The 70,906-nt window shown below is 34.4% G+C and overlaps 4 protein-coding genes across 6 annotated transcripts; 3 read left to right on the top strand and 1 right to left on the bottom strand.

Moving 5' to 3' along the window:
• The first annotated feature begins 5,179 nt into the window (after positions 1–5,179).
• Positions 5,180–7,395, top strand: LOC128218736 (multiple epidermal growth factor-like domains protein 10). Of its 2 annotated transcripts, none has more exons than XM_052926421.1 (4): positions 5,180–6,246; positions 6,692–6,809; positions 6,937–7,025; positions 7,177–7,395. In XM_052926421.1, exons 1-4 carry the CDS (start codon positions 5,316–5,318, stop codon positions 7,365–7,367), a joined length of 1,329 nt encoding a protein of 442 aa, XP_052782381.1. In that variant the 5' UTR covers positions 5,180–5,315; the 3' UTR covers positions 7,368–7,395. The 2 variants fall into 2 exon arrangements, with proteins under 2 accessions (XP_052782381.1, XP_052782380.1); XM_052926420.1 differs by having other exon boundaries at positions 6,689–6,809.
• A 171-nt stretch (positions 7,396–7,566) lies between these two features.
• On the top strand, positions 7,567–17,115 carry LOC128219245 (receptor-type tyrosine-protein phosphatase mu-like). Its single transcript, XM_052927057.1, has 17 exons — positions 7,567–7,741; positions 7,989–8,152; positions 8,340–8,427; positions 8,688–8,752; positions 8,948–8,984; positions 9,254–9,357; positions 9,567–9,692; positions 10,842–10,990; positions 11,284–11,419; positions 11,948–12,076; positions 12,224–12,326; positions 13,375–13,451; positions 13,607–13,741; positions 14,013–14,153; positions 14,365–14,522; positions 15,157–15,292; positions 15,630–17,115. The coding sequence occupies exons 1-17, from the start codon at positions 7,567–7,569 to the stop codon at positions 15,735–15,737; spliced, it is 2,031 nt and encodes a 676-aa protein (XP_052783017.1). The 3' UTR covers positions 15,738–17,115.
• Positions 17,116–20,846: 3,731 nt separating this feature from the next.
• LOC128220366 (multiple epidermal growth factor-like domains protein 10) lies at positions 20,847–28,966 on the top strand. Of its 2 annotated transcripts, XM_052928731.1 has the most exons (5): positions 20,847–21,333; positions 21,459–21,617; positions 24,057–24,177; positions 24,330–24,385; positions 24,620–28,966. In XM_052928731.1, the coding sequence occupies exons 1-5, from the start codon at positions 21,246–21,248 to the stop codon at positions 24,976–24,978; spliced, it is 783 nt and encodes a 260-aa protein (XP_052784691.1). In that variant the 5' UTR covers positions 20,847–21,245; the 3' UTR covers positions 24,979–28,966. The 2 variants fall into 2 exon arrangements, with proteins under 2 accessions (XP_052784691.1, XP_052784690.1); XM_052928730.1 differs by having other exon boundaries at positions 20,847–21,617.
• A 25,409-nt stretch (positions 28,967–54,375) lies between these two features.
• LOC128220439 (uncharacterized) lies at positions 54,376–61,276 on the bottom strand. The gene is made up of 6 exons (XM_052928824.1): positions 60,969–61,276; positions 60,416–60,555; positions 57,876–57,961; positions 57,350–57,456; positions 55,931–56,090; positions 54,376–54,949 (listed from the first exon to the last, which is right to left on the bottom strand). The coding sequence occupies exons 1-6, from the start codon at positions 61,197–61,199 to the stop codon at positions 54,933–54,935; spliced, it is 741 nt and encodes a 246-aa protein (XP_052784784.1). The 5' UTR covers positions 61,200–61,276; the 3' UTR covers positions 54,376–54,932.
• Positions 61,277–70,906: the final 9,630 nt, after the last annotated feature.

Genomic DNA, 70,906 nt, shown 5'->3' with positions numbered 1-70,906 from the left:
TCTAAATGTACAGAGTATTATAAAATTATAATGACATTAATTTAAACAATAGTGGATTTTGGGTTTAAAGATGTCGACTGTGGTTATATTGTAGAAACCATTTTTTTTTAAAGATTTTCGTAAATCTCTTGACCTTGTTGACCATGGTATTCTTCTACAGGAAATGCGAATTTATCACTTTTTCCGTTCTAATTGTAGGCGCATCACCTCGTATTTACTACATGGAATGCAATTTGTAATATTTACCCTATTTCAGGCTAGTAAATAAGCATTGCTATAAATGACATCATTCATTATGTTTCACAAACGGTGAATGCTCATATTTCTACAATGAATGTCTGGTAGTTGCAATATGACAATTGTTGATGCTTGTTGTTCATTATGATTGCATGTGTGTGCAAATGAGTGATGATTTGTTTCCATAAAAGCTTTATTAATTCAAGAACATTGTACAGTCCATATACGGTCATACTTGATGATTACATCGTAAGCTTGATACTCACGTACCTAAATGTATTATCTTCATAAAATAATATTGTTAGAATCACGAGCAGGACAAACCTATTGTTATACGTACAACAATGTTCAAAGAAACGAACAATCGGCTGTAAAACATCACACTATACTGTCGACAAAGATCCCTCTTCGACGATAACTAGTGGCGTAGCTACATATAGGCTTGTAGGCCCGGGCCTACAACCTTTTTGGAAAAAGATAAATTTGAATAACCCAAAAATGCAACAAAAGCCAATAGCTACTCAAACACTTTGAACAACTCGATAGTTTTTTTTTTATTTCAACGAAACCAAGTTTGGTGTTTATTTAAACTACATGCAAGGTGTATTGTTTGGTTTTATTGTTATCATTGCAAGTATTATTGAGTGTGTGTAATGTGCAAATAAAAGTCCCCAAACTCACATAGAATCATCGGACCTACAAGAGTTTTTTGGCCCTGACGTAATGTAAATTATTGCAATTTAATACATACGTTACTATATATAGTAACACATTTGTACAGCGATTACGCGATTATTTGCATGACTCAGCGATTATCAGTTTTGCTGCCCGGGCCGAATTTCGATTATTATTTTGCGGCCCGTAGAACGTTCGCACGTGAATTCAATTTTCGCCTTAAAATCAATTTTGGTGACTGTAAAATAATGCCTTGACTAAATAAATCAAAATTTATTGATCTGCTTGAACATATTTATTATTAAAATCCTAAAGGGAGGCAAACGCGAACGCAGTTTAGGACGATATGCTAGTGTTTGATAACCAGTATGGACTGTTAGGGCGGCGTTTTTTTTATTCTGCGTTGACATTCAAAAAACAAAACAAAGGAAGCGGCAAAATTGAATTTACTTGAAAAACAGCAACAGTTTATACATGTTGACATAAATTTTACGAGGTATTGGTTTATTTAAGTACAAAGAGTCGTTCTACTTGCTAAGTGTGCATGTGTATTGAATTGAATTCAGTTATTCAGGACATGATCAGACAGATGTCAGTGATTCGTACATAAAAATTCGGATAGACGTTGTGAATTTTTCATTGAATTGATTGAAATTGGAATGGGAACATAAAAATGACAACAAAATGTGGTTTGCCTGTTTGGCCTAATCTCAAAACCTAAATAATAAAAAAGTAAATTTAATTTGAGAGTGAGTTAACTCATCGTAGTCAAGCCAGAACGAAATGAGAATGCTCAACTGGATTGCAGGTAAATTTTAAAAAGCAAACTTTAAACTTGCAAAATAAGAAAAACAAACATATGTATTAAAGATGTTAATACACGGCGTAGCCAGGCCGTTGAGTGAAAATTGGCCCTCGTGCTCATAATGGCCCTCGACTACGTCTCGGGCCATTATGAGTCACTCGGGCCAATTATCACTAAACGGCCCGGCTACGCCGTGTATTAACCTCTAAATATCGTTAGGATAAAACTACGAAAACCTTGCAATATTTAGGTCACATTATATAGTTATTTGTTATGTATTATCATTCTAATTGTATTTTTAACTACGGATAATAATAACTTGAAATAATATTGTTTTCATATTTACCCATCCTAAAATCACAAAAAAATACTTGACGCAAAACACAGTAGCCCGTACTTATCACGTCACATCATAAGCTTAACATTTTACGATGTTAAATTGACGTCATGAAACCAAAAAGTGCGTAATTAAATCGTCATTTATTATAAAAACATGTGTATTTAAAGTAATGTAACCAGAATTTTCTAATAAAAGGGTTATTAGAATTGCATATTGATTCGGAAAGTCGTATTCGATTTTCGTGTTTTTTTTGCACATTTTGATTTCACTCATCTTGCACCTCGTGAAATCTAAATCTGCAAGTTATAACATTCACTCGAGTAAAACACTTCCTCCTAGATCTAAACTCAAAACTAATAACCCTTTTAACTAATTTGAAGTTGTATGTCATTTTGACAATAATAATTATATGGATGCATATTTATTTGTCTAACGAAACCAAAGCAAAAGTGAATTTAAAACAAATCAATAGTAAAAATAATCGTTGAGTAAAAGTTTAAGAATCAAATGATACTGTGGTGTCGGGGAAACGGTCACAATTGATTTGTTTAAAAAAAAGAAATCAACTGTCAATTGTATGTAAATTTTTGACAATTTTCATTTTTCATACCCATTCTATATGCTGGTATCTAGTCCCTTTAAGTACAAATACGCTTAATATCCGGAAATTGAATATCTTGCATTGTATAACACTTTTATACTTTCTTAGATATTCACAATTAAACACCTGATTATACGAGTGTACTTTTAAAGTTTTGTTATATTTGATTCATAATTTTTCATTTGCCGATTTTAGCCAAAACTCTACATTTCGCAGATCTGAAATTAAAGGAGACAGTAATAAGAAAGGATTATTAAAATAGTATTATCTCATATAAACTATTCAAAGTTTGAATTTTTTACAATTCGTTTTCATTTCTGATTCAATCAAAACTCGTCCATCAAATGTTATTTGATATTAGTCGAGCTTAAATTAAAAAAAAATAATAAATTACTACATAAACAAATAAATGAGAATTTTTTTAAGTGAATCAATTAGTGAGTGAGTGAGTGAGTGAGTGAGTGAGTGAGTGAGTGAGTGAGTGAGTGAGTGAGTGAGTGAGTGAGTGAGTGAGTGAGTGAGTGAGTGAGTGAGTGAGTGAGTGAGTGAGTGAGTGAGTGAGTGAGTGAGTGAGTGAGTGAGCGAGCGAGCGAGTGAGCGAGCGAGCGAGTGAGTGAGTGAATCTGCAGAGAAGTCACAAAAGCAATGTTTTACACAGGATAAAACTAAATCAACTTTTGTTAAGGTATAAATACAACTGTAAACAATCATTTTAGGAATTTACAACTGTACGTGTCGCTATATATATACTGGTGTAAAGGAGTTCATGAATTCAAAGATGTGTAAACAAAGTTCATGAAATTTACTACCTTTTGGACATTTTGCAAACAGTTTTTAACAATTCCAAAGTTAAACCCCACTAATTGGCTACAAAGAAGCATTTTGGGTAAGACAAAGTACACAAGCTACGAAATTCTTCTTTGTTCGATATCATATTTGTTTCTCGGAAGACCTTGCCATGAGGAGGTATGGAATTCTGTACAGCAGATCCTTGTCATTGAATTTCACTGCAGATAAGCAACCTGGTTGGCTATTTATATAACCAATTGAACTGCCAGTGGGTTAAAGGCATGTAAAGTGTATATAAGTGTATTCAGGATGTATGGAGGTAAAGCGGTTTTGTATACCCTTTGCATTGAAAATATTCAGATCATTCAATGTAAATAAATGAATGAATGCATGAATGCATGAATGCATGAATGAATTAATGAATAAATGAATGAATGCATGCAAGGCAAGGCATGACTGACTGACTGACTGACTGACTGACTGACTGATTGACTGATTGACCGACCGACCGACCGAATGAACAACCGTCCGACCGACCGACCGAATGAACGAACGAACGAACGAACGAACGACCGACCGAACGAACGGACGAACGAACGAACGAACGAATCAATCAATCAATCAATCAATCAATCAATCAATCAACCAATGAATGTATCAATGTATCAATGAATCAATGAATCATTGAATGAATCAATGAATCAATGAATATTAATTAATGAATGAATATGTATTTGTCAATGAATATGCATGAAACTTAAGATTGAATTTAATGCATGGCTCACTATTTGTGTTTAGGGAAGTTTATCGAAACCATATGTACTTATGTTACTTCCATTTACAAAATGACGCTTTGGCGTAGCATTGGTTGAGGAAAAGAGGAAGGCCGGGCATTGCCGTACCACTCTCCGAAACGTGTTAAACATACTCAAATAATTATTTGTTTAGCTCAACCGCATTGTTATACGTAGTATGTATTGGAAGTGACTAGCATCAGCTAGTGATGATAAATAGCATCATATTTTTTTGCTTCGTTTAGACTATCTTAACTGTATAAAGATGTATTTAGAATGCTGACCAGTCAACAAATATATAACGAGAGTATAAGTAAAATATGTTATATCTTCCATTGCAAAAAGCATGTTTTGCCCTTTTTCTATCCCTTTATTGTCAGAGTTATCTTTGCCCCATCGATAGCTGAGAGAACTGCTACACGCCTGTTACACAATGGTTTTCGACATTGCCTTCCTCATTTAACATCATTTGCAGTACATTTGGTTAAACACAACCGATTAAAGTCTTAATAAATCAAATTTTATCCGCTTACATTATAACATTACATTCTTTTGAGTTGCACTGGTACCGAAAAAGTAATGGAAAATAATATATGTCTGATTCGTTGTGACTATTTGTCTCTCGTTTATTGTCTGTTAAGTATAACCCATTGTACCTCTGAATAGCGCACAGTTAAAATTTAGACTGCTGGACGGGTTCCTTTTGTATATATTAATAGTTAGTAATAATAATACAGCTATTAGAACGAGCTCACGGTCTAGACTGTTTGCGAAGCGTTTGTGATTTTACTTTTGAACAGGGGCACACAGATAATATAGTGGCATTTATACCGCTCAATAGAAGTAAATCGTCAACTACAATCTGATCTCACATTGAAGACATAAATCAAATTTCTGTATCCCGGGATATTTTACTTCCTTGTCTGTCACTGCAAAAAGATAGGTTTCGAATAGATATAACAGTAGTAGAATAACTTTGCGGTAATAAACAAATGACATTGTAGTTTTGATTAATGTTAGAGAAATATATCTTATTTCTTAATAGTTATTTTGAACAAAAATTTGAAAAACACAATGATAATCATATTAGTTGTATTGTGCTTAATACAGGTAGTGGTTTTTGGAACATGTCCACCCGGAAAATATGGTGACAACTGTGAACATTTATGTTTATATCCTCATTGTTTCTGCGTTTCACATTTGGACTGTGGTTCATGCGAGGCAGGATATTGGAACATTAGTGGGAACTGCAAGTTCATATGCACTTCTCTAACATGCATATGCTCCAACTATACAAACTGTCATTATTGTAAAGATGGATATTATGGGCTGGAGAGTAAATGTAAAAATACTTGTTCTTCTGGATGTGATGACAATAAATGTGACAATAATGGATACTGTGATACTTGTAAGCCTAATTTTGCTGGAAGTAAATGTGACTCATGTGTTGATGGCCGATATGGTGCAAACTGCTCAAACAGTAATCAAACATGTTCTTCTGGGTGCAATGGAGACGAATGTTACCCTAACGGAACATGTTTGTGTGAGCCTAATTTCACTGGGAAAACGTGTGAATCATGTGTAGATGGCTATTATGGGGCAAATTGCTCTTTTAAATGCAGTGGAGGTTGTGCTAAGGACAACTGCAGTTCATCAGATGGATCATGCAACTGCAAGAATAATTATAGTGGTGAAAAATGTGAATACTGTATAGAAGGTCGATATGGTGATGAATGTTCTAAAAAGTGTAGTCTAGGCTGCTTAGAACATACTTGCTCTTTTACTGATGGGAAGTGCGATTGTAAAGAATTTTACACAGGAGATACATGCGACGTATGTGAAAATGGGCGTTATGGTGAAGACTGTTCAAAACCATGTAGTCTTGGATGCTTAGACAACACTTGCTCATCTACTGATGGAATGTGTGAGTGTAGAGACTTTTACACAGGAGATACATGCGATGTTTGTGTTGATGGGCCTTTCAGGGACGGTTGTTTAAATACATGTGAGTTCTGCTATTTATGTAATGCATATTTAAGTGAAGAGCTAATTATCTCCTACACTCCCTTGTGATATTAGCTTACTTTGATTGCCATTATTAGGCTATTAGACCAGGAGGTTAGTTAAAACAACGAATAATGTGTATCTCTATTCACAATCTTTGAAAAACGGATGCTTAAGTTTACTACGATTACAAAAACAACAACAACAAATGGTGTGATCTTTTTCCAAGTCTTATGTTAGTATCATTCCGTCGAATGTAAAGGTATGACAATCTAGGCAACTTTTAAAATACTTCGTTTACTTAGTGTTTTTGTTAAATTTAAGGCCTAATTAGAAGAACTAAGTTGTGTAACTATTATATTGTCATATAATATGTTTAAATAACTAAAAATACATTATGAATTACCTGATGATAAAACACTTTCAATTACATATATACTTAGCAGCAATGAATGAACCGACAGAGACAGATAAACAAAACGTTGGTGTGACAGTTGGTGGGATAATTGGTGCTGTTCTTGTAGTTGTAGCGGTTGTCGTTGTTGTCATCATTCTAAAACAAAGGTATACTGTGAAGATAAGAACTTATACCGAAGCATATTCATGTTTAATTATTAAGTACTTTAATAGTAAATCCTGATCATAGATGCAATTATTATTAAAGATTATACATACTTTTTACATTTCAAAGAAATGAGTTATGCTGGAAAAAGCCACGAGGTGAAGAACAACACAGCGAAGTAATGCATACGGTTGTGTACGCTACAGTGCAGAAAAATAGTAATGCTATATTGTCCTTTCAGTATTGTCCTTTTTGTCGTTTTGTCCTTTGTTTGTTTTATACGGACATTATTGCAAAAACAACCACACAAAACAATTCAGCGTCGTTATTTCATATTCTTAAAACCCGTGCTAAATCTGTTTATTTTAGGACACTCATCTGTTCCCTCTCAGCAAATGGAGTCCAGTCGTGGCGATCAGGCACATCGCCCTCACATTTCATTAACCGAAAACCACGCTGAAACTGGTAATATAATCAAACGTACACGTATGTTGTTGAGCTTGATTATAAAGACAGCTAAACGCTGTTATACATCATTCTCGGGTTACGGTTATGGGTAGACAATAGTAATTATGTCCTGTGTTGGTGACCATTTGTAGAACGTACCTTGGGGGGCTCGAACCCAACACCTTTGGATGGGAGATGGAAACCAAATCATTAGAACAGTTTCACCGTGGATATGACTTACCTGTAATGTGATAACAAGTATTTGTCGACAACTACATATTACTTATTGTATATGTTTAAGATATGATCAATATGATTTGCCTTAAAGGAAACACACTATACGAAGACATATCAAATGGAACTGACGATTCAGGCATAGTTCAAGGGAAAGTCAAACAAGAAGCAGGGCACAGAGTAAACGTGCAAACACACCACGTTGAACTGGTGATGACTGAAGAAACTACTGAAGATGATGTCCTTGAAATTGGTAAACTTTAGAATGTACAATATTTCTTCTCAAATTGCATTGTGTTAAGATATGCCTTTATTGTTTTACTGTTTAATTTTTATATGTATGTGTATATTAATTTAAATTTGTAATGAGTTCAAAAAGACGTAAATATCAAGTCAGTTTTGTCTAGACAAAATCTATACTGTGTGATTGACTTACATTTGTCTAATAATTTTAATGTGTACTTGTTCACTGTTATAAAAATACCATAACAATCCTTTAGATGAAGATGATCAAATAGCTCGAGCAAGAGCAATCACATTTGAAGAGAAAGGCGGTATATATTACAACAACGCTGATAAAATCAATAATCAAAAAGTCGCTGTGAACAACTTAACGAAATACGTGATCGAGAAAACTGACATAATTATTGAAGAAGAATTTGAGGTAAAAAAAAAACATCTCTCCTGTTTAAGGCCCTGACAACTATCCATCATTCGTAAAATATTTCAGAAATTTATTAAAAAACTATTTTTTTCTTGACAAAATCATTCAACATCGAAATGGAACTGTGGAACTAATTAGATTGTCCTTTATTCAATTGCATAATTTGACAGTTCCTGTTTTCTTGCAGAAATTTCCTTATGGATTGACAAAACCATACGCCGTGTCGCAGAAGCACGAACATAGTCATCGAAACAGATATAAAGGAATTTATCCATGTATGGTTTGTGTTTTAATAGAATCTTTGCGTATAGAGATATCGTTTTAAAATGCATTTGCCAGGTCATGTCTATCTCTCCATGTAACCGAGCTGCTCTTGTCTATAAATTTACTATTCTTCTGCTTTGAGATATATGTGTCATAAAAAATAGGTAAGTCTAGTTAAGATATGTTCTCATGAATTAATCACAATATCAATTCATCTATTATGGCAATGTGTATTGTGTGTTATTGGATACATTTTAGTATCTATTTACAGACGACGGCACACGGGTCAAGCTCCGTGACTGTGAGACAGATTACATTAATGCTAGTTTCATAGATGTAAGTGAGCGCAATTTGGGTTGCGTATGTGTTACCTATAAGCCTTCATTTTAGATTAAGTGAACGATACATATTTCAACCATTAATTAAATTAGATAAAAAAGTATTGAAAACATGTCATCTAGTATATTAGTTTTTTTCTCATATTGCAGGTGATGATTAAGTTGTAATTGACTTAACTCACGTTTATTTCAGGGGTATAATAAACGACATGCGTACATTGCAGCCCTAGGTAATAGAATGGCTTTCAAATGTTTGAATAATAACATTTAATATATTAGGAAATTGATAGTTTCTAATCGCTACCATGAGAAGACGATTTCTAGCTCATGCTGCAGTATGATTTCGTACTGTGAAAATATGTTTACAAGTAGGTAATATTTTCCTCCAAAGGTACTAAAAACTGCTTTAAGTGTGCATTACAAATACTTAAATATACATTATTGAGTGCATGTCTTTTTACATACGCAAGCTGTTTTCCACCTTACTGTATACTTATAGGTCCAATGTCAAAGCAGCTCGGGGATTTCAGTCCATTTTGGCAGATGATCTGGCAAGAGAAAGTTGAAAAAATTGTCATGTTGACCAACCTTGTTGAAGATGGAGTAAGATGTTTGCATAATACGTACAATTCAAAGATTCATTCCATTCGCAATCACATAGTTTAAAATCTTGTTTTAATCGCGATGGTATTAATCAAGGGTAGTATGCAATAGGGCCCTTTTTAAAGCATTATTGACAAACTAAGTTTTACTGCTTATGCGGATCAATCACATCTCATTTACGTTAATTACAATCTTGCATTACCCTATAGAAAGACAAATGCGAGCAATATTGGCCACATCCTGGAACCAGTCAAGACTATGGAGTGTATTTTGTTTCCTGTCTAATCGAGGACGAATATGCCGACTATACGAGGAAGGAATTCACAATTTCAAAGGTGTTGATATTGAAACATACAATAGTATTTTTTTATTTATTTTTGTTAATTATATATTGTAGTTTAGCAGTATTGCACTATTAGTGAAAGAACCATCATATTCAATTGCATTCCCAAAAAGAATATACGCAACGCGTTCAGAAAAAAAGTATTATACCTTAGACAGATTGGATGAGACTAAATTTCAGTGAAAACATTATTTTGTTTGACAAGATAAACTGCCCATCCGCTTTCATAAAATTGTGTTAAGTTTATCATTCAGTTGAACGATATTCGATTGTCAAAATATATTCCTTGTAGTGGGATTAAATCAATACAATGCACATCTTGAGATTACTTCAGTTTGCAAAGAGTTTAAAAAAAAATTATTCAAACAAACTTATCATTCGACTGCGATCATGATTATCAAACAAGTGTGCAGTATTAGTTTAAAGCTAAGCATAAATTTTCAAATAAAACTTCCTTATTCAATGTTCATGTTATAAAAAAAACATATCTTACATTTAAATTCTTAAGTTAACGTGTTTATCAAATATTGCAATTTCGTAATGCACCAGTAAATTGTAACCACGCCCCCCCCCCCCGCCCCTCAGGTCCGGGGGTATACCGGGGATAGCCGGGAAAATGGGCCGTGTTTTTATCTTCCAGGTGGCCCCGCAGTGCCGGGTGAATGTGTTGGTTTTGTCTTCGCGCCAAATATAGCAGGAAATGGGCCTTACCTAGGGTCCCTGGGGTGCGGGGAAATTTAGCAGGGGTTTCACCAGCAGTTCGTCATCGCAGGGCGGGGGTTTTGCCCGGGCTTGGTTGGATTGAACTTCAAAGTCCCCGCTATTCCCCGGACCTGGGGTGCTGTGGTTACAATTGACTGGTGCATAACAAAAGACGAAATGACGGCTCATTTGCTTATGAAATTAAAATCACATTGACAGAAACGAGTCGATGAGCGTTCTATAGAAGTTGTTTTAAACTTAGGCTACTGTTGGAATATCGATGAACTACCCTACACATCTTATACAATTGCATTATCAACATGATTTGTAATCTTGAACTGTGTGACAGATATTTTATTTATATATCAGTTAGTGAACATTATGCAAACAATGAAGATGGCACACATTATATGTTCCTGTTTATGGCAAAATTTCAAAGGGTCGCGAAACCAGAGAGCTTCATCACCTTCACTTTACCTGCTGGCCTGACAAAGGTGTGCCGGAGGATGTGACAGGAATCGTTGAGTTCAGACAGAGGGTGCTGACCATACCTGGACAATTTGACGGTCCTGTTCTCGTTCACTGCAGGTAAATTTGTCCTATTTGGACTAACTCCAATGCTAACATATATAAGTAGCATAACGCAGCTATTTCAAGTCAACTTGGCCTCCATGTGTTTACTTTGATTGGACTAATGGTAATGCTTGTTATGAACATATAATTTGTGGTACGTTATAGGCTATGTTTGATACAACAGTGCTTTCAACATTCGTAACAAACAATAACTATTAGAGTGTGTCATAGAAATAGTTAAGTTGAATTATCTTATGTGCATTTACGGATTTCGAAACATTTGAATCATTTGTCATCGGCTCATTCAGTGCTGGAATTGGAAGAACTGGAACATACATCGCTCTAGATATTTTGACAAGGGAGGGAGAGAGTGAGGGATCAATACACATCCCTGGCTGTGTGATTAACATGAGACACGATAGGGCCAACATGATACAGACCACTGTGCGTTATAATATTATGTTTTATTTCTTTGAAATCCTTAGATTGTGCTGCCCTTGCCCTTAGTGCTAGTAATCATAATTGTGATATAAGAAGTAGATTTTATATTTTTGTCTAAAATGTAACATGTCTGTAATTAGATGTGTCGCTGAGGCTGAACGAACCATATATTAAACAATGAAGTTGGTATTCCAACATAATTATCGTAATTGCTATTGAACTTTTTATGTATAGACCTTCACACTAGTAACCGGTATACTTGTTGTGTTGATTGTAGCATATTTATATGATGACGTCTAATGTAAGTGTCTAAATCATATGTTTCTTTTCTGTTAAGGTACTTCATGTTATCGCCGTTGTTTATTGTTTGAAATGTGATGTCACGCCCCTCCAAATATAAAAAAATGATTATACACTCCCTTTTTATCAAATAAACCCATCAAAATTTCATCTGATTAAATTTTGTTTAAAATCAGTAAACTTAAGTTGAGTATAACAAATGTCAAGTTCGTAGTGCATGTTTCTATTTAGAACCAGTACGAGTTCTTACATAAAGCACTCGCCAGTTCACTGAGTGATATCAGCAAACCAATAAGAGGAAAACATTTTCGCCAGTATATGAGGCAAATGGGGGATAAAGACTTCAACGGACAGTTTCAGGTAACAGCTGTTTTCTTTTTCTTTATTTCATACGTTTTCGTTGTTCACTACCCTGATATAATCCATATAAAAACTAGTGAAACGTATACATATAAACAAATTTGTGGTAATAATGAATTATGCAAATTTGTTTATATGATTATACAGGAGATGCAAACCGTTTTAGAGAGGCCATCAGATAAGGAAATGCATGCCGTCGAAAGGAATAAGAGAATGAAAGGCAAGAACAGAGCATTTGCAGACATACCAGGTAGTATGTTGTTGATTAATGTGCTAGTGTGTGATGTTTTATTACATTCGCTGTAAAATATAATGAATTTTTATATTCAGTTGTCAGATGAAGGAGGTAACTTCAATATTTATAGATTATGTATTATAATCAATAATCTATACTAAATACAATGTGTGTACCAATTATGTGTATAACTTACAAATTTTAACGGAGGTCTTGAAAACATTAAACAAAAGTACTTCAAGTTGACAGATATTTCGTATGAAGCACAACTGACGCTCGTTTATCATTGTTAATTGTTTTCTGTTCTGTTCTGTTAATATTTTGAGTTAAAAATAAGTTAAATTTCAGATGTCTACTCGACTTTTGTATGCCTGTGCTATGGATTTATATTTATATTATGCAGAACAGGTTATAAAATGCTAAAATTCCAGTATTTTAATGGATATCACTCGTCTTCGTTATACACATGCACCAACCAAAATAATACTGCGACACTTTTATAATGTTTATTTGTAAGGACTAAAACTATGTTTATTTTAAATCAAATTAAGTGCATAAAATGGTCGTTACCTGACTAATATTGCATACAACATGTTGGCATGCCTTCATTTCCCTGAATATTTGGCATATTTTGTGAAGTATGTAATGAAACATCTTATAAGTAATGTAGACTATTAAAAACATTGATTTACATTAGTCATTCTTGTTATACAACAAATATTGATTCACAGTGAACGTTTTGAGTCTGATGAAAGTTGGCAAGTTATGTTTTTTTATTCTTGGGGCATAAATATGTCTATCATATACATTTTCTATAGCCAAAATCGTTTGTTTGTTAAATTTTATATAAAACGAAGCTTAATAAGAATTTGTTAGACTAGTTTTACTTAGTACAGCTTACTGCTTTACAAATGTTATCGTTTTAATATAATTTAATGCTACATTCAACTCGTGAAATGATGTTGTTTTTGCCGTTCAATTTTAATTCAATGGAAATGGATCGAAATTGACTTAAAATGTAATACCTAAAATACTGCAGCTGCATTAATGATCTATATTGCAGGAGATCACAACAGGCCTTGTCTGTTCCTTGATAGAACACCTGGAGCTGCTGGATATATAAATGCAGTTTACATCGACGTGAGTAGCGTTTTCTCCTTCATTTACTTATTTAATATATCAAAATAATGCTTATCAATAGGCAATCCAGTGGGTGTTTGAGTGATGTATTCAAGTTCAATGTGCCAAGCGCATCGGTATCAATCAATCAGCCAAAAATGTAATTCTTTTTTCAGAGCTTGAAAGAGAAGGATCACTTCTTGGTTGTACAAAGTCCTATGAAAGAAACTGTGACTGACTTTTTGACACTGCTGTTCCAGGAAAATTGCACCTGTGTCATATGTTTTGAACCTTCAACACAAGAACAAAAAGTATGGACTTCTACGTTTACGATAAAGTTGTAAGATTGGTACATGATTAAACATAAGCTAGGTATTTGTATTTATTAATCAACATGGAACTTATAAATAAAATAATTGATACCAATGCTTTAAATTAGTCAAAGGTACCAGTATCAGTCAGTGATGGTAAATATCGTTTTAGGATTATATTATATGTTTTAAAAGAATCATCATCTCTGACTGAGATACTTTCAACTTACTGTGAATCTAATTAAGGATATTGTAAATGCCAATTTTTCAGAAACAAAATGTCGGATTGTATTATCCTGCTGTAAACAAGATTTTGAAACAGGGCATGTTTCAAGTCAGTTGTACCAAACAAGAAAACCACGGCTATTGCACAAAAAGACTCCTAACGATCAAACATAATGAAACAAATGGGGTAACTATATACTTCTTAGATATAATAGCTATTCATTTTGTGTTAAGACATATCAGAACAACGTTTCATTTCATATAATAGAATTGTTAAGCCATTTCAGCTGGCATATATTTTTATCAGCGAATATTTAAGATATTTTATAAATAACTGCTTACATACACCACACCATTACAAATATTTTGCTGAGTCTAAATACTTTGATTTTCAATAGCAACCTTCTGAAAGGGAAGTCACTCACTTTTCTTTCAATGCATGGGATTATACCAATGACATCCCGCGTTCAACTAAAGATTCCCTTGATCTTATCAAAAGCGTTGACTCAAACTCAAGAGAAACTTCTAACCGAGGTCCGATTCTTGTTCACTGTTTGTGAGTATAGGATCTTCTTTATAAATTTATCATATCTGCAAAAGCATTGAAATTGAAACTTTTCAACGAGCAGTCGTGTGTTTATTCATGTTGTAATTTGTAAATTCAAACAATGTCTTTGATGATTGAGATATGTTGAGGGCATCCTTGGCGATGATGGTCTATGACAAAGTCGTAGTTATTCAACAAAATACTCCTGAGTCAGTGAAGGGTCTCTGCGATGTTTTTCTTACCTTTATTGTCAATGAAGATTCTATATAAAATACAAACCTTCGTTATCATATTGTTTTGTTCGCTTGTCTCACTATTTTTTAGGAGAATGTTTTGAGAACTAGTAAATAATTAAAAATAATCAAATCCTCTGCATATTCTCGTGTATCAATGAGTATACTGGAAACTATTGAGACGAATCAAGCGGCGGTACAACTCAATACGATATTGTGTTATGGCGCAAGTATTAAAGACGAAGCCAGAACTGCAATTGCACTAAAATTTGCCAGTCAAACCTTGCAATGGACTTTATAAGTTATCATCCCGCTTATTAACAATTGAATAACATTGTTAACATGAGTTATTATTGAATTATTAACGTTGTTTGAATATAATATTTGACTCTTATTCAATTTCATTGCAGAGACGGGGCGGGAAAAAGCGCATTGTTTTGTGTTGTTTCAATTCTGGTTGAAAAGATGGGCATAAACCAGGAAGTCAGCGTTGTTAACACAATCAGGAAAGTCAAATCAAGACGGAAATTAGCAATCCCTAACAAGGTATTGTAAACTACCATTAATGATGAATATAATTAAACAATACTACATGCTTTTGCTTTCTTTGACCAAGTATGCTTGAAGAGTGTTTGACCAGCTAAAGAATTGTAACTTCATGACGCTGCTACCTGAAACAATATATTTTGGTTTATTTATATATCGTTTACTATGGAAAAACTTAATAATAATCTGTAATAGTAAATATCGTACACTCATTCGAGGAGGTTGTCCTTATTTTGTTGGTAAAGACAACTGCTAATAATACAAATACAAATATTCAAGATGCTCCTCAGTACCTATTTCTACACATCTTAACACGAATGCTGTTATTTATCTTCAGACACAGTTTGAATTCTGCCATGAATGCGTGTTGACCTACGTGAAGTCATTTGAATACAGCCAATATGCTAATTTCACTGCTAGAATATCAAGTGCATCAGATGCTTAAACTAAATGAAAAACAATAGAACAAAAGGACAACAGCTTAACTAAGAATTAATTCGTATGGTTACCAAAATATGAACAATTGAGTCAACAGTTTCGGAAAATGAGGAAAAGCTGATCAAATGTTATTGTTCAAATGATTCATTTATACAAACGCTTGTCAATGCTTGTCAATGCTTGAACATAACTAGGTTTACCTGCCTGTTGTACCAGTAAATAGGGGGATCTGTTCTGTTGAAAATTCCGATTGTTTGATACACAATGTGTTTCAATAAGTATTGATTTCGCCAAACCAGATTAATATTCGAGCTGTCCCTTTCGGATTCTATGACAACTCTTACTGATATGTACTGTAAACAAATTGTCCGGGTTGAAGTACTTATATAGTACAAAGTCACCCTTTGAAAACATATGAACTGGCATTTGAAATATGTTAATGATTTGTGTTAGATGATAGTTTGTTTGTAAATGGTAATATTATGTTGTAAGGTATGCACTTTTCATTTAAAAAGAGAACTGTTCTTATCTAGATGTAAAACAGGTAGTGAATGGATTAATGCCGGCAGGGAGTACATGCCAATATTTACTAACGCCTTTATCTGGGCTCGAGAGTTAAGATTTGTATCCTTAATTTTTTACATTTCTTTTTGAAAAACATGATTTTACTGTTACACTGCTGCAAATTCCTATTGATAAGTTTGGGTCTAAAATCTAAGCTCATTTGCAACGTCATATCTTTAGCAATGATACAAGGAGTAGGGAGAAATTCATAATATGGACCCTTATTAATTTATTCACTCGTAGGTGTAAAAATGCGTTATTTATAAATTTATAAATTGAGCAATATATATAATGTAAGTTAGCGAAATTGATCTTGCGCACTTACATTATGCCAACGCATCTATTCTAATATCAGATAGCATTACGGTTGTGTTGTTACACTTAGAGTATTACATTAAATTAATATTTGTTCTTATCACTACTTAAAAACCTTATTACTTAAGATTTTTGAATGATGGTTGATTTAGATTTGTACTCGATTCAAATTAAGCAAATAATGGTTAACATTAATGTTATCTTCACATCATTGAATATGTGCATATGTCCAAAAACGGCATGTAGATATTGTTTTTACGTATGTTTTGTTCAAATCAAATGGCCACATGCAAACAACTATTATAATTATGTTTCTAATATATACACATACATGAATAATCTGTATATTCCAAAACTTGGGTATCATAAATAATGGTCTGGACGCAAACATGTATTAACAACAGTGTTTGAATTACAAATAAGCTTTTCTATCCAAAGAGCTAAATGCTGTTACATATACATTTTACTGTTAAATGGTTGACATTCTATTCTTTGAAATGTTCACAATATTCGGAAAATAAATATGGAAACTGTAAACATGTATATTATGAAGAATAATGCACGATTTATAGAAAATGCAAAACTGATGGTAGATCGAAGTGTACTCAATATTTTATGAGAAGCAAATATGACGCTTGCGATCTTGAACTTTTCGGAGAAGTATGCGATACATTATGTAGTGTAGGTTGAGCAAATTACACATGATTTTTTTTGCCAATAGCAATTAATCATGTGAGATGTGCATTGACAGTTATACATTTCATGAAAACTTTACGGATGTTTGCAAAGTATGTTCTAAGGACACCGCTTCTTACTGTTGAATGAGTTTCAAGTGTTTTTATCTTAATGAAAGTTTGTCATTTTGCTTGCTCTGAGACCAGGCAATTATTTCTAAACATGCGACAAGCCAAATATTTGTACGTAAGGATGCCACTGGGTTTACAACTGAAATAATTCATGCCGCCCAACGTGCAAACGCTGTCTTTATGATAATAGCACATGTACACAATTAACTATTTTATTAGTAATAGGAGGTAATGTGCCAGGACATTTAGTGTCAATAATGAAAGTGATATTATACCAGGCCGATACGTGGCTGTGTTCGCAATTTTTTACGCCGAATGAACATGCAAGACAACGAGTATCTAGTCCGGCCTGACGAGATCTTGTGTAAGTGGGAATACAGGTGGTAGATATCGCGTGATGTATGTCGTCTCGAGATTTCGCAGTTCACCATATTAAGGACGGGTAGATATGGCATTGGAAACCGCTAAAACGTTGAAAGTTCGGGTCGCCGGTCCTTGTAGAAGCTCGTGGTTGTTCTTATTGAACGTTTTTGAACAAGTTTTTTTAGGAAGGTTTGCTATACGTCTGTATGCGTTTATGTGCTGTTCTATTCCATATTTGCTTCGAATTGGTAAATTGTCTGGAATAAAGCCGAATGGACTGGTTTTCCCACGAGTACAGTATATACACATACAAGACCTTTTTAACAAGTTGTGAAGCATTTAAAGTACATAGTTTGTGGAAAAACATGAGGTTTCGTAAGTTAATATGTGATACAATAGAATACCATCCAAAAAAAATGATAGCTATATCAGTTCTTGCCCTTATGTTAAGGTTTTGACACATCTTAGCCCAGAGACGAACGCTACGTTGAAGCTTCGTAATGTCAGATACAGTGAGTTACGATCATACTTCAGAAACATATAAGGCGTTTGACGTAGAGATGTTTTGCACTAAGCCTGCAATAATAATCGAAATGATTTCTCAACTGAGTCTCTGATTGTAAACACGGAAAAGAGGGATGGTCGTCCTTTTCTTATTCTCGTATCAACGGCTTGGACACATTTACACAAGTTATGTAATGCCGATAGTGACATGTGTAGCTGACACTAAATGAACAAGCGTAGTTTGGCCATAATGTTTGACGATATATAAATTTGAAGTACGAACATTTGATTTTTTCAACGAGCCACATTATTCTGCATAAGCAGCAACAGTATTTAGTTGGGTATGTAGCGCGGCTGTGTTCAATGGTATCACATGTTGAAATCCCCCCTCTCCTGTTTGCCCTGAAACGACGTCGACTGTATTCCGTTTATTAACACTATTAACTACACCCATTAAGTTTATATAACAGTCGATGAGTTCTCTTAATATTCTGTCATGTATTCGATATTCATGTGGTTTAACAAATAGGGCTGGGTACAACACAATGTCAAAGGCACCGGGGGTGTCTAATGTTGCTACCTTCGACGGTGAGCCGGACTCTAGATTCGTTCATATTGTTCCATGTAGGGCATAGGGTAAACATTTTGTTTTGAGCTTGGATATTGTTATTAAATGTTAAAATGACCATAATTGAAGTCCTTTGTGTTCCTGTTTTTCAAATACTTTAATTATATATTACAGACAAGAATGTCACTGGACAATTTTTTTTTTTCATGCATGTTTTATCATGTTCAGATTGTGAATTGGAATGATAATTCCCTATTTTCAATCCTTTGGTTATGATGCTTTATCGTCATATTAGATAACTCTTTGAGATAATATTGTAGAGTTGACCCACCTTGTATTAAGTGCTTATTCACATTTGTGTTATGACCAGGCGTTCTTCTCTGTTTAAGTTCTTTCAATATGTTTTGACGTCATTTCAGGTGTCATCACAAGCTTGTGCATCGTCTGCTGAGTTGTCCTTGGATTAAAGAAACTTTTGAATGTGTTCAGCTAGCCTGGCCGATTTGTCCTATAAACCCGATTTCTATCCATCGTTTTGTGGCCTTACGCTGTGCAGAGTGCGATGATTTTACATCTTTATTCAAATATTGTATTGCATGTCCGTCTTGGACGAAGTGTGAGCAGGGGATGTTCAGCTGCTTAAGGAGCAGATGGTGATCCGAGACCGCGCATTTTTTGTCATTGAGCACCCTGATGTTAAGAATAACATCTGACTGCCATGTTCGGATGATGACGTAGTCAAGCGTTGATAACGCGTTATGTATAAAATCCTTTTTCAATTTGCTTAAATATAGCATTTAATAAATGATATTGCTTTGCGTAAAACTTTTATTTTAAGCATTCAAACGACATATTTACACTATCAGTATCAAAATTGAATTTACGATAGCAGTAATATCATATTATTTATCACTATTTCAACACTGTGAAGTTCCATGATCATATACATCACTGATTTTAACATATGGCCGCCTTGCTATATATAATCTAACGTCAGTGCGTACACATTGTGGACAAAAGCTTCATGACGTCACTTTCGACAGGACGTTACGTGAACAATATAAAAGACAAAATTATGTACAATAACATGCCATTTTTAAATGAGTAATGTGCCACTTTAAAAATGATGATGACATAAAATGGATATTTTATTCATTGAAAGAGACAATTTAAATATTTATCATCCTGTTAAGGATATTTTGTTAAGGCCAGTTGCTTATCCATTGACCAGTCTCAAAGGCAATTATCAAGACGCTGGTTGTCATTCAAACAACTAAATGAAAACCAAAGACATTTTTATTTTGTCAACAGATAATACTACATGTTTGTACATGTTAATTATAATGTATTACTATGATTACCTCTAAGAAACAACTTTCGACAAGTGATAACAAGGAGAGAGGCTCCTTTTCGCGTCATTTTAAATAATGCTACTTGGTGGTAAAGGTTTGTAAGATAATACATTAGATAGTGCAACCATGTCCTTACATGTATTAATACATCGGTATCCGATGAATGATGAAAAGCAAAAGTACTTATTCTCTCACCGCAAAAATCAAGACCACACTTAATCATTAATATAACAGATAGGGGTTTTAGCCATAACCTCATATCTGAATGTGTCGATATCTTTTTTTTTATAAATAAGGCAGTCTGATTAAGATCCTTTTGTCAGTTGCAACCATTTGCGCACAGTTGATAGGTAGGCAGCTGGATGGATCCCGGAAGTTTATACATCGTAATATAAGTACAACTATTAGTCTGAACGCATCACGACCATTTGTGAACGTTTGTATTTGACATTGTTTTGAACAGGGACATAAAAGAAAAATGTTTAAAGTCCATACCGGTGCATGTTTTATTACGTCAATACATCATACTGATTTACATCAGAACGCACATTAAGTGACACCAGGCCTGTTTTCTATATATCATTTAACTTCCTTGTGTGTCATAGCATACTGACTCATTTCAAATATCAATTGAAGTAGTAAAACACTGCAGTACGGTTATGAATAAAAATTTTATTTCATTTCTGTTTGAAGTTGGATCTATATTATCAATCGATTAAGTTTAATTGAATATTAAATTATTACCGCAATGGTAATTATTTTGTTATTATTGTGTTTCATAAATCTTGTGGTTTGTGAAAGGTGTCCACAAGGAAAATATGGTGAAAACTGTGAACATTTTTGCAGATACCCTCATTGTTTCTGCAACTCACATTCCAACTGTTTGTCGTGTGAAACAGGGTATTGGGACATAATAAGAAACTGCACGGTATCATGTAGGTCTCCAACATGTACATGTACCAACTATACAAACTGTCTTTCTTGCAAAGACGGATATTATAGATTGGAGAGTAGATGTAACAATATTTGTTCTTCTGGATGTGATGGCAATAAATGTAACAATGACGGATTGTGTTTTGCATGTAGGCCTAATTGGACTGGAAAATTTTGCGACTCTTGTGTATATGGCAGGTATGGAGTATACTGCTCTCTGCAATGCAGTAGAGGTTGTAAAGGGAATATTTGCAGTTCAACCGACGGATCATGTAGCTGCAGTAGATATTATAGTGGTGATCAATGTGAATATTGTATTGCAGGTCGATACGGATTTAACTGCGAAAAAACATGTAGTCCTGGCTGCTTAAAACACACATGTTCATCTTCTGATGGAAAGTGTGAGTGTAAAGACTATTACAAAGGGGATACATGCGACGAATGTGTAGAAGGGCGGAACGGTGACCATTGTTTGAATTTAGGTGAGTTTTAAAACACCTAACCGAAACAAAAATCTTTGAAATGTACAACTGCATAAAATTATGTTATCTTAATCAAAGTTTTGTACAAAAGGTATTCGTACTGCAATAAGATTACAACTTAAATGTCACTTTCGCATTGATTTGACAAATTCATTCTTCTTCACCTACATTTAATGTAAATTTAAAAAATCACCTAATAAAAAAACAACTTTTAAAACTACCACTACATAGAATTGATGTTATCTGAATCGAAGTTTTGTATTAATTTTACAGTATTCGTAAAGGTAATTAGATTACAAATTTAACTTAAAAGTCACTTTCACATTGATACGACAATGTTTTACTTATTCTCGTACAATTAAAAATGAGATATAGGCAATTTCCCTAACGAGATGTTCATTTTGATGCGTTATTTCAAGACGGTGCCAATTTTCATTTTAATATAAAGGGTTTTTGGTACTTACATGCATAAATGAATATATATAAACATAAACAAAACAAATTTTCAAAACATGTTTTGTATCGATCCATTATTTATCAATGTGTAATGCGAAAACGACCATCGATAGGTAATACACACCATATGTTTGTATTGTGTATGCAACAAGGGTTCTTTTAATATGAGTTGGCGAATAGATTTCGGATACATGTTTGTAGTATATGTTCCTGATCTAGTGAGGTATGAAAGATATTGATGTGTTCTATGCCACCGAAAGAGGTGTACATCGGGATGAAACTCTAGATTGGCAATAACAGTTCTCGGACCTCTTAAATTAACGTTGTTTTGTTTTAATAATTGTTTATTTAAAACAGTTAATGGTGAATTTCAAGCTTACCATTTTCATATTGTTCAGCAGCATATGGTTTTCTAATAAACATGCCATAACTTGACGTGCCATGATATCTGACTCATAAAAACAACAATGCTAGAACATTTAACAAAATAATAATATCATATTAAAAATTACAAATCACAAAAACTTGAATAAAACTTTTAAATTAAAAACAAAGAAAAATCGTGACTGTCCGAGTTCTACTACTGTCCTAATTAACAAATTACGCCTGATTATATTATCGCCTCTTGGCAATATCTGACAATATACGTTCAGCACACGCAAACGCATATGAGATTGAACGTTTACGTAGACAACAAAGTTACAGTAGAAATAATTAAATGTCGTCATAAAGTTAATTGTTAAAAGTTGTCTGGTAAGCAACGACAGCAACTGCAATATCCTACAGTACCTAATCAAGAAGAAACTTGTTATATCTACGTTTTAGAAATGATTTTTGCTTGTTTCCAAAAATAAGTTAATTATTGAGTTATTCAAATTACCACACACATTTCTACCACTTGACTACTCCGTGCTTGGGTTATAACCTTTGTACTTTGTGAGACTTGTGTACTTAGCGCTAGGTGTGAAAGAAGTTGTATATATTCTTATTATATGTGCTCTATCAATCAAAACGCTGTTGATTGTCAAAATTGAAAGTAAAACACAAGTAAAATCTATACGATGCTATGATTTGCGTTTCTACAATATGTGTATGTACCAATTTTCCTATGGATCGGAAATCGATTGTACAATATTGAAACATGCATGTGTATACATGTTTATGCAAGAAATATGAGTCACATTCGAGCAAGAGGACGATATTGCATAAACCTGTTTGTTGTCATACTATTATGATGCAAAAGGAACACATGGTATTCTATTGATGGCTCATGCATGTGAAGATAATAGGTTGCTTAGAATTTAACAGTCTCTCGTTTTCGTAAATGTTGCGACAGGCTTAAAGTGTCATTCTTACACTACAAGTATAATTCAGTTAAACTATTGGCCAATAAAAAATGAGTTATAAAGACAAAAGTCAACTACTCTATTACGAAAATTTCAAATTTAAGAATTTGATACAAAGCGAATATGCGCTATTGAAAGCGATTATGACGCTGACTAAGTTTTTTTTTACAGATTCGTGTGGTTACTAATGACGTCACACAACTCTTTTATTGATTTTAATGACTTAAACGCATTGAAATATGATTTTATTTTTTTGTTTGTAAGCGAAACCTTATGAAAATCCGTTGACAAATGAAACATGATTCATAAGTTGTGATGTAAATAAATTGTTTTGTCGGACAATTTTCTTTCCGGCGGATGAAGCATCCTTAGAGCGCACAATGAAATTCTTCGCAATATGTCATGGCAATGTGTATTGAAAACATTTCTACCTCGATTTCGACCGTAATTGAGTTAAATTATAAGTAGGTTATAAAATTTGTGTTTGTTTTGCTATTCTATTTCATTAGTCATTTATAAACAAACTGGACAAAACCTCGTTTTTATTTTTCTAAAATGAACCCGTTTAATAAATACAAACAAAAACACTCATTTGAGATCCTCTATGCAATTGTCGTTATTTTTTTCTACACTTCAGTTCAACCGACTCAACCTAGCAACACAGACAACAACCCAACTCGTGCACTTGCAGTTGGAGTTATTTGTGCAGTAGGAGTGCTCGTAGCTGGTGTCGCCGTAGCGATCGTGGCCAGACGAAAGTATGTTGCAAATCCAATATTTTCTGCGTTTAGTTCCCTCTACATTTTGGCAAAATGTATGTGTGGCATTTTGCATTTATATTTTATCGTAACACTACTGCTTCAATTGAATTCAAATACTGTTCGGAAGACTATTAAACATTCAATTTCAGAAAATCAACATGGGAAGCACAATGCAAAAGCGACGAGCATGCGACATCACCTCCTAGTATGATATACAATTCATATCTTAATTGTATAATTAATTAAATAGTAAAACATTGACGTCAGATTTGTGTGAATCACGTCATTTGTATCGTATAATTGTATAAGTTGCTTTTCTAACGACCAAAGTCATTGGTAGAATAAAGGGCAAAATCACGTATATTTCAGCAAATATTACAAGTCAACGTACAGAGCTAATAATCAGTATTTTTGTTAAATATATTTTGTAAACGTTTAGGAGGAGAAGCAGCTCAACCTGGACTCTACGAATCATTAGATACCACTCGCACGGAAACAAATGACAGGAGGGATACCTACACTAGATTGTTCACTACACGACTTGCTGAAACGATAGAAAATGTTAACTCGGACAGTAATACAATGAATCATTTAAATATTGAAGGGGGGAAGGTAGCCCAATCTGGACCATATGAAACATTAAATGCCACCCATTTAAAGGAAAATGATAGAAACGAATCATACAAAATGCTGTCCATGACAGAACATGCAAGAGCTTCAGGGAATAGCAATTTCAACGGTATTCCACCGATAAACCCGGATTCTCACTCATACGCGAACATGATGCTTAAGAAATGACAGCATTGGTCGGGAAATGACGACACAGGTCAATTAATTACAAAGCAGATCAAGTAGTGACGACACACGTCAAAATAATTGGTTTACTGTTCAAGGGGCTTCAATGTCAAGTCATATGACTACACAACTTAGAAAAAAAACGTTCAAGTTGTACTCGTATTTAGGCATAGACATGTGTGTAAACAAACATTAATTTTAAGTGTTTAACTTAATGCATTCATGGAAAATATTAATTACAGATAACAAACTGGTAACGGTGTATTTGATAGCTGAAAACGAATAAATATTAAGTGACTGGTGAGTCCTACAAAATATACAGGGATCAATTATCGTCTAATAATGTAGAAATACCGTGTTTTATGCACCTTCCCTACAAATTACACATGCTATTCTTCTTAAGAGCATTTTTTCGATAGTTATCTATCCTTTTCGGTAAATAAAAACAATTGTATTAATTGTGGTACAGCTTATTTGGAAGTAAGATTGCATCTTTAAATATTCCACGACTGTAGTGATAACAATCACAAACTGTTACAGTTAATACTAAAATTCTTAGAAATGAAATACAATAAAGGTAATTCCATGCCACAGACCCTACATCATTGTTTACCAAGAGGGACTTCGACTACAGCATAATTGTTTTTTTGTACGTTTGTACATATGTTTCACGAGTCATCATGTTATATTAAATACTAATACACTGTTTTTTTAGATCATTAGCAAGATATGAACCTCTTTCAAAATACTGTTAAAATAACGAAGACTTCAACCGATTAGTATTTAGGTTACAAAATTCAGCCAGTTATAACTTATCACTATTGTAATTTGTGCCTTTTTATGTTTTAGAAGGATTTGTTTTTTTGTCATACAAACATTTACTACACTAAAGTTAAAACATGTTTGTGCCGTCATCCAGTGTTCCTTTTGTACTTTATATGGGTTATTGTACTTCGTTCTGTACTTTTGTTTAGTTACCTGTCCAATATTTAAAGTGTTTTTTTCATATGATGGACAGTCATTGTTCTTTTAGTGGGCAGTCAATATAGTAGTATGTTGTGATTTACATACTGTAGAATCAAGACGTGTGTTGACATCCTTGATTTTCGTGTATTGTGTAAAAATATGCACTTATTCAAAGAAAAATAACTTAAAAACCTTTTTTTATTTAAGCTTTATAAATAATTATAAAAATATTTTTTTTATTATCTTCCGGTATTTTAGGTTGTTACAACTCAATGCTCAATGAAGATGTAACTGAGGTTTGCGCAGTCGTCAGCGGAAAACTGTGTATTTGTTGTTTGTCCCTTAAAACGTAAAAAACAAAAACAAATAACTTAAAAGTTTTCGTCGTAAGCAAATAATGCACAATGAAAACACATTTTGCACTTGTTATATTTCCGTAGAAGTTAATGTCTAAAAGTAATTATTTTTACTAGTAACCATTATAATTATTTACAATTTATATGTACATGTATATAAGCGCATTTGTTTTATTTGCCGGAGAGATTCACATGATTAGTATTTTTTCAATGATTATGACAGTGTCTCAAATAAGTTGACAAAAGCGCTATGAAATTTATGATATGAACCTCGTTGTTTACATGTTTTAAGTGTTTCACCTTAAACTGCGTTCCTCGGATTCTTCATTTTCTGACATAATGTACAGTTTTTGGCCTTTCACCCAAACTTAGTCAATAATCAGGACTCGTTTTTTGTTTATAATTTATAGAGCAAGAATAATGAGTACAATGAGCTATGACTTGCTCTTCTTGTATGCTTAATATTCTGCTTGTCGAAAGGAAAGAAAATGACTCTTAGTAGACAGAATTGATGGCATACGCGTATTTGGTTGAAAATAGAAAAATGAAATAGATCTCAAATTAACCTTTACTTTGCTAACAGTTTTGTCGAGTATTCCCTCTGACAAATATTGGAATTTTTTTTTTTTGCATATTTTTAACATTTAAACGACATAATCTTTGCTTATTTTACTTATTATACTTCTTTCTTTGGAATACTGGAAAGGGAACGTAAGGCATGCCATACAATGCATTTGCTGTGCTCCACTTCATTTTCGAATGATAGAAAATATTGGAAGGACTAGACTCAGCTTCTACTGTTCATCTTCACTATTGAATGATATTCTGCTAAATACCAATGCCCCTCTTTATTTTTTATCTGAGTTAAAACTGACCCACCACGATCAGTTGGACTACTACTAGCCTATTGACAATGCATTCCTCTTTCACAAAAGCTTGTCGTGCCGTCCAAATACCCCTATCCGCCATGTCGTCAGTGTCAAACATTGCTCTACAATGATCCGGAAGACTGTTACACACATTTTACAAAATGGTTCAACTGACCATATGGTTTTGCTAATATGATAAGCCCCATTATTACTTGTTATGGAACTTTAAAATGGTCACTGTTTTAATGTGTGATACACATAAGATGCTTTAAAGGGTACGCATGGTCACGACTTTTAAGAACAATTATTTCCAGATGGCAGACCTAAACAACACGCACTATCTAAAGTGTAAATGTACAGATAATAAAGCTCATGCTTGTTTATTTTTTAACATTACGGTTCTATACATATTGTAGGAGGGAAATAAGATAAACTCAGATCATACGAAACATTAAATTCCGTCCGCTAGGAACGTGACATTGGGAATTAAACACAATGTTGTGACAATAGTGCAATGGTTATTTTGAATGCTGTAGAAGACGAAGCATCCCAAACCATATGGAACATTAAATAAAAGTGACAGGAGTCGTTACTTCATAATGCTGTTCACCAAAGGACACAATGGATCTACGAGCATTGGCCATTACGACAATAATTCTAATGTTCGAATTCTTACCCATACCTTTACATGACAACACAGGTGAAGAAATGACAAGACAGATAAGAAAAGTATTTCACTGGTCATGAAATGACAACGCAGGTCATGAACTGACAACATACGTTCGAATATAAAAACGCAGGTCATGGAAACATAACTCAGGTCAAGAAATGACAACACATGTCCATAATTGATACTACATGCCAGGAAATGAAAAATAAATACAGGATAGCAAATGAAAATACAGAAAAGCAAATGACAAATTAGTCAACGAAATGACAACACAGATCAATGAATGAAAACACAGATAACTAAATGACAACGCAGGCCAGGAAATACCGTTCAGGAAAAAATGACAGCCATTGCTCAATATTTGAAAATACTTATAAGGACATATGTTGATCTTGGTATATCAGGAGGTTTAAAAATGCTTTAAAAATAAATCGTCGTTGCGTATCGATACGTTACCTTTACTATCGCATATTCCTCCCAATATAGTTTTGTATTGTACAGTCATCAAATGTATTGATTATTTCTTATATATTATGAGAGATATATATAATTTATTGACTGCCTGTCTTTTAGAATATTACGTTTTGTGGCATTATTATGATACTATCAAGTATAGTTCGGTAAAAAATGTAATGTGTTTACAGTCAATCCAGTGTACATTACAATGTATACATTGAGCGTCTCGTTTTCATTTATTTCAATAATGAGTTATAGTACTTACATATATGCATCAACGTTATATTAAAATAAAAGGCACACATGACAGGAACATTTAATCCGAATAACCATTAATCAATCAATCAATTGTGTGTGCACAATTAGACGATGTGTACCATATGTGTGTGATTAAATTAAAACTGCATAGCTGATTGAAAAAACAAATGAGAATTAGACGAAAACCCTCAAAGTAATACAATTTAGATCATTTACAAAATAACGTATTGGAATTATGAGAATTGAAAATTCTTGTATATCATTATGCATCTGTTTAATCTCATTTGTATCATATTGGAGAGAAATTGCTTTGTTTTAATGCATGCATTCACTACCACCCGTATCTCACGCTGCTAGTACGAGAATAAATAATAACATTATTTGTTTCCGTTTATTGTGAAGAGTGGATATGAGAAAGAACATCTGGCGGGGCTCGAACCCACATTTTCTTGGAAAGGAGCGGGACACCTATACCACCAGAACGATCTCACCCCTAAAGGTAACAATTACAATGCAATTTTCGAAAGTATGATGTTTATTGTAAATACATCATAAAACAGTTACTACCCAAAAGAAAAACATTTTTGGTGCAGTAAATATGACTAGCTTTCTTGTTGTTTTATCGAAATTAAACACATTGCCCCTGGATACACTAACTTAATGGGAAACCTTTTATTGGCTTAAAATAGAAAAATGAAAGATGTAATGAAATTAAATGAAACTGTGTAATTTGTTTGTGCGAATGCATGTTTGTTAGGCTTTGACCAGGTGGCCTTTACTCAAAATCAATACAAACACATGTATAACAAACATAAATTTTAAGTGATGAACCTTAAACTGCTCACTAAACAATGCACTTTTAAAAAATATTAATTACTAATAACAAGATTATGACCATATATTTACTAGCTGAAAACGCAAAAATATTAAATGATTGGTGAATGCTAAAAGGTTTACTCTTATCTACTATCATTTCATCAGGTAGAAATACCGTCTTTTGTTAACCTTTCTTTCAAATTAAACTCGGTATCCCTGATAATTGACATTTATTCAGGCTTTTATGTATATTAAAACAATTGTATCAATTGTGGTAATTCTATTTGGGAGAAAGAGTGCATCTTTAAACTAATTGCAACCTATGTCGTCTTAAAAAACCACAAACATATAAGTGAACCATGTATCTAAAGCCCAGTTTCACAATTGTAGTTTGAGTACAAAGCAAGAAATGGACCAATGCATAGTCTCTGGAAAGTGATTTGTACTGTCTGTCTTCTGGTGGAAATGTATATAAATACGAGTATATAACTGGTTTTTCAAGGGTATTTAGAATAGCGTTATCTCATTTTCACCAGTACGCATTTTTTAAGTAACATTGAAGGCTTAATCATATGGTTTATGAATTAATTTTTCTTGTTTTATGAGATGAACATGTGAACCACGATGATATATAAACATACTTTTACCCCCTGACATTTTTTTATTAATATTAAATATTTGATATTGAGTTATATTGTTATAAAGAATATTCGAAATACCTACTCTGTGGACGATCAATAACCTAAAAGAGATGTTTTATAGTTTAACCTAGCTTTTTCTTTTGAACAGATAAACCGCCCGTCTGCTTTAAGTCGTTTCATGTTCTCAATATTCGGTAACAAAAAATCTTCCTTGTTTGTTTGGTCTAATTCAATACAATACACACAATCAAATGATCTTTCGTTAGATAAAATACAAGGTAATCAAAGAGAGATTTAAAGCAGAATGAAATCTTCCTTGTTCAATGTGTTTATCTTCAGGTGTTTAAGTTCAAGTTCAAAATAGTTTTATTTAATAGAAAATAACACAATTATCGAATTTATAGGCATATGGATCAATGCCCAACATAAATTTTCAGATTTAAGTTTCTAATTTGATATGTTCCAGTATCTATGATCACGCGCATACATTTTACACAGAAAATGATAAAATAACTAAAAATGATAAGGAGTACTACGTGAAAAGTATTTTTGAACTTAGATGACTGTATGATGAACAATAATTTACCCGACAAGGCTTAACCAACCGGTGTATCAACTTTAAGCTACATGTTACATATTATATGTCCTTCATCTTTTATTCAAACGAAGAACATTTTTAAACAACAACGGGTAATAAATATGATTAGTTTTTGTGCATCGCATTTTTTCACAGGGATGTGAAACGAGACAGCTTCAATATCTTGACTGTACCTGCTGTACAGACAAAGGTGTGCCGGATGATTTCACCGGAACAATTGAGTTCAAACAAAGAATTTTGAACATACCTGACCTATTTGATTGTCCTGTTCTTGTTCACCGCAGGTACGCTCTTAACAGATACATCTCGAATAGCACTACGCCTTCAGTTTTGTAATTGCAATATCCTTGATCATCACATGATTACCCTGTTTTAATAATATAAAACACTCAAACACGTCATGATTTCATAAGTCATCAACTTTTATTTTAAAACGTTTTGGCGTTACGCCTTCATCAGAAGATAAAAACAATCATAGAAAAAATAACATCAACGTCATGCACTGTTTAATGACAGCAAGTTTAAAGCCAAACGACTGGAGTTGATAGAAACAGAAATATGATATATCATGTAATAATGTTTACATATCAACATTAACATATCAAACTAGTTTTTAGGTTCCATATAAAGTCAGGATAATAAAGTTAAAGGTCTTTGTACGAAAGAACATTTTATCAGCGTTTTGTCTAAAGAGTAACTGCATCTTGACGCAAATGTGTGACAATATTAGGCATGGTTCTAGTAGCTTAAATGTTTCACACTATCCAATCAACAATGCATTGTGACTTTACGGAGGTATTTCTATTAATGTTTTTTTTTTTTTTTTAAGACAGATGTTTGCAATCAGGTAACCAGAAGGTTAATTTTAGTGTCTAGTTGTGTCTATTTGTTTTAATTTAAAAATAAATCGCCAAGAAGTCACAATACAACATTGATTGATATCTATAATATCTGGAAATAAAATATATTTATTGTGTCGATTGAGGTTCCCGTAAAAATGCAAATGAGATCTCAAAAATCAGTGATAAAACAATCATAAGTTGAATTTGATATTAACCCAAAATACCAAGATGTGTCATTTACCTTTGCAAACTTGTGTACCCTAAACATTAATAAAACATTAAAACATTATTCAAACCACTCTGTATGTTGAAAGGCATTTAAAACGTATTTTTTTGGATCGAATTACATGTTAAGAATGTTTTTTTCCTACTATGAATAAGGTGTTGTTATTATACGTATGACTCGTACATTAAACACATTAAATTGTTGATTTTACACAAAAATATCACTCCTTTTGTTCGTTCACCATCTCCTTGACACAACTAGTTTGCTCATTTTCATTTACGCATTTCAAACAAATTGTCATTGGCTCTTCCAGTGCTGGAAATGGAAGAACTGGAACATGCATTGCTATATATATTTTGACAAAGGAGGGAGAGAGTGATGGATCAATACACATTCCTGGTTGTGTGATTAATATTAGGAACGATAGGGCCAACATGATACAAACCATGGTCCGTTAGAAGCAAGTTATTGCGCAGGAGTAATTTTGTTTTAGATGTGTAAATAATGCTCTTAGTTCAAGTAATATCATTTGTGATATTAGTAGTAAAAACTTTATTTGAGTCGCTTAATGTATACCATATATCTATAATGTGTGTAATACAATTTGTAGACAGTATATGTTATGAATATGTTTGCATTCATGCAGTAACATATCAATTGCTTTCGTCTTATGTTTAATAAACAGTGTTGCATGTTCTGTCTAGAATCAGTTCGAGCTCTTACATGGAGCGCTCGTCTGTTCACTGAGTGGCAAGAGCAAATCAAATAGGGGAACACATATTCGCCAGTACATTAATAATATCGGGACAGAATAATTCAAACGACAGTTTCAGGTTTGACTTTATTTCATACGTTTGACTTTATTTCATACGTTTTAATAGTGTTGTTAATCTAGATTTACATATTTAAATGCATTGCCTTTAACAGTAATAACATTGAATTTTCTTCGTGGATTACTGATTCTGTCAATATCAAAATCAGAAACACGAATTTATAATAATAGATAATAATGATTTGCAGGAGATGCAAACGGTTTTAGAAAAGCCACCAGGTTCTTAAATGCAGATAATTGAGAGGAATAAAATAATAAAAGGCAAGAACAGGCCATTTGCAGACAAACCTATCAAGGCAATAATTAATTTTAATATCCTGACTTATATGTACAACTGTCTGTTGGAAATGCTCCTCAATACCTTATTGAACTTTTGTATAGTAAAGATTCAAAACGCACACTACGATCCTCGGAAGGATGCTACGTTTTTCCTTTAAATAAGAAAATGACCTTAAGTGACATATGTTTTAGTGCTGTTGGTCCTAAGCTTTGGAATGAACTGCCTCTAAGCTTTAAAAAAGGGAGTCAGTAAACATCTTCAAAGAAACATTTGAAAATCTCACCTTTTCAGAGAATATTATGCATTTTTCTAATACGTTACCCATTAACTATTTACCAATATAATGATGTGCTGTTGTCTGTTATTACGTTGGTGGACACTCATTATGTATATACATGTTGTACATCATTTATATAATATGCATTGAACTCTGTATATAATGAACTGTGTGCTAATAATTGATTTATTGATTACTGGTTATTTAATGAATGTGTCTGTATTACTGTATGGCCTTTATTTTCTTCTAATTCATTATTGAACAACGCCATTGAATATTCAATATATTCCATATATGTGGAAATACGCGTTTAAGCAAAAAAAAAAAAGTTTCAAGTTTCAAATACATGCTTTACCATTTTTAACCTGGTATGCTGGAAAAGTCTGAAACTGACTAAAAACTTATCATTTTATTTTTTGACGCTTGTAATCACACATTTTATTAATATATTTCAAATTGGTTTAATGATATATGATGTAATGTGATATATATGCAGATATCGTACAGTATGTGCTCACGTTCGAACAAAATGGTTTGACCAGAATCGTGACAGTGCTTGTAGCATCGCCATGATAGGGCCCCGATTATTGTACGACAAGAGAAGGTGACAGACAGTCATGGTTTTACGTGTATTGTCAGGATCCCCGTAGTTCCATCAAAGAACAATCGTGCCACCATCGCAATAAATTAGTGATTATTAATGTAAAAATGCAACATTACCAAACCTATAATGAATATTTGCATTGCATGAAAAGGAATATTAATATTCCATCAATCTATATCATCATTCCATACCAAAGCATGGCTTGTCAAGGGTTTTAAATTGAGAAGCATGTAACAAAATAACACATACACGCATTATAATTAAAACATCATATGTATAATTCGGAACTCGAGACATCTCCTGTGACAATAATGTATTATATAGTGCATTATGGGATATACTGAACACATGATTTCTACACATATCACCATAGAGTAATAAAGACTTGGTTGAAAATGGTAAGAGCGGAAAGCAAGTGCAACCTTTCGCATTCCCGTCTAAGCCATCGACAATTTTATAGCCGATAAAGGTATATTATAGTTTTATCCAATTTGCAGCCTGTTTTACGAAATGTTATAGCCCACTATATCAAGTGATCGATTCGGCATCAAATAAGAAAACACAGCCTGAGCAAGCTTCTGGGTACTGTTTGACTATAAAAACAAAGATTGTACGTTTTTTCAAGCATTTATGAAGCTATGAACACCTACTGATTCTCTTCGTGCACTGCGTTTCTATTCTCTAATAGTTAAATAACTTGAGCTTTCGCTATAAATTGTAAATTAATTTATAGGAGTGAGTGAGTGAGTGAGTGAGTGAGTGAGTGAGTGAGTGAGTGAGTGAGTGAGTGAGTGAGTGAGTGAGTGAGTGAGTGAGTGAGTGAGTGAGTGAGTGAGTGAGTGAGTGAGTGAGTGAGTGAGTGAGTGAGTGAGTGAGTGAGTGAGTGAGTGAGTGAGTGAGTGAGTGAGTGAGTGAGTGAGTGAGTGAGTGAGTGAGTGAGTGAGTGAGTGAGTGAGTGAGTGAGTGAGTGAGTGAGTGAGTGAGTGAGTGAGTGAGTGAGTGAGTGAGTGAGTGAGTGAGTGAGTGAGTGAGTGAGTGAGTGAGTGAGTGAGTGAGTGAGTGAGTGAGTGAGTGAGTGAGTGAGTGAGTGAGTGAGTGAGTGAGTGAGTGAGTGAGTGAGTGAGTGAGTGAGTGAGTGAGTGAGTGAGTGAGTGAGTGAGTGAGTGAGTGAGTGAGTGAGTGAGTGAGTGAGTGAGTGAGTGAGTGAGTGAGTGAGTGAGTGAGTGAGTGAGTGAGTGAGTGAGTGAGTGAGTGAGTGAGTGAGTGAGTGAGTGAGTGAGTGAGTGAGTGAGTGAGTGAGTGAGTGAGTGAGTGAGTGAGTGAGTGAGTGAGTGAGTGAGTGAGTGAGTGAGTGAGTGAGTGAGTGAGTGAGTGAGTGAGTGAGTGAGTGAGTGAGTGAGTGAGTGAGTGAGTGAGTGAGTGAGTGAGTGAGTGAGTGAGTGAGTGAGTGAGTGAGTGCGCATTAGGTAACACCATGCACCAAGACTCAGATACCTTCGAGTTCGCATTAGGTAACGTCATGCATCAAATTGGCTATGCCTTCACTTAGGCATAAGAAAAAATCATGCACCCAGATTGCTATATCTTCAAGTACGCATAAAGTTACATCATGTAACCAGACGGGTATTCCTTTAAGTACGCATAAGGTAATATCATGGACTAAGATTGCTATACATGCAAGTACGCATAAAGTAACATCATGTACCAAGACTGCTATGCCTTCAAGTAAGCATGAGGTAGCATTATGTACCAAGACTGCAATGCCTCCAAGTTCGCATAAGGTTACATCATGAGCCAAGACTGCTTTGCCTTCAAGTTTGCATAAGGTTACATCATGTACCAAGACTGCTATGCCTTTAAGTTCGCATAAGGTTACATCATGAACCAAGACTGCTATGCCTCCAAGTTCGAATAAGGTTACATTATGTACCAAAACTGCTATGCCTTCAAGTTCGCATAAGGTTACATCATGAACCAAGACTGCTTTACTTTCAAGTTCGCATAAGGTTACATCATGAACCAAGACTGCTTTGCCTTCAAGTTTGCATAAGGTTACATCATGTACCAAGACTGCTATGCCTTCAAGTAAGCATGAGGTAGCATTATGTACCAAGACTGCTATGCCTCCAAGTTTGAATAAGGTTACATCATGTACCAAGACTGCTATGCCTCCAAGTTTGCATAAGGTTACATCATGTACCAAGACTGCTATGCCTTCAAGTAAGCATGAGGTAGCATTATGTACCAAGACTGCTATGCCTCCAAGTTTGAATAAGGTTACATCATGTACCAAGACTGCTATGCCTCTAAGTTTGCATAAGGTTACATCATGTACCAAGACTACTATGCCTTCAAGTAAGCATGAGGTAGCATTATGTACCAAGACTGCTTTGTCTTCAAGTAAGCATGAGGTAGCTTTATGTACCAAGACTGCTTTGCCATTAAGTTTGCATAAGGTTACATCATGAGCCAAGACTGCTTTGCCTTCAAGTTTGCATAAGGTTACATCATGTACCAAGACTGCTATGCCTTCAAGTTCGCAAAAGGTTACATCATGAACCAAGACTGCTTTGCCTCCAAGTTCGAATAAGGTTATATTATGTACCAAAACTGCTATGCCTTCAAGTTCGCATAAGGTTACATCATGAACCAAGACTGCTTTGTCTTCAAGTTTGCATAAAGTTACATCATGAACCAAGCCTGCTTTGCCTTCAAACTTGCATAAGGTTTCATCATGTACCAAGACTGCTTTGCCTTCAAGTTTGCATAAGGTTATATTATGTACCAAAACTGCTATGCCTTCAAGTTCGCATAAGGTTACATCATGAACCAAGACTGCTTTGTCTTCAAGTTTGCATAAAGTTACATCATGAACCAAGACTGCTTTGCCTTCAAGTTTGCATAAGGTTACATCATGTACCAAGACTGCTTTGCCTTCAAGTTTGCATAAGGTTACATCATGTACCAAGACTGCTATGCCTTCGAGTTCGCATAGTGTTACATCATGTACCAAGACTGCTATGCCTTCAAGTTTGCATAAAGTTACATCATGTACCAAGACTGCTTTGCCTTCAAGTTTGCAAAGTGTTACATCATGTACTAAGACTGCTATGCCTTCAAGTTTGCATAAGGTAACATCATGGTACAATCGTAGAATGTTGTGTTAGATTTTAAATACAAAAGCGTGCATTTAGGTTTTATACCTTTTTGTTTTGTATTATTTTTTTCTGCTTTTTTATACATATTTATATATAGTATAGAATTTTTAACCAAAGTATAGAAAGAGTAAAAGTAAACAAAATGTACTATTTCACCTTGTTACAAACATGTCTTACCTTCCTACTTTCACCTCTCAGAATTCAATATGCACCACCACGATCGTGGAGATTGCTACACGTAACAAAATTGTATTTTACCTTGCCTTTTTAAGATTATTTGCAGTACTTCTTACATCTCATTAACACACAGCCTATCAAAATCTTATTGAAGATAAAACAAAATCCCCTCACACTGTGACATTGCATTGAGTTCGATTTTCCCTGTTACCGAATACCAAGGGTAATATGTTTATGTTGACTTTGACTATGTGTTGAATTTTTGTGATAGCCCATGTGCGGTTTTAAAAGAGCACAGTTTAGTGTAAGGTAGCATATAGGGAAAGTGTACTTGGGTACTGCTATGACATTACAAAATTGTCAATTTTAAAGCTGATGGTTCAGTCCCTGTGGTTAACAGTTAAATATTAATACAGTTTTCAGTATGAACCTATTATCCGGTCGATTTTATGAACATTTGTCCTTGAATTAGTTCTGGACGAAGACAAAACATAGAATAAGGTGATATTTTGAACCGCTGCATAAAAGTTATTCGGCTAAAATAGATGCAACTAATTTATATCTTATCTCATCTACAATCTTGAAACTTATTGTACAAAACTTCCGTACTCCTGGATATATTACTTCCTGGTCGATCACAGCAAAACGATTGGTTACGAATATCACTTGAAGTAGTAAAAATATACTGCGCGGTTATAGATGAAGAATATATCAGTTCTGACTGAAGTTGGACGTCTGTCTATTGTGTAGTTGAACATAAAATAAATACCATAATGCTTAATATTTTGATTTTTTTCTGTTTAATAAGTGCCGTGGTTTGTGAAAGATGTCCACCTGGAAAACATGGTGATAGATGTGAAAATATGTGCAAATATCCCCATTGTTTCTGTAATTCACATTTAGACTGTGAGTCGTGCGAGCAAGGAATTTTCAACACAAGTAGAAACTGCATGTCTTCATGTTTTTCTTATACATGCACGTGTACTGACTATACAAACTGTCATTCTTGCAAAGACGGATATTATGGATTGGAAAGTAAATGTAACATGAGCTGTTCTGCTGTTTGACATGGAACTAAATGCTACAATAACGGAACCTGCGTTACTTGTAAGCCTTACTTCTCTGGAAGTAAATGCGATTCGTGTGTAGATGGCCGATATGGAGCAAACTGCGCTTTACAATGTAGTCAAGGTTGTGAGGGGAATATCTGCAACTCAAGTGATGGATCATGCAACTGCACACTAAATACCTGCTCTTCTACGGACGGGAATTGTGATTGTAAAGACTTTTACACAGGAGCTAAATGCGACGTATGTGTAGACGGGCGGTATGGTGAAAGTAACTGTGATCAAAAATGCTCTTCTGGATGCAATGGCGAATCATGTAACCCTAACGGGACGTGTTTGTGTATGCCTTATTTTACTGGGGACACATGTGACTCTTGTGTAGATGGCAGGTATGGGGAAAACTTCTCATTGCAATGCAGCGGAGGTTGCGAGGGGAACACCTGCAGTTCAAGAGACGGATCATGCATATGCAGTTGACATTACGGTGGTAAACGTTGTGAACTCTGTATCACAGGTCGATACGGAGATGATTGTTCCAAAACATGTAGTCGGGGCTGCTTAGGGAATACTTGTTCCTTTATGGATGGAAAGTGTGATTGTACAAACTTGTACACGGGAGATAAATGTGACGTTTGTTTGGACGGGCGATATGGTGACCATTGTTTGAATACTTGTGATTTCAATTATCGATTTTATTTACCTCTCTGTTATTTTTGTGCTTACAACATAACGTCATACAAAGCCCTTTCTAGACTATCTTACATTTCACTTCTGCATTTATTCGACAAAGGGTGTCAAGTTTTGACATCACTTACGGAAACTCGTTTCTATTGAGACAAAGAAGTATTTCACAGCGACTCGCTCAGGCATATGGCCTTTATGCATTTTAAATCGATTATTGAACTATGAGGCTATAAAATCTACACTCTATTGCAATACATCCAAACTATTTTAAACCTGAAATAAATAAATATTGCATTGCTGATGTTTTAAGTTAAGGTCAAATGACTTGTTCAGTTCACAATCATAATATGACTTAAAACAAAGAAAAAACATACAACAATACCGTTCAAATATGTATTTCACATAGATCAGAGGCCTATATATGAACCATAAAGTTAGATATCCAATTACAATCAAAAATAAAGAATTAATTAAAAACTGTTAAAAAACATCGTGACAGTCCTTATTCAGTTATTATAATTAATAATTATTTATTGCATAACGTTTGTGCAAGTTAGTAAAAATAAACTCAAAACAACTTAAAACTCAAGCACGAGTACGGGTAATGTCATAACTATGTGTAATGTTGCAAAGGCTATTTAAGTGAAACACGCATTGTGTATCTGTAACATGTATAAAACAGGGTCTCTGTTAAGTCTATTCACATGATGTAATATATATTTTTCTGAAATCATCTTCTGAGATCACCATGGAAACAAAAGTACCCACGGGTTTAGATTATGATTTGCACTTACATATATATAAATGAAATAAACACCTATATGAATATAAACGTGTCCCCATTAAAAGTAAATGATGTTAACTGTCTTGGGATTATACGATTGCATATAATTTATATGCGTCAAACACATCCGGTTATATTAGAAATCATCAAAGTTGTTTTTAAAGTTGTATGATTTATTTCCTGAGTAGGTTTATCGTGCAATCTGTTTGCTATAAATAAGGCAGGATTAGAACAGTTGACATAATTTTAGATAAAATAAAAAAAGTTATATCGTATAGCAGAACTACATCTAAGAAGAACACGCTATTCATACTTTTTCGTAAATGTGTCGTGTCTTTAAGAACCAGAATAATGAATTACTGTTATCACATTTGCTAATTCTTTGTCGCTTAAATACGTATGTGTAGCCATTAGAAGATATCATTATTGTTTTTGTACTTTCAAATCAAACAGTACTTCAGGCCACATTTATATTTGAAGAAAGGGTACAACAGCACGATGAATTGACTTACTAGAATCTGCATAAGGAACAAGTCGATGCCCTTGCTCTTGCGGGAGAGCGTGGTTGTAAAGACTGTCACGAAGCTGAAACGTGTTCATGGTCGGTTTGGCGATGAGTAGTTGTTTACACATATACACTGTCGTTAAACCAGCTGTGTACGCAACTAGATTGCTACAAATACCACAGTTGAAAGGGTACATACGATTACGGTCATGTATATCGTGTCATTGTAAACACTATGTCAAATTTATTGAATTCGGACCGACAAGTGTAAGCAAGATAAAGTTGAAATGAACGATTCACACAATGACACATTTCAGAATATGACACGTTTATTTTTTCTCACTTAACTTCAGTAAAGCGTTAACTTAGTGGATTCTGATTGGTCACAGTTAAATATTTATTTCCCCAAGTGGCCAACACACTACTACAACTACATATTGAGTGAACTATTTATTTCTGTTGTCAAAATGTGAAATATAGTGCAATCGTTCACTCAAATAAACAAATGTTCATTTCATTTTATGCTTGTTATTAATGAATATACTCAAAATATGATTAAACTGATATTTCGTTGAAAAACCGCTCCGAATTCTTATTTTATGATGCCAAAGTTTATTCCGAACACCGTATGCGTCAACGTTTGATGCTTATAGTAAAACGGGTTAACAACATAACATGATAGAATACGTTAAATAATATTTTGATAAGATCAATGGCTCACACCGTAATCAGTAATTCGCACGTTAAACACCGAAAACATGAAAAAACCCATAAATAATCAGATTCTCAATATTGCTTCAAGACCTCCTGCTCTGCATTCCATAAGGTGCTAAAGATTAAATCACGAAATGATTGTTGTGATGCTGGCAGTAAAAAACATATATATATATTTTAGCTGAGCAGAATCAGCCGGACGAAACAGACAACTTTCAAACTGGTGCACTAACAGGGGGATTAATTGGTGCCGTAGTAGTGCTAGTGGCTGCTGTCGCTATAACTGTTTTTGTCAGACGAAGGTTTGTCGTAATAATAAAATTACTATTTATTTAAGCGTTTTATTTTCTACTTTGTGCAACATTCGCTCAAATTGGATTTCATATTAAGTTGATTTCGATATTCGTTCATTTTCAATGATTATGTCCAGGCATATACCTATGATATTATTTCCAGATATATCAAGTGTGGTTACAAATTTCAGTGAATTTTCCGAGTGTAGTTCTCCTTTTTGTTGAAATTATGGTAAGAATATTATACTTTAAATGCTGTTTAATTGCAAATGGCACTTCAATATTGGTTTGGACGTGTTAAACTTTGAACTTCAGAATATCACAAAAGGAAGCACAAGGCTATGAAAACGAGCAAGATACTACAACTCCAGGTATAAAGAATACGTCATAATTATTGTATTTGTTATTATTTATTAAAATAGTAAAACAGTTACGTCAGTATGTATCACGTTACTAGGTTTGAACTAACATTTTATATTTGTATTTGTTTTATTTCATAATGCTTTAGTAATTATTGAAATTTTGTTTAAAATGACGTATACAATCAATCCCCGTCGGCTCGAACTCGATTGGTTCGAATTTATCGTTGGCTCGAACCGGATGTAAAGAACCGATTTCTTTACTTTTGCGGTAAGCATTCCTGCCTACCTCAACTTTTCGGGGCACAAGGTATTTTTGCTTGTCCCTTGGAGTTCGAGCCAACGGGGTTCGACTGTATACCAATACAATGTTTGTATAAATATACGGACTTAATGAAGCACATATCCATACAAACTAAAAAAGTAAAATAAATGTATCTTTTTTAAATATTATAGGAGGACCATATGAAACATTAAATACCAGCCGCATGGAGAAAACTGACAGAACAGACACCTACACCAGGTTATTCACGACAGTAAAAGCTGGAATGACAAAAGGTGCCAGCCCTAACAGAAGCACAATGGATGTTGTAGAAGGTGAAAGAGACACACCTGGACCATATGAAATATTAAATGCAACCCGCTTTGAAGAAACTGAGATGAGTGATACCTACAAAAGGCTTTCCAGGACAGGACACGCTGGAAGTACAAACAGTGAAAATTCCGAAGATATTTCAATGGATTATCTTACAATAAATCTCACTCATACTCGAACGTGATGGTAAAGAAATGACAGCGTCGTCCCGGAAATGACAACACCGGCTAAAGAATGACAACAAATATGTAGGAATCACAGAGGTCAAGAAACGCAACGCTGGTCAAACAATAACAAAACTATTGGTTTACTGTTCGAGGTGTTTAACTTTCGAAGCACTATTCCTAAAATATTCCATAGGTTAATATATAAACTTGCCCTTGAAGATGATAATTTTGTTTGAATTGTATGATTTTAGCATTTTGGTCCTTTTTAGGATTTTTGATTGCCAAAAGTTACATTGAATAAAGAAGGAACTAAAAGTTGCTTTGCTATTTAAAGTTATTTATAGACGTCCGATCGCTTAGCTTCTAGGGGACTGCGATGCAGAATTTCTCTCTCTTTCAAACGCACTTTTCGAAAAAAAATATTAAGATATACCGTTTGGTCGTTTAGAACATTTATGTAAAATAAGAAGAAAATCGTTGCCTAGAATTTGTGTATTCAACTGTACTGTTATGGTTGTTATTATGGTTTTAATGTCCCACCTGTGGCATTAATACAGCAGGGTGGCATGGTTATGACACTTCGGGTATGGAATGTGATCCTTTGTTCGATCTTAAAAAAGTTTGTGATTTATGCTTGACTGTATGTTCTTATATCATTATTATTTCATTGAAATAATGATACTCGATGTGAGACACTTAAAATTTAACACTTTTCTTACAAAATGTTAATGTTGAAATAATAATTGCCAATATTGGAAATAAATATGGGTTATGAAAGATAATAATTAGGGTATTGAAATAGAATAATCTACATGAGTCAACATGTTCATTAGTAATGCTTTAGTTTTCATTCTTAATTGTATACATTTTGGTCTACCTTTTTGCACTCAAACCACCCAAAATATCGTAAATACTTTTATTTTGATTTGCCCAAAAATGTGTTACATGAAATGTCGTCAGCATGTTTTGGTAACGGGTGCACTTGGTGTTCATAACGTGTCAAAATGTCATTAAATGAACGTGATATGAAAGGCTAAACCTGTCTTATTGACAATACACAGGAAAGAAGTCCATGAAACAATAAGTAATACATCGTGGACATATGCATATGCGAACCTTTTCATTTAATAATTGATTCCGTAAAATAGAATAACATCAATTCGTTATGAATTATAAGAGTGCAAACACCATGTTAATCCGGAGATGATTAAAATAATCAACATGAAATCTCCTTCATGCATATGTTTATAAATAATGTCTCTAAATAAACATTCTCGTTCACCAGAGTGATAATTCTATGCATACCATAGTTAATCATTATCACACCTCTGATGAATAAGAATGAACATCAATGACATTATAACTTGTAAACGTAAAAGACCGATGCTAAATGATAGCAACAGCAGTTATTTTTTTTATTTTATCTACCCCATTCCAAAATATCACATCAAATTTTATTAACACTGCGAAGAGGAAAAATAACAAAATGTTATAATAAAGCTGTAAAATGGCTTTAATCAAATGTCTTTGTAAACGATCAATTAAAGACTTTCAACGAGATACGGATTATACGATGAAATTTATCTGTACGTTATCAATTAATGTTTTCCCTGTAGAACAGCTCTGCCCAATCATGGCTTATTATAAAACAGTCCAAAACATTTCTATCGAATCTTATAATAGAAAGGCGGGTTGACTTTATGACCCTCATAAATTCTTGTCTGCCTTAATCTAGCCACCAATGCATTTACAATTGCTATACTAGCCTATCTTTGCGCTACGATTGCCCGGAGAGGAGACATCGATATAGATCACCTTTATGTTATGTATTATCATTCCACTCATAGTTTTGAGAACGGAAAATATCAATTTAAAAATTATTTTTCTTATTATATCCACCTTATAACCACAAACAATGCAAAACAATGTAAAACACAGTAGTCCGTATTCCATGAATACATGACTGACTGACTGACTGACTGACTGACTGACTGACTGACTGACTGTCTGGCTGGCTGGCTGGCTGGCTGGCTGGCTGGCTGGCTGGCTGGCTGAATGAATGAATGAATGAATGAATGAATGAATGAATGAATGAATGAATGAATGAATCAATGAATCAATGAATTAATCAATGAACGAATGAACGAACGAACGAAAGAACGAACGAACGAATGAAAGAAGGAATAAATTTATTGAAGAATAAATGAATGGATCAATGCATATTTAGTAATGAGTTTATATGAATGAATGATTGAATTTAAATCAAGGCTCACTTGAAAAGAGCAAACAAAAAAATCACCACATAGACCTATAATTAAAACTAAGATTTCATCTTTATCAGTTATATTAGAAAATGATATAATCTGAAAACTGCTGCCTCAAATTAACTGTCTCTTGGCTTCCATTATTACTTTCCATGTCAAGTTATTCTAAACAAGTATTATGGTTTAGGGTAAAAACCACCTGCCATTTAATTTAATGGTGACAACAGTTAAAGGCAGGAGTGCCTCTGTCGGCCTTAAAGGGCAATAGGGGGGAGTATAGTTTGTGTGGGTAAGAACAAATATTCTGTATTTTGACTTCCTTGCTTGTCACAGAAAAAAAAATGTATGACAGTAGTGAAAGCCTACTTACGGTGTTCACTGCCCACCAATGAAAGTGTGATTTGTTTGTATCCTTATTTCAATTCATACATGTAGACATCTCACAAAACGACTGGGATAATTTGGATACTTCTAGTTCGAATAAATCATAAATGCGATGATTGTCCCGAGCGAATCTTAAATGTTTTGTAAGATATTTATATGGAGTGCTGCTTGGACTTGCAAATTTGGGAAAAATTTTACAAAAAAAACATTTTAACTGTTAAACACATTTTGTAACAGAACGAACGTAGCAGGGAGATGAAACTGCAATGAGTAAAAAAACCTGGTTCGGATGTTGATATAAAATTTCTAAAAGCGCAAAACAATTGAGTGAATATATCACTGTGACATCGTTTTCATGATAATAACAAACCCTCAGCCTATCAATCTTAAGCGATTACTAAAAACGTGTGTGTTATCGATATTACAAGTACACCTTAATCTTATAAAGTGTACAAGTAAACTCAAACAAAACTTATGATATATAAAACATTATCACAGGAACATTATCATGTGTACATTGCACCACTTAAAATAGTTAAATAACGTCTTAAAACTTTATTCTGGCGCTAGATTTGTTATTTTTATTTTTGATCCATGCATGCAAGTTATACGAACGATTTGCGATGTATTTGCTTTAACGACACATTATGGTAAAATAAAGACATATTGACAGTTTTTTAAGGTTTTAAAGGCACACTCCCATACTTTGTAAAAAACATAACTCTTGTGGCAAATCATTATGATTGTTAGTTTACACTTTGTTTCTTTTACATTGCTTGTGAAGAAGGTTATATTTATTTATACAAAGTCACCTTCGTTGGTTTAATGCTGCGCTAATATGCGGTCTTCTGGTGCTCTGGGGATAACCGGAGAACCAGGGTGAATTCACATGTCCGGCTTGGTGATCACCAACCAAACTGACATGGGCCCAACCCGGGTGATCAAGGGTCGCCCTGGTGAGAAGCGAAAGCACTACCAACTGTGATTACTTGACAAACAGCACTTTTGAGACTAAGTTACTGACAGATGGAACCCTTCAAACAATATTGATATATGCTCAAATATTGAATTTGAAGTCTACAATTTCCAAATATGTTGCTTACTAATAACAGTGAAGAGCTGTAGCGTCATTGGTTAATTGACATTAACACGTGATGCATTCAGGGTTGTTAATAAAAGGTATTGTTAAAATATACTGTTGTAATTGTGTCCGTCCCTTTTGTCGAGTTTTTACGTTTGGTGTTAACATATGGTGTTTTTATTGCGCAGTTGATAAGATTTGCTAGAATATGTACAGATGTTAACAATTTCAGCTCTCGCAGTATATTTATGACGCAAAAACTTCTAAAACAGGGTTTCAGATATTTTAAATTAAGGAAAACTTTCTCAGAATTTTTTAATGGTCATTATAATCTCATATCAAAGTACAATAGTAGTCTTAAATCGCTAATTGCTAATAATATTGCTCATCCCGATTTGTATGATGATGTTTTAAAGAAAATTCGTAAAAATATAATGTTTCCAGCAGGTAGTTGGGCAGATAGACTTTATGAATTACTTTGATTTTATTTAAACCGTGGATATAAAGGCAATATTTTAAAGACCACTTGCCTGCTAGTTTTTGAAGATGAATACCTGAAACAAAATATAGGGTTGAATATAGCATCTTTTCATAACTGCACTTTCAGTGCTTTGATTTTTGATGAAGATATTGCTAATTTATGTTATCATTAAAACCGTTTTTGGCTGACTCGGAGGATTTGGCATTTGCTTCAAATATTTTACATTTTCAAATCATTTGGATGGAAAGATTAGCGAATACATGTCGCTTTTATTTTTAATAATGTTTTGATTATTTGTTCCCAGTTTTAGTACAATGATGCATTTTGTTATGAAACTCTATGAACATACAGATTTAAACCTTTTATTTTATGCACCAGTCAATTGTAACCACGGCCCCCAGGTCCGGTGGTATACCGGGGATAGCCGGGGAAAGGGGCCGTGTTTTTACTTTCCAGGTGGCCCCGCAAGGCCGGGTGACCGCGGTTGTTTTGTCATAGCGCCAAATTAAGCCGAGATTGGGCCTTATATGGAGTCTCTGGGGTGCGGGGGCATTTGGCCGGAGTTTAACCATCAGTTCGACCACGCAGGGTGGGGAATTTACCCGGGGTTGGCTGGACCGAAAGTCGAAGTCCCGGCTATTCCACGGACCTTAGGGGCCGTGTTACATCTGACTGGTGCATTATAAGGCAGACTGTGTGTGATATTTATAGTTTCTTACAATGACTGCATCGTTCCTTTGTATAGTTTTTGTATTAGGTGCTCTGAATTGTTTCTCTCCGTCTGCAGATAGAGCTGGGATCTCATCATAAAAATACTTGGGGTTTACCTTTACGTTTATTATTATTTGTTTTATTGATGAGTTTCCTCAAGTTAATGCATACTTTGATAAGATTTACCTGCGTTTTTTCTTTATTAAGGATTGTTGGGATAAGAGTGAGGTTTGAGGTGCACATAAACTGGTTTAAACCCCCAGTAAATTTCCATATTACTGACCGTTCCAAGGCGGTACCTTACAATTCTTGATAAACATACCTATTTTACGATATATATATATATATATATATTTGTATAGAGAGAGTTAAATAGTTTAGTACTACGGTATTTGCGCGAGATGTTTGCTTGACAGGCGTTATAACGATACTTAATCGTTAAACGGGATACGAAGTCGTTATATTGAGACAAATGTCCGTTAAAGCAAGACACCTAATCGTTAAAACGAGATACATACTGAGGGAATAACTACGATCAACGCGTAACTTTAAACTCTGATGCATCTGCCACGTTAACAGTTAACGTTTTACTCCCAATTATGACTGTCAAATGTCTTTAAAGAACATTAAAGTCAAAACATCAAACTAAGTGAGGTTTGTATGTATGTATGTATGTATGTATGTATGTATTTCTTTAGACCTTGCGGTCAAGGATAACCCGTGAAAGTGCAAGCACTGATTTCCACAGCACGCTGAAGAGACAGTGCTGGTTTACAAGGAAGTCCGGGTGCGATACCCTAGCTCTTTTTCGAAGAGACCCCTTGGTTCTTTAACGTGCTCGGTGTAAAGCACCGATAGACGGGGTACTACTTTCCTGGGTTAAACCAGAACTGAGTACACCACTTTTCCAAGCACCACCCTTTAAATGCCGAGCGCCAGGCAAGGGAGCTACTTGTTACCAACTTTTAACGTCTTTTGGTATGACGCGGCCAGGGATCGAACCCACGACCTCCCGCTCCGTAGGCGGACGCTTAACCACTAGGCAACGGAGACGGTTATGCTTCACTTAAATTATGTTTCACTACAGAAGTATAATGTCTATATATATTATTTCATACCCCATGATATGCTCCATTTTCTTTTTTGTATAATTGTTATGGCTGAGCTAATATTTTACATCTAGAATACTTGAACTGGATCGAGTTAATATTTTACTTGTAGCTAGCGAGTTTATAGAGTTTAGGGTGATAAAAAGTTGTGCGTTTTGGATAATTGCTATTTTATGTTAACCTATAGCCAATAATAATCAAGAACATATCTGACTGGTAAAGTACTGTTAAGTTATCATCATTTAAACAAAATGGATAGGACAATTGTGCTATGTTGTATGTTAGCTATCGGAGCTGTGTTTGTTGCCATCCGGTTTAATCAAGGCGGTGGGAAGGATGGGTTCTTATTCCTTGATCCTAACTCAGGCGAGGAGTCCATATACATCGATCCGGGCCTGTGTAAACCGGAAGTCGCGCCTTGGGGGTGTTGGAGGGTCCCCGACAGAGAGGATACCATGAATACTGTAACTTTCAGCAACAGGGTAAGCTATTTTAGCTCTGTTTTGAAAACGAGGAGCTTATCGACGTTTTTATAAAGATATCTTTATTTTTTAAAATGTCATTACATTTTGCTATGTTTCATCATTGTTATCATCGACGCTTTTTATATTAGAAATATTAATTTGTTTTAAAATTATTGGCACTTATAGATGTAGTAGACCGCGGTCAATATCCGTTTAGTACCATCGTAATATTCAACACCACTTAATGTTATATGTTTGATATAAATATGACTATGTTGTTCAAATATTTCTTTATGTATGAAGTAAACACTATTAAATTACTATATATTTAGCACTTTATGTACCGATTATGACATTTAAATGAACAAAACTTATGTTTTATTTTACAGAATGTGATACCATATTTTTTTATCCAACGTAATTTTGTAGGTGGCCTTTAACGAATCGTTTCTTGTCACACATAGTATCACATGAGCGGGGCGTAATGTCTATATCACTTGAATAGGTAATCCGCCGAAACCTTGTGCACGCTCTCAGAAAAGAGGACGGGCATTCCCCTCGAGAACTGTATTTTACATAATTATGGACAAGGCATGGTCCCATACTGCACAGCCGACACGTTAAGAGAACGGGGTCGTCGGATTCGAGACAATTTCCCACCCACCATATTTCTAAGATTTAAAGATTTATCACCTTTTGATTTTGTTATCTTTCCGACAATCAAAACCCAATTAAAAGGAAATCGTTTTGATTCGCACGGCGACATCAATGACTAGTGCATTAAAACACAATCAATGAAAGAAAGACGTCCATGATGACCCTATATCAGTCATCCGAGTCCTCAAATGCCCAAAACTAATGTTGTGTTGACATTTTTGGAAACAATATCATTTTCAAAAGTATTCCTTTCGTTGCCCTGGTAACCAGAGATATACGCTAGACGGGAATACATTCACAATCGCACAATTACCAGCTAGTGGTTCTTGACATTAAAATAATTGTTAGCTCATCTGAGCATAAAGAGCACATTTGGAGCTGTTATGATTGTAAGATTGCTGTTGTTTGTCCTTCGTTAACAATTGACTTTTCTAGAAACGTTTGAAGTGACGTTGAAAGTGCGCATTGTCAAGGGTACATATTTTTAGTCTGAAAAAAAGGTGAGAATATATGTTACGTCATACGACGATTCAATTTTCTGATAGTCCCAAATGACGATGTTGTTTACATCCCAAAAAGTCTAGTTCAAAGCTTGGTTAAGTGGACACAAAAAAAACGCCGATCTTGATGAAACTTTATAAACCACTATTGTACTAGTATGTGTTTCAAATGTTTTTTATGCGGCAAAAGTGTGCCTTTTTGCCACATAAGAAAGTCCTGTTTATATGTTGAAAATCACCGCATAAACGTGGTCGATTTCGTTTATGCGGCGATGCTGTTATGCGGCGTAACAGTGCGGAATATTAATCATCTAATTAAATATTAACATTAAACACATTGATAATGTCTTTATATGAATGTTGTTTAATCTCATGTGTTGGTAGAAGAGTGCACGGTTTTTTTAAGGACAGTGGGATACGGGGACGTAGCTTGCCCAAACATATTATCCCGACCACGAATGTACACAATGTCACGAAAATTAAAAACATCAAGAATGTTCACTAAGTACACAATCCATCAAAAGGTCACAAACGTATTTAAACTTAGAATCATCATCCGCAGCGGTCCCTAGTAATCAGCAATACTGGACTGCGTACGTGGGTCACCAATTATTTGAAATCTTTTGGCACAACGAAACCGCCATTTGGAGCCCATCAATCAATCAATTGGAAGGGATAAATCGCCGAAAAGGTCAACTAGGTAAGATAAGATAAGAAAATTGTTTATTATAGTGACATGTGTAATGGACAATATACATAATATCATGCAATATAGACAAAATATTTTACACCCGGCCCAGTGGACCTATAGGTCACCTTACAACATAAATGGTAATAATTATAGCAAGGTCAATTAATATACATTATTACAAAACAGTAATGGCAGATAATACAAATTAAATAAACATGGTAATACATGTTGTTAGCGAGAAATATGAAAATATGTTGGTTTTAAGAATACAAAAAAACTTCTTCTTAATAAATACGCCTTAGTTATAAATTTGGCAATCTTTTTGGGATGTGAATGAATAATTGAGCATAATTTATCAGATAATGGTAGGCTAACGTCGTTTAAAACATCAGTGGTGCTAAGTAAACTATTTCTAATGTTTGTATATGTATTACATTGTAAAAGGAAATGAATTTCACTTTCAACTTGGTTACTGTTGCAAAGTCTACATAGTCTATTTTCGGGGGGTTCACCAACAAAACGTCCAGTTTCGATTCGTATTGGTAAAATTCTGAAACGGAATTGGCACAACAGAGAGCGTTCATATTTTGGTACATTCAGTAATAAATAGTCTTCCTTTTTAAACGTGGATTTAAACTGTCTGTAAGTGCGAAGTTTTCTCACATTCTGCACGTCATTTGTCCACTGTTCACTGTATAAGTCTCTAATAAGATCATTTACATTTGAGAGCTCAACAAAAGATCTTACATAAAAATGTTGCTCAAGATTTAGACTGATTAATATAGATTTAACATCACTAGACCAGTTATTATTACATCAATTATAATCGTACATAAACACTTTCTTTGTTAGCCTTTCATTGTCCATTATTAATAGTCTGTTCCAAAAACGTAATATTGACAGTTTACGTTTAAACACACTGGGAACCCAGCCAGAGTCTCCGTATAAAGCTAACAGTGGCGCAAATCGATATACTCCGAAAAAGTATCTTAGAGCACGATGACAGACATTGTCAATACTTTGGAAAGACTTGTATCCCCAGGTTGCTGCACCATATTCAAGAATAGGAGATACACAGCAATTAAAAAGTTTCTCATACGTATTAAAACCAATATCTTTGAGGTTAGGGATTTTGTTAATTAAACCGCCTAGTGCACGTCCAGCCCCTTTTGATAATGCATCGCAGTTCAACACAAAATTGTATTTCTCGTCAAAAATTACCCCAAGGTATTTGTAATGGTCCACGGTTTCTATAACATTATCGCCTACTTTGAACACGCGTTCACTGCGTTTCGATCGCCCTTGACGAAAATGTACACACTTCGATTTGTTAGTGCTGATGAGTACTCGCCATTTCTTGCACCATGTGTGACTAGGACTGTAATGGGATCCCACCAAAATAACTTTCGAGCGGTCGATATGCGAAAAGAGGCCATGAATTGAAGAAAATAACACCTTAAGTTGAGTCTAGCTAAATATGAATTAAGTAACGTTTTAAATAGTTCACACATTTAAAAAAGGTGAGCCTAGATGTATGACTTTGTACAAAGCTGCTGAAATGTCATTTAAAAGTAATTATGAGCCTAGATTAGTCTGATGGATCCCCGTCCTAAGCGTAAATAGGAGGCCAATAATCTTAAGTTTTGTGTGGCTACCAGGTTCTACAGAAGATTGTAAAGCAGAGCTTTTCCTCTCCTTGCGGACGGACTCCGTAGCTTTAACTTCCGACGAAATTGGCCATATAAAAGGTAAACTTACAGACCAAATCAACTTTGTCCTGGACAGCTGCTGTTTCTTGAATTCCAAAAGTTTATCAAACTCGGACATAATATCAAAAGAATTATAAAGATTTATTGGACCGAGATCAGTATCCCGTAATGTACGAGAAGGTATTGTTCCTTTAGCATACAACACCCTAAATTTTGACTTGTTTGAGGGACGACGACACTGGTCAGACCTAATTGTTAACCTTTATGTATTTTGAAACAGATCGGCGCCGTTAACCAGATTTCGGCGAATGTATCTGCTGACCGGCTGCGTTTGCCATCGCCCGAACACCGGTATCTGCTCAGAAGAAATGCTCTTGAGAGCGGCTATGGTGACCACACTAATCCTAAAGCTATAAGAACCGAAACGCAAATAGTCAAGACATGTGTAAACTGATGCCTAATGACCTGGGAGCCATCGAAATGGCTGAATAGGGGTCCCACAATTTCGGACGCACGTGCCGATTCTAGACAACGGACCAAAAATATGTAATAATTCGCGATTATTGCTTAGGATATACTGATAATGATTCGTTTAGCGATTTCATTTATCATAAACAAGTAATTAAAAGTTACCGCAAAAATGGTTTAACAAAATCGATTTTTGGACAAAAAATATGTTAACCTTTGAGTTTGAATTTCAAAAGGGAAAAGTTAGTGACGTCATCATTTCTTTACGTATATTGTGTTCATCTTATTAACGATCGTACGAAAAAAATCGTAAGATGCAATATTAAGCAAGTGTCAGAAATATAAATGAAAGTTTTACTTGCAAAATCAAATAAACTTCGCTTAAATTGACATTAAAGTTCACCGATTTTAGACGTTCGATCAAACATCAAGCCACAATTCTCTTTATTACAGCTCAATGTGTGTAAACGGTATCTCCATAGCGCTAGAAATTCAACTCCTAAGAAGTGGAACATTTTATGCATCGCAGAGGGTGCTTTTCAGAAACTTTTTGTATAGTATGTATGCAATGTGCTGTTAGTGGAGTTTTGTGCTGTTTTTCCATGTTTATTGTTCTATGTCTTTGGCGTTTACCCAATGCTATTAAACCGGGGTTATGTTTAAACTTTGCTACTGAGCTTGTTTCTGTAGATTTTCGCATAAATATTGCTCCACCCATCAAGAGCCACGAGCAGAGCGAAGACTGAAATGCTGATGACTAAGGACAATGTCATAATAGGCAGCCCACGCTATGACCTGTTCATTTTATCTCTGCTCGATTTATCCTTTACCTTTTTGAGATATTTGGTTACATTTAGATTACCTTCGATTAAGGCAATTTTACTACTCTCCCTTGTTATGACTCCCTGTGTTGTTGTGTGCTTGTACAAGATCGCTTAAAGGTTATTTCCTATAAAAAAGGAATACTCCCCTTTTTGTGGATATTATGTTCTTCTATGCAACGATACATTTACTATCTCGTGGAAAGGGATATTCGGAAACACGGGTTGTTCAGACAATCTGCATTTGAAATGAAGTTTTAAAAATAGCTCGACTTTCTGGTTGCATGGTTTAACATTCTCTTTATGTTTATCTGGTTATTTGGGTGGCGAACTGTTTCATATATACCTGAAAAAGCTTTATGTGTTTCTAACGACCAGAAATATAATAATGATTTTAACAAACCTTTGAATACAAAGCAAACATTTGTGTGGCTATCTAAAGCAAATGAAAAACATTGACAAGTAAGTAATATTTATGCGTAAAACTACATTATGTATTTCGAAATAAACGCTCTTAATTATTAAAGACAATGACTTGATAGTTAGGGTGCATAGCGTTTCTCCGGTCAAATGCTCTTGGTTGAAAGTGTTAATGATACCCGCAATAAAGCATATGGCAAACAATGACATGCTAGAAAAGCTGCATTGTGTCTGTCATATTAGATGCTTCTGATTCACTATGTTAAAATATCCGCAACAAAGCATACGGAAAACATTGTTATGTTAGTGAAAAGTATGTTCAACTTGAGACGCCTTCTTTTCACAGGAAGTTTTTTCAGAAAATTGAGTGAATTGTTATCTTTTAACTGACAGTCCGAAGACAAAGAAAGCGACGTGTTTTAAATAAATAAAATATAACAAATAGATCAGAACAGAATGGAACATTTATTTACGATAAGGTCATAGACTCACGTTTACAAACAGCATACAAATTGTGACAAATACTTATCATAATCATTCTGATAAATTAAAATCATAAACAAAATGAATAAAATAAATAAAGAAATATTTAACTGATCAATTGCATGTTTCATATCATGTTTATTATACATAAATCTATGCTTATTATTTTAAATACCATAATGCTAGCACATACAAAACAAAAAGCATAATTATGACACGAAATACCAATTTTCTGAATGGGAACATAATAAAACCGTTATTTGAAATTTCTTAAAAATATACGCAATTTTAGATATGAATACACACAACTAAACTTAAACCACGTTAATAATTAATTACATCTCGTAAATATATGTTCGTCTGTATGAAAAAAACAGCGTAAAATAGTTAGTGTCATGAAGCAAAGAAATACCAAAGATATCGCTTCATTCAATGACACAAAGAGTCATGATTTAGACAAAAGCAAATCTGGTTATGACTCGGCGTTATTCCTTAAAAGGTTCTCAAAGCTCCGGGTTTATTACTCCTCTGGGCAGGCTGTAAAGAGACACATAAAGAGAATGGTTTTGGTAAAAGAAATAACATTAGCATAAAACTCGACGAATTGATGGAAACAGCAACCTCAAATATGATAAATTGCGTACCAGTGTTGCAACAGACTCCGCAAATTAATACTATATATTTCTGACAGTGTCGGGGAGACTGAAACAGTTATTCAACACTAAACATGGGGTATCGCGAGAGTGGGCAGGTCACTCCCAAGGAAGTCGCGTTATGTCGTGTATCGTCGGCCACAGCTGATGCAGCACGAGGGTGCATTTCAATCAGTTATGCAGTCACATAGAGAAACAAACAGACAATACGATAATTATGAAAGTAATTAACGTTCAACACTTTCATTTAAAATATTAACTATGTTTCAAACAACATATATGTTAACATTCGCTCGCTCCTTTTAAAACTTAATTTAGAAGTGCTATTTTTTTGTTCGCTCGCTCTATTTCATATTTTGAATTTGCCAATATGAGAAGAGCAAAAAATGCCTAAAAAGTTTATGAATAAGATGGATGTGTTTAATTCTAATTTAATCGGTTCGGCTGAAATGCTTTATATGCTCTTATAAACATTTCGTATAGACGTTTGTGTTGATAATGCACTTAAGAGTGATGAAAATAACTGAGATGGAAACCTTAATGTGCCCGCAGGCAAGTCAGGCAAAATATTTTGAATTTTGAATTAAAATCTGACATAACTTAATTGTAAAAATATATTTTGTTATGAATAAATGTTAAAGCAAACTGTTTATTTTGGTGACATGAGAAATTTAAACAAACATACATTCAACATATTTACTAAACGTTCCACCGATCCGAGGTATAAAAAGTTATCAAAGCTGCGAATATTTCATATATTTGTCTTCAAAAATAATGTCAACATACTGAAAATTAGTTACGGTATTTAGGCAACGGCACTTGTTTGGTTCTACGTTTATATTACATTTGCAAAAAAGGGTTTTACCATGGCCAGTGTTAATAAACCGAAACCCGGGATTATCGAGGGTGAGACCCAACTTCCGGTATAGTTCTTCTACTATGAGGTGCATGGGTGGATGGTCCGGTGGATCAGATGTCACAAAGACTTCTGCATACCAACGTCCGTAACACACGCGGTTTTGGACCTGTCATACAAATAACAAACCCGAGGATTTCTAGAAGGATTCCAATATGCACAATGCGCACGATCTAACATGCTAACTGTTTAAATGTTATTGTACAATTGCTGGTTTTGCATAACTGTTATTTGTGGCTTAATTATTTAAAACAAAAATTATATGGGCGATGATGTGACTGTAACATACAACGCAGAAGTTTTTTTGTACTTTCAAAGTCGTCCACTCTAACTACTGAGCTATTACGGCTTGTGAGGAAAGAAATGCGTAACTCTTTGTATTCCATAACATTGTTCAAATTTGAAATCCCATTGAAGTATCAGCTAAATTTAACTCAATCGCGGTTACTAACTAAGCTTATGTAGGCCTCTGCGTAGCGGACTGAAAAAAGAAGGGTCCTTCAGCTGAACCTAAGGATGCTAATGGCAGAGTGAATATAAGGATATAATTTTTATTCGATTCACTTCTCTACTAGAACAAGGGGAGGATCAGGTCGGTCAAACGTTAGAAATGCGTTCGTGTACTAAAGGCGGAAACACACGCCGATTGAAATATTGATGAAAAAAAAATTAGCGAAGGTGAAACCCGGTTTCAGGTGTTAGCCCTTTTCTGGTTGGGACCTGGTGTATAAATAGGAATTCATGTTTCATGCCTTGTTTCCACTGTTGTTTTCTAGCAACAAGTGCAGTGGAAGGTAATGGAGTGGGTCACAAGGACTTCCATTTACCACCGTCCGTAGCACACGTTGTCTACGACTTGTAGTACCAATAAAATATCAAGTATCATCCAGGGGGTGCCCACTCCCCTTTAAGGAACATGGGTGAATGACTGGAATTAAGTCGTACCACCGCCATTAACATACGACGAATCGGACTTTCTATTCATTGAATGGTTTCATCTTTGGTCTTGGGGTTCAAAAATTCTTAACCTGTTTTTTTGTATTTGAATTCTTAAACTTAGGATTAACAAATTCTAACCCTGTTTTTGTATTTGAATTCTTAAACATTTAGTCTGATATATATATTTTGGTGTAAAGCTTCTTCCAATATAGAAAAAAGTTCAGTCTCGGCTCGATCCAGATCGTTCATAGACGGTAACGAAATGTTAACCACTTTCAGCAGCCATACGCTTTTGTTTCAGCGGTAATATTTGGCCAAGAAATGTAGAAATACCGAAGAACGTTCATGAAAGTGAAAACAGCGTTAAAATTGTGAATTTATAAAGAGCATTCATAATATACTTGACCATGTATTTCACTTGACACTGACCTGTGCAGGATTGATACAACTAAACAAGAGCACGTAGTCATCAGGATGGTCTGACATGAGCCAATAGCGTGGTGTCATGTGGCCTAATGGTTCTGGAAACGTCAAGTCTGAAATGCGCATAATATATAAGGTTTTTAATTGATATGCGTATAACGGTTGTACCAGTTTTGTATTCGTCAAAACTACTTAAGAAAATATATAAACATCTTGAATAGTAAGTCATGCGTATGCTGATTTATGTATATTGACATGTCAATGGGTGTTCGTGTGAACTAGAACTGTACGCGATTTTTAAAGGGCGTTTCACATTCGCCTGTGAGATTGAGAGGTTGATTTCTTATTAGCCTGTGTACTCGTTTATCTGTATGTGCGTATTAGCGATCGTTGTTGCTTAAAAGGCCGTTTGAGGTTTAAACTCGACTGCAATGTGCGTTTGAATGTGTTTACTGATAATTGCTAGAAATGTCATTTTCGGGATATCGGTTTCCTTTAAAACAAATTGATATTCTTTTTAAAACTTACAAACCTAAGTCAATTATGGCATGGTCTCCGCGGGTCAGATTCCCTTCCAATTCAACCTGCATACACGGGGCGCCGGGCTCTTTTCCTTCCCTGTAATTAATAGTTGCCAAAATCACACTAGGCCACGTTCCCACTACGTCAACAAAAATCTGGCAGGACGCAGTCAGAACTTAGTCAACAAAGAAGGGACGCAGAAGACACCTATAACGATGATGACAGGATGAAAAACTGGTCGTGTCACGGGTTTTAAAAGTAATAGTAGTAAAAGTAATGTCCGGAATACACGGTTAGTCACGAAGTCTTAGTCGACTATGAAGCAATATTGTTATAACTATTAGCTGTCCAACGCTCACTTCGAAAGTATCCAAGTGAAACAGCATACAAGTTTTAAGTGTTTTATTTGATTGTGATAATAATGAATAACAGTGGTAACAATTCCTTTTCACTTGTTTAAAATGTTCATATATTTTGTAATTTTGATAGGAAATCCTAACAGAGGTGTATCCTCGACGCTTGTCAGAACCAGAATAATGTTTTATCAGTATCTTTTGGTCAGTATCTACCACGTGACCGTCACAAGGCTTTTAATAAGTTAATATTACATTACCTTTTTCCATGCTGGACCGCCGCATTTAGAAATAAGACGTTTTAACAACGCTTAGGGCGACATGCATTAAAGATAAATATCTAAAGTATGTACTTGTAACGTGGTGGATACGTAACAAACAAAAGAACATTGTAAAATTAATATGCAATGTACATTTGAATATTGCAAAAATATATATGTATTCTTATAAAATAAAATTCAGTGACTAAAATGCTACAAGTAAATTATTGCAAATAATTGGCGTTGTAGCAACGACTTGTTATGGTCTAAATGGACGTGAAGGAGGTGGTTGGACTTTGATCACGTTAAAGAAAATGTAGTAAAGACGTGGTCGAATCAGGACGTGGTAAGAATGTTTTAACGACGGCATGGACGTAGTAACGAAAACTGTGTAGGTAATTGATTGATGTAGTGCGAGCGTGATACTGGACGGGAAATATTGAACGGCGTACTCATCGCGTTTTCTCTATGTTGTCTTTGCATTCTTGCTACATCAATGGAGTTCTCACCACAACTCTCCACAGTTTTAATACGACTATGGTACGTTCATGCCACGTTTTAGAAGACCTTGTTCGGTTGTAAATACCTTTTTTTCGGGGCTTAAACCAACATTGGATATGAATGAAAAATAAGCCAGTTATAAATCAAACACGGTAATTCCCCCTCGATAACATTTACAATTAAAATCTAATCATACGAACGTAAGGAAGACGTGATGAGCACTAGGTAAGCGCGTTGTGCAATTATCCTGGTCGTAGTCAGAACGTACAAAGAACGCATTGAACGTAGTGCGCGCGTAAAGATACGTGCAGTAAGAACGTGTTAGAACGTGTGAGACGCAGTAAATGCCTGACAGGCACGCAGTAAGGACTACGTTCTGGCAAGTTCGACTAGCGCCAATTTTGTTTTTAAAATGCTTCACTCAAGTTCATACTATGTCAACGTGAACTCTTCTCAGATAGATAAAGCAAACTATATTTAATCGGTAGGCATTTCAAATTTATCGTAATATGCTTATTTTCTTTTAGTTTTATGGTTTAAATTATTGTCTCAACTGTGACAAAATTTCTTTTTTTACTGAAAAGAAGTTCAGGTTAGCATCAGCATATAAACCATTCACGTGAACAACAACATTTTTTGAAAGCTCGATATTTATTGCTAGAATTAAAAGACAATTTACCAAAACTTTCGTTACATGACAGTTATAAAAAAACTTTTAACGAATGTCCGAGTTATTTTATATTACTCATTCCTGTGAAGTGCATACAAAACAAAGAACCACGGCGCACACAGCGTTGCATCGTTCTACAAATTCCGTCGAGTTAAAGGCTTAGCCAAGGATTGCATAGTTAAATTGTAATCAAATCTCAAAAAGTTCACATGTGTAGAAGAAGAAGATAGCATAGTATTTAATATGGTAAGAAATACTTTTCTATATTTTGTGTCAAAAAGTCATTTATAAATCAACGTCATTTGCTTGTATGTTTACATCGGTTTTGGCCCGTGATGACCATGTGAGAACCACGTTGAATTCACGTCATTGCTTACCTGAAGACGTACATGTTTGTGAAAAGTAAGCCGATTAAGGAATGAGAGCTGTTCAGCGGTACCGTTGTCATTTTCTCATTTAAAAGATTGGGGGATCTCTAAATAGACATACGTTCTGGCCTTATTTCCCGAAACAAATTAAGTGCCTTATAACAAGATTAGGTTCACTATTTTAGTTTTGGTATATTTTGTGTTAAACATACCTTTTTATGAGTTTATATATTTACAATAACCATGATAAACCAAGTGTGAGTGTAGGTTTTTCTGACATCATCATGATGTAAGGTACGCATGCACCAAGAATATGTGTCTGTACTGTGGTATGATATATCAAATTATGTTTAAGGTAACAGTGAGTTTGCTAAAATACTGTTGAAATAGTTTCCTACCTGTATTTGAAACCAACGGTCACGGAGTCGTCGTCATGTAATGTCCACCGTAACTGGCTATGGTATGCATTTAAAATGTTTTCCCGGTAGTAGCCTATACCGTCAAGAATCCACAGCAACGTCAGTTCTGTGCCAGAGGTCTGAAAGGTATTTGACAAATACGGTTGACACCTCGTGGCTTAAACAAGGGGCTGATCAATTATTTGAAGATTGGGGAACCTTTGGAACCGCAGCCAGTTTGTTCAAATAGTCTTTAATATAAATGGTTTTATTTGCATATGACCAACATTGTCAACATTCCGAGAACTCAACTACGTTTTTGACACAATGAAATGGATGTAGCTGCTGCTGCTGCTGTTGATGATGATGAGGATGATAATGATGATAAGGATGATAAGGATGATGATGATGATGATGATGATGATGATGATGATGATGATGATGAAGATGATGATGATGATGATGATGATGATGATGATGATGATGATGATGATGATGATGATGATGATAATTGATGACGAAGACGACGACCGTCTTTTATATCAGAGCTTACTTGATTTTTAAAAATTTCAATATTCATAGTATCCGCTTCGTTCGGGACTCTCCAACATCCCAAAGGCGCGACTTCCGGTGTACACAGGTCCGGGTTAATGTTTATGGGCCTTGCCCCCGGGTGATCATGAAGGAATAAGGGCCTGGCGTGACCATATCCTTGATTCAACCGGATGGCTTCACACATAGCCCCGATAGCTAGTATGCAACATATCACAATTGTACTATCCATAGTTGTTAAACGCCGATCACTTAACAGTAAATTATGTCCTTAATATATTATAGCTGAAACTTATCATAAAACTTGTGGGCATCCAAACCGCACAGCTGCTTATCGCCCAAGAATCTATGCAATCGTTAACTGCAACGTAATATACCAAATCGATCATGTTCAAGTGTCCTAGGTGTGGTATATTAGCTTATGCATTACATGTTTATAAACGCGTGCATCAATCTAATGACGTATGTAATACAAAGGCAGCTGTTGAAGATGGAATGATGTGGCCAAAATCCTCATTACTAACTTAGACAATAGCCGATTACAATAATGATTATTGGTGATTTCCACAACTTAGAGTTATTAAATTGACAACATAATTATGTGTGGCTTTTATTTTGAAATTAGAGTTTTGGAAAAGTTTTAATGTAATTGGTCGGATATGTATCATTTTTATGAGGCTGTTTTTATCAAATAATTTGTAGATATGTGTTGTTATTGTCATTCAAAACAATAATTAATGCGAATGTTTTGTTTCCCAAACCCTTGTTTTATGTGTTTCGTTTCAGCCTGTCCCGATGAGGTATGAATCACTGAAGCTTTGAGGGCTTTTTTCGGCATTACGCAGAGTCAAATCCAGTTGCCTTAGTGATGACAAATATTTACTAAGAATCTCGAAAATGATTATGACCAAGACAGTTTGGCTAACACACACATATAGATGTTTTAATGTCAACTTGTACATTTCAATACATATTGTTGGAAATTTCAATGTTACGATATCATTATTATTACGGAATGCCGTAAGGGCCACCGCCTATGAATGTGTTGATCTGAAACGCGATACTCGATAGTACGATGGTGTAAACGCGAAATCACGAAACTACGATGGTGAAAACGCGACAGTACGATGATGAAAACGCAACAGTACGATAAGGAAACCCCGATAATACGAAAGTACGATGATGACAATGCGATAAACTATCGTGTTTTTACCATCGTACATTCGTGTTTTCACCATCGAAATATCGTGATTTCGCACTTTCATTGCTGTACTATCGTACTGTCGCGTTTTCTCCATCGTTCTATCGCGTTTTCATCATCGTGCTGTTTTGTTTTCATCATCGTACTAACGCGTTTTCATAATCGTACTGTCGTATTTTCATCATTGTTCTATCGCGTTTTCATAATCGTACTGTCGTGTTTTCATAATTGTTCTATCGCGTTTCCATCATCGTGCTGTCATATTTTCATCATCGCACTATTGTGCTTCAATTTAAAATTTTAACCATAACGACAACACGACAGTACAATGATGAAAACGCGACAGCACGATGATGAAAACGCGATAGTACGATGATGTAAACGCGACATTACGATGACGAAAACGCGACAGTACGATGATGAAAACACGACTGTACGTCACTTCGATGTTGAAAACGCGATAGTTTATCGCATTATCATCATCGTACTGTCATAATATCACGATTTCGTTATCGTAATGTCGCGTTTTCATCATCGTACTTTCGAGTATCGCGTTTCAGATCAACACATTTACAGATCAATTATAGAGATATTAGCATATCATTTTCCAATAGCGTGCATGAATTATAATCACTGAGGTGTTAACTATAATTATAATAATTGACGTGTAAATGTAAAACAAGGTATGAAATATACAATATATCAGATAAGCATTCCTTGATTTATAAATATTTTGTTTATTTTGGTTTCGATTGATAAGGATGGTTATAAAGCATGAATACATGTAATATATGTTTTTTAATCTTCACCATGTGTATGCTGCTTATCAACTTGCGTCTTTGATCTCTGTCAATTAGTTTAAACTCTTTTTTATTCTTTTACAACGATTTGAAAACATTCTGTAAATCACCCTCGCTGTTGGAGAAACCTGAGAACCCGCACTTGTCCGGCTTTCCCCACATATTTTAAAGAACATAGCAGATGTTTTGAACTATTTAATGGCACAGGCAGTGGATGGGGTCCTCTATCAAGTGAGTTCGGAACTATTAAATGACACAGACAGTGGTTGGGGTCCTCTATCATGTGAGTTCGGAACTATTTAATGGAACAAACAAGGGCTGGTGGGCCTTCATCAAGGATGTTCGAAATTGTTAACGGCGCAAACATTAGCTTGTCGTCCATTATCAAGTGTGTCAAAACTATATAATAACACACACATTGGCTTGTGTTTGGTATCAATTGTGTAAAAATATATCCCTGGTATTCCTGTTATATGAAATTGACTTCCTCCTTGCTTAACAGTCTTTTTAAGGTGATAAATATATGCTTTCTTGTATATAATCTCATTTTCATTACTGCATTGTGTTCAGTTTACGTGTATATGGTTACAAATGTATTAAAAGAAAGAAAAGCGGATAACACAGAGTTTTTTTTATAATACAAGGACACATGTTGGTGCGGTTTGATGACGTCCATTTAAAAATGTATGATTAAACCTCCAAATAACCTGAACACTAATTGCAAAATAAAGTATCTGTTCTATCTCATTTTGATGAACTTTTAAAGAAATATTTGAAAACTAACAGGTTGTACTGTCAGATACTTTACGGAAAATTAATAGGTATTTTAAGTTGAGCTCGTAGATGGAAATACATAATGTTCTTCTTAATCCAGAAGCATCATACAGAAACCTTCAAACTTATTGAAGGCAATGAAGGTTGTCATATTTAATAAGACATACTGTCAAATGAGGATCTTCGTACATTAGAGTGACCGACTTGTCTGCCAACAACTAGTATACAGAACGTAACCGAAGGCTAAAGTCAAGGCGTTCGATGATTTGGCGTGACTCAAAGTATTTACTGTTTAATTATGTTGTGTGGTACCATTCTTGTATTAACATAAATGAAAGTGTGCAACAAGGAAAGGAATTTTATATTTTGAATTCGCAAATTTTCATTCAGCGATAGTTTGAAGTGTATTTGCTACTAGTCAATACATAAAGTGTGAGCTCCCAAGCGAAACTAACAACAACATAATATAAAAGAATGTTCGATTTTTGGTAGAAGATCTATAGTCTGTCATTTGATGTAAGATACAAGTGACCTTTTTGCTTACTCCTTGCGTGTAAATAAACAATAAGATCACCAGGGCAGCGACCAACCATGGCCCTAGGGATTCGAATTGAACACACTTGGAAAGATTAACTGGTTCTACGAGCCATATAGTTATTTATACACGAATTATTTTACTTGAAAATGTCACTCCTTTTGACAATGTTAGACATTGGTATATAGAGCAGGGTCAAACATTTAACCCAGTATCGAAGTTCTGTGACATCTTATTTAATACTCGAAGGATCTTTATAACTAATTTCTTTAGTCCATATTAAAAAATGATTACCGGAGAAGGGACCAAACATGGATCCAGGTGCAAGAGTTGAAAAGAATTTGAAGAAACCCTCTTTCTGATGCGATATATCATATTAGCTAAGATCTGTAGCTTCTGACCCAATTGATTTGATTTGTTGATTTGAATAGCATATATGTCAAAGGCAACAACGATTTTAAGTGTCGACAATAAGGTATGACCATATTCGTTTTACCTTTTCGAACAAGGAAAAGAAGCCGGTACCTTAAAGCCAACTCTTATTCGAGTATTGCTATTCTGTACATTTTCAGCATTTATCTTTTCTAGTAGATGAAACACGGGCGTTAGGTTTGTTTCTGGTTGGTGATTGTTTGTTTTTGTGTTATATGACTTTGGCGTTGACCCTGTGCCATTAAACGGGGTTTATATTCAAACTTCGACTATTGATACAGTTTTTCATATAAATATAAAAATTCATGTTTTTTTATTATATATAACAAGGTACTGATGCTGGTTGAAAGAGCGATTGGATCAAACTATCCCTTATAAGACTTGGCCATTAATTCTACCCAATTCTAGACCCGACAATTCGAACTACAGCCATTTTTTTTGTCACGTGATTTTTCCGCTATTTCGATACTGAAACTTCATGTAATTCTACTGTAAGAATTACTGAAAGTACTCGCTAATTACCTCGAATCGATAAATAAAAGGTATAAAGTGAGTAGCATATTATGATTGTTCATTTACTAATCAATCCTGAAGACCTAGAATAGATTTGCTTTGTTTGTATACGTATAAACAAAAGGCAACCTTCTCTTTTTAAAAATGAACCAATAGAAATAAGGTCAAGACAACTCTGGATTAGCTCGAATCCATGACCTCCTTAATGAGAGATGAGTATAGATCTATATTACTAGACTTCTGTGACCCCTTATATAAAAATAAATATATTAAATAATTTAATTTGTGGAAGGCCAAGCAAAATTGAATATATGTGTAGGTCAATCTGGCTAGAATGAGATTGTTCCTTGAACAAAAAATGAACTGTTTTTAAAGCACGATATCCGGCAGAGATAGTGAAACTAATAAAACTACTTAAGTATTGAAAAACGTTCAGAGATTAATTTTAAGAAAATATAATATGATAAATGCCGACCCTAGTATCGAATGAAGTTTTATCGACCTTGTTGAAGGGCACAGCGGTCAAGGCCAAACAGATATTACGAGATATACACATCTAGAAGAACAAGTAAGTATATAGATTGATATTCACGTTTTCCTTGAAGTTTACTGGTTCTGAGTGCCTATTATCAAAATAACTAGGAGCTTGAATCCATAATATTACGTCTGATATGACTACACATTTGCTGTTTTTTCAAAACGATATACTATGTAAGTTTTAATATTGGGATACTAATGATAAACATACAGTGTTGTTGGTAGGCATAACATCATCGAACTGAATTATACAGCATTTAACTTTTTCTTTGAACTAAGCCACACTGAAGAAGCCTCCTTGATATTTTCAAAGTAAGTGACAAATTGACAGCTGCATAACGCTTTAACAATTGATGTCAAAAACAACTGGCAATGTAACCCGTACAGGTGATCCGAGTCTGAACAACATAAGTCTACGAGGGTTCGATTACACTATAGAAGTGCTACGAACTGTAAATTGTATCGCGTATTTCGTTCGAAACGCAATTGTCGTCATCATTATGTGCAGATAGAAATATCGAAGCCAACCATCGGCGATAAAATTTATTGATTTGGCGACGATCCTCAGAGCATTACCGTTTTTGCTGAACATACGGCTTGGCGTTGAATATTTCTCATGTACTATGTACGATTAAGGTTTGTATGCTGTTTCGATTTAATACGTCGTTAACGTGTATTCTTCGCTGTTTATTCGTATGACTATTGAGAGATAAGTATGCATTGCTTTTCCATACAGAGTCTATGAAATATTGTTTTTCGTGTTGTCACTATTTGCGTTGTGATGTATAATTTTTTTCTTTCCTCTGTTCAATGTCGTTTTCATCTCCCCAACATATAAACACGGAGATCGTACAGATCGTAGGTTCAATGTTTTCTACCCACGCGAGCAGAGTTATGGTGAGATAAACAAATGGATAGATGCTATTCAAATTTGATTTCAGTCGCAGATATAGAGCTTTCAAAAGCTTTTATTATGTACAAACACGTTTTAAGTGCGTCCAGTGGTACAAACTGAACAGCACAATATACAACTTACAACGTCGTAATTTATTTCATCTTGTTCACCTAGAAAGATATTAAATAGTCGTCTTTGAAGAAGAATGAAATGCTTACCATCTTCAAGATATTCAGTATTTGCAAAACAATCCAGAACTGCAACGCAGTTTATACTTTTATGTGCATGTCCCTGCTGGAAACAAAATAAGAAACGACATTTTCGAGCTAATGTCTTGTCTGATTTCACGTTGCTTGCAAAAGCTTAGATGAGCCATTTCTCCAAATTAAGAGATCCTCCCTACGGAAATCAAATAATGATAAATAAGATGAGTATGTTATGTCTAGTAAGTGGTAACTGTTTGATGACAATGTCTAAACTTTCCTTGGAACCCATATAACCCTGAGTCCCTTCTAGCTGTAGGTTCCCCGTATAGGTCTGAGGTTCTTATTCGGTAGTGCCAATAGCCATGGTTAACGATGTTTAATTAATATATAAATTCTAAGTGTCTGTGTGTCTTCTGAATTAGCGTGATGTCAAATCAGTCTTTTTCTGTGACCTTCTTTATAAAAGGCGTGTACGAAGCCTGAAACAAGTGGATGTCTATCAGGTTGAATTCTGCTCTTTTCGGTGCACAACTGCCAAAGGAGTTTCACCAAATCTTCAAATATTTCGTTTCCCTTAAAATTGGTATGGATGTTAAGCCATACAAAGATTTACCCCATTCCCCATTTCGGACGTTCTACGGGACTCGGTAAACCTCAGGTTGGGATACATCTATATTCCAACACGTACTATACCAAACAAAGGAATTTGTGAAAACATTAAATCTGGTGTTCTTCATATCGTATGATTACCTAAAGTTTTGATTTGCTAAACAAAACCAACCATGTAATAACGCTTCAATAATCTTAGAACCATTTGTCGCGCTGTTGGTACTCAGACGAATCCATCGAATGGTGGAACCAGCTGATTGTACACGGTGTCAAGATTAACGAAGTAAAGAGGACAGACTAAGAGCAATGTTCAACGATCGTCCTCCTGGAAACCTATTAACAATATTTTTAAGGGTCCTACTTAAGACTGTCGAGTTACAACGTCGCATGAATAATGCTTTCGTCGATCTACATTATTGACAAATACCGTTTGGAAATACGGGTAACATGTCTTTTACCGTAATCACGCCAGATTTAAATTTTTGATCAATTATGGTGTGTGTCCGTTTTAAAAAACATTACGAATTTGTTGACTTTTTACAGAATTGATACCACCGTTTCCCTCAAAAACGTTTTCGCAGTTAGCGAGTAACAACCATTCTAATTTTACCAACATTATACGGAGGTCCCAACATTATACGGAGGTCCCAACATTATACGGAGGTCCCAACATTATACGGAGGTCCCAAGGCATGTATCTGAACATCACTAACAATTTTCCATATATCTATAACATGTTTTAACGACACTATTAATGTGGGTTAGGACAAAGGGGGAATGGGATAGGAAGTATGTTACACTCGGATAGAATTTTATTCTTCGTTTAATTAAAAAAATAACAGAATTGCAAAACGTAACGATAGTGTAAAAAATAGACTTTTATGCCAACAGCAATAACAGGAATTCACTATTACGCATCTAATACAAATGATAGCATGTAGTATGTAGTACCGTAAAGGGTCTCATTCACATATTATATATGTTGTATCCAATGTTGAAAGTGAGTCATTTTACTCACTTAAATTAACAAACATTAAACATAAACTGACAGACACTCATTTGAACAGAGTTTTGTAAAAGTGTTGTTTCAGAAGCGTTACAAACGCTTCCCGTCAAAATATAGGATGTTCATGAATATAACCAATTGAGCTCTTATTTGAAAATTTGATGATGTTCATTGTTACAGGCACCTCATTTTCATATCAAACGAAACTATGTTTTTCGAAGTCCGGGTCCCTATTACAGAAGCATCTGAATATTTTTAAGATATATAAATTTAAGTGAAAAATATGGATTTTTTCTATTTCTTTAAAATGGGGTTTTCACTTTTTAAAACAAAAGTGTCCATATTTTAATAGCAGAATATACACCAGTGAAATAAAACAGGAATTTTTTGAATTTTAGGAAAAGGTTAAACTTTTACTGAAGATGCATCTTTGTTCCGATCATTGTTTGATAGAGTTTGGCATAATTTGTAATAATAACAATAATAATAATAATACGAATAAGGGCAATAATAATAATAATAATAACAATAATAATAATAATAATACGAATAAGGGCAATAATAATAATAATAATAATAATAATAATAATAATAATAATAATATAATAATAATAATAATAATAATAATAATAATAATAATAATAATAATAATAATAATAATAATAATAATAAAATAATTTGTATACATTTAAATGGGATAGCGAAAACAAATATCTATATACACAATCGCTTAATAGTGTGACATTTAAGACACTAATGGCAAATTTAGAAAATAATGTTGAACAGGCGTCTTCGGGAAATGATATTGATAGTAATTTAAATAAGTTTGCTAGTATTTGCCAACCTTTATTTTCGAGAAAATCAAAATCTAGTGTGAACACTAACACATTTACTAAGAATAAGCAAGATACGCTGTTGTTTAATAATATATGTTCTGATGATAAAAATATGTTTTGCCAAGCACTAAATAATTACAGAAGAAACAAGTCTCAAGAAAATAGGCGTCTAATGATTGAAGCTAGAAGTAAATATAAGGCTAGCGTTCGAAAGTTTAACTTTCAGAAAATGAAAGAGAACACTTATAAACTCTATAAAGCAAAACATAAAAATGCAAAAGATTATTGGAAGCTATTAAAAGAAGGCACAACTCACCAAACACCAAAAAATATAAGCATGGACTCTTTTACGGAATACTTTCAGGCAAAAAATGATCCCAATGATAGGTTTTTTCAAGCTGACGACGATGTAGTTTATTTTAACAATGAAGTAATGCAGACTGAATTAAATAGCATGTTTGTAGAATTGGACATTCCATTTACTTCAAACGAGTTACAAAAAGGTATTTCAAATCTCAATACTGGAAAGAGTGCAGGACCAGATCTAATGTTAAATGAATTTTTTATCAACGGTAAAACTGAACTTTCACCTTTCTTGTTAAAACTGTTCAATAAAATACTTTTCCTTGGATATTTTCCGGATAAATGGACCGAAGGCTTTATTGTTCCAATACACAAAAAAGGGAGTATCAATGACCCAAACAATTTTAGAGGTATTACTTTATTAAGCGTTCTTGGAAAATTATTTACAAATTTAATTAATAGTAGGCTTTCAAACTGGGCCGAAAATTACCATGTATTACTAGAGGCACAGGCAGGATTTAGGGCTAAGATGGGAACTACCGACAATATTTTTGCTTTGCATGGACTAATAACTCATTTTATTAATCAAAACAAGCAATTATTCTGTACGCTTATTGATTTTACTAAAGCTTTTGACTACATTGTAGGTTTAAAATATATAGACTTGTATAGTCATGTATATACAAGAGTTAAGCTTCAGAATGACATAGGTACTATATTCGAAAGTCATCTAGGGTTGCGTCAAGGTGAATGTCTTTCGCCAATATTGTTTTCTCTTTATATTAATGACTTGGAAGATACACTTTATCCTAAAGGGGCAAAAGGGGTGGATACTAATTTATTGAATTTTTTCTTACTTATGTATGCAGACGACATTTGTAATTTTTGCAAATTCTGCGGAAGAACTCCAATTCAATCTTGATATACTAGGTGAGTACTGCAAACAATGGAAATTAAAAGTTAATATAAATAAAACAAAAGTGTTAATTTTTAGAAAAGGTGGAAGAGTGCCTAGAAATCTGGAGTTTTTATATGACGATTCCACCATTGAAATTGTAAATAATTATACGTACTTAGGAATAGTTTTTACAACAGGAGGATCGTTTATGCAGGCCACAAAAACCTTAGCTGGTCAAGCGCAAAAGGCGATATACAAATTAAGAAAATATTTAAATAAATTCGTTAATATTACTCCAGACCATAAAATTGAGCTCTTCGATAAACTTATTAAGCCAATTTTGTTGTATGGGTCTGAAGTATGGGGATTTATTAAAAGAATTCATATAGAAAGG

Source organism: Mya arenaria, chromosome 15 (assembly GCF_026914265.1).
Source record: "Mya arenaria isolate MELC-2E11 chromosome 15, ASM2691426v1".
NCBI classification, from domain to species: domain Eukaryota; kingdom Metazoa; phylum Mollusca; class Bivalvia; order Myida; family Myidae; genus Mya; species Mya arenaria.
Note: the sequence above shows the minus strand (reverse complement) of the source record. Positions and strands in the feature narration are given on the sequence as shown.

Bases quoted from the DNA above. Each gene is read 5' to 3' on its own strand.
- LOC128220439 (XM_052928824.1), bottom strand. From the start codon at position 61,199: ATGGATAGTACAATTGTGATATGTTGCATACTAGCTATCGGGGCTATG. The intron at 57,962-60,415 runs GTAGGAAACTAT...TATTAATTACAG, and splicing joins ACCGTTGGTTTCAAATACAG to GGAAGGAAAAGAGCCCGGCG. The intron at 57,457-57,875 runs GTTTGTAAGTTT...TGCGCATTTCAG, and splicing joins CCATGCCATAATTGACTTAG to ACTTGACGTTTCCAGAACCA.
- LOC128220366 (XM_052928730.1), top strand. From the start codon at position 20,951: ATGGTAATTATTTTGTTATTATTGTGTTTCATAAATCTTGTGGTTTGT. The intron at 24,178-24,329 runs GTATGTTGCAAA...ATTCAATTTCAG, and splicing joins GCGATCGTGGCCAGACGAAA to AAAATCAACATGGGAAGCAC. The intron at 24,386-24,619 runs GTATGATATACA...GTAAACGTTTAG, and splicing joins GCATGCGACATCACCTCCTA to GAGGAGAAGCAGCTCAACCT.
- LOC128218736 (XM_052926420.1), top strand. From the start codon at position 5,316: ATGATAATCATATTAGTTGTATTGTGCTTAATACAGGTAGTGGTTTTT. The intron at 6,247-6,688 runs GTGAGTTCTGCT...ATATATACTTAG, and splicing joins GGACGGTTGTTTAAATACAT to CAGCAATGAATGAACCGACA. The intron at 7,026-7,176 runs GTAATGCTATAT...TGTTTATTTTAG, and splicing joins CGCTACAGTGCAGAAAAATA to GACACTCATCTGTTCCCTCT.
- LOC128219245 (XM_052927057.1), top strand. From the start codon at position 7,567: ATGATTTGCCTTAAAGGAAACACACTATACGAAGACATATCAAATGGA. The intron at 12,077-12,223 runs GTAACAGCTGTT...ATGATTATACAG, and splicing joins ACTTCAACGGACAGTTTCAG to GAGATGCAAACCGTTTTAGA. The intron at 12,327-13,374 runs GTAGTATGTTGT...TCTATATTGCAG, and splicing joins AGCATTTGCAGACATACCAG to GAGATCACAACAGGCCTTGT.